At 34.8% G+C, this 72,089-nt stretch overlaps 1 protein-coding gene across 1 annotated transcript; it reads right to left on the bottom strand.

Annotated features, from left to right (window-relative positions):
* Positions 1-19,344: 19,344 nt before the first annotated feature.
* LOC132548853 (uncharacterized) lies at positions 19,345-47,239 on the bottom strand. Its single transcript, XM_060212754.1, has 4 exons — positions 47,136-47,239; positions 25,285-25,359; positions 19,853-19,932; positions 19,345-19,388 (listed from the first exon to the last, which is right to left on the bottom strand). The coding sequence occupies exons 1-4, from the start codon at positions 47,237-47,239 to the stop codon at positions 19,345-19,347; spliced, it is 303 nt and encodes a 100-aa protein (XP_060068737.1).
* Positions 47,240-72,089: the final 24,850 nt, after the last annotated feature.

Here is a 72,089-nt window from a genome sequence, read left to right as displayed (position 1 = left end):
CCGAAAATCTCCCTTACAATGGCGAACTGTCAACTAAAAGCCAACATGTTTATAGCGGGGCGAAACAGTATTCGTGATAAATTGTATAAGAATAGTATGATAAACACGGAACTGGTAGTAATGAAGCGAAACGACAAAAGAGAAAACATGTTTCAAAGAAACAGGTGAAAGACCGGGAAGGAAAAAATAATGATACTGTTACTGAAAAGAGCTATAGATATCATGAAAATGTAAAATCACAATACCATTCAGGAAAACGTGATTAAAGGTATTAGTTAAAAAGAATTGAAAGAGACATTAGTGAAAAAAGCTGAAGTAGGAGATCATTCTAAAAAATAAAATGCTAAAATGTCAAAGGATAATGATTCGTTCAAAAATGTTGTATCTTACCAAGTTTGAAAGAAATCGGTTAAATATGAGGAGATCGCCTAACAAGATTAAAATTATGAAAAGAATAAGGGACAGTTTCTCGTTCAAATATATTCGAATCGAACTGCTGTTCAATTGTAAAAAAAACTTCATGTCGTGGTTATAAAGTCTACCAGGTTTGAAAAAGATCGGTGCAAAAACTTAGTGAGGAAATATCGACAATAATATCATATGGAAATTAAGCCATCAAGCATGGAGGGAATCGGGTATAAACTGAGAGAGATCTGGACAATTTCAACATTATGGAAACAACGTGGGACAATAACCCTTCAAATACAATCGAAGCTGGACGTGTTTGATGTCTGTGAGTTTGCCTGTTGGTTCCGGCGACGTATATCTTGTTCTCATTTGGAAACGTAACCTTACTTATTTTGATTGACCAAGGTTCACATGATTGCAAGATTAGGTTTCGTACTTTTAAAGAAAAGTTGTATTCGCTCTAAAAGTCACGTGTTGATATAACAATGTGGGCAGACCAGACTACGTCAGTTGGGGATATTGATAATTTTTGTATTATTAAAAATATCATTGAGTGTTAATAGATGTGTTTATGCAGGTTCTGAGAGATGTGATAAACATCCGTTATATATGTAGTCTGTACGAGTAAATTTAGAATGATAAAGGTGACTTGCACTAGAATTTCATATAACATCAATCCTTTACACGAGTAGCCAATTTGAATTATCGTATTAGAAAAGAAATAAGTACATTTGTAATTTTCATTTGTTTTGAAAAGAAATATCTAAAGAACAGAGCTTGGGAACAAGTAGAACTAGAGCTGTAAGATATGTGTATCCCCTGCTATGTCATCATTGCCGCGCCATATTTTGTTCCGAGTTTTAGAGAAAGGTTATGTGACTAAGGGGTATGTTTTGTATGAAAAGACCAAGGTAAGTGGCTGGTGTAGAAGAGTCTGTTATGTCCTTGATGAGTGAACGTATTTAATACGTCTCTTGTTATTTAAAGACAAGACGTCATCAAAATATCCGAAAGAAAAATTGAAAGACTTCGCAAGTTCTTTCGATAATATTTTGAAAAACGCTTCAATAAATACAACCTCGCATGAAAATAAAAAAAAACAAGTCATTCAACACAAGTGTCATATTGATTGATTTAGAGAAACGCATTTTCTTTAGGATACAAGTACCACAGAATCCAGGCTATGACCGCAATATTCGTAGTTTGCATAGGTTTTTCTGCTTTAACAACGAGTAATTACCCTTTTACATACGATAGTATAAGTAGTGAATTACAATACCAACAATAATGGTAGGCAATAAACAATGGTGATCAAACTTATAAGATATGTAATCATTTGCTGAGGAAGATATCGTGACTACAAGTAATCTACTCGATTTCAATAATCTATTTGGGATACAAATCAGATTGATGTTTTTCCGTGATGTCCCTTGTAGTGTTTCGGTGAACTGTGCAATTAATTTATCCATTTGTCCCCATCTTGTTCTCGTTTGTCCATATATATCCTGATATTTTCCCTTATTACACTGGTTTCGTTCACTTAACTTATTCCTCTCATGTCCATGATTTCACCCATACTACTAGTTATTTCACCAACTTCTCTCATCAGCCTGCAGCCGTTCTACATTCACATCATGTTACAGACATCTCGTAAAGCAAACGGAAAATGGTATAAAAGTCGATATGAAAAAAACATCGCATACAAAGCTATGAAAAGTAGTCTTGGGAAGTCAAAACTTGCAAAAACCCGACTGCTTAAAGATAATCTAAAATTGTAAATATATTTACTGTTTCAGAAAAAAGTTTAAGATTTGACAAACTAACATTAAAAGATATTTCTTGCAGGTTGTTAGACCGTGCAGTTTCTGATCGTTGCATTCGTACCATTTCCAATACAAGCATGACTCTGTATGTTAATCATATATTTGTTGGCATTTTTTCTTGAATAATTAAATAAATATTCATATGATAGTAGTAATGTTTACATTAATGACCATAGCGACTGTACAACAACAGATCCGAGTACATAGTGACTTAATTAGACGATCTGGACACACATACATATACTAGGTTTACTTTCCTTAATGTTTGCTATCAAATTCTAATGCCTTTTTCGTCAAGGCAGCCATTTTGTCTAAAAATAGTACATGCGTTTCAGCTCCTTCATTATGAATATTTTCTTAACAATGCCTCTAATGATATGAAAATTCAACTTGTTTGTAAATAAATGTTAAATGGGACGTCAAAAGAACACCATGGACATGTTTTGCTCGTTGAAGCAGAGAACGTCATACAACACGAACACTTTCTGAAGAATATTAATTTTCGTGTACAAACTTCATTAAAGACAAAGATTACACGTTCAAGAATAAATGATAACAATAGGATAAATAATATACAGTCCTGCCGAATATCGATAGACACAGATAAGAGATTGTCCAAACTGTAAGTTCCAACACAACGCAAAAGTATTATTCTGATAAATATGAATCCCAACACTGTCCACTTCATCATGACAACACCAGTTTTAGTAAAGATTGTTTTTTAAAATTTTAATTAAAACCTTTATAATCGGGTAATCTAATGAACAAAAATATCACCCATTAATACACCGAGAAACTGTGTATTGAGACCGTAACAACTTGAAAGCTAATCAGAGCGTCCAAATAAGATAAGATAGGTCAACTCACGGGTAAACTCACAACACAGGATTTCAAAAGATACAGGTTGAAAATCATTGAAAGTTTTACGGTCGCTATGGTGATCTCATTGAGAAATATTCAATTTCTTCATGCGATATGAAGGTGGACGTGTTTGATGCTTGTTAGTTTGCCTGTTGGTTCCGTTGTTGTATACCTTGTTCTCATTTGAGAACGCGACATTTCTTACCTGGATTGACCAAAGTTCACATGATTGGTGAAGTCGAAGACAGACGCTTACCTTTCCGGAACACATGTTCTTATTCTCCTTGTACTTGCCCTAGCTTAATTGAAACTGACCTTGGATTATGATTAAATTGATTTTTATTCCATGTTTTTTTACATTGGGTGACATTGGGTGACATTGTTTTACAATATAAAACGACGCTGTGATAATTGTGTTGTTTTAAAAGCGATGCTGGGGATTCCATTTCTTATAGCAGCATTATAAAAATTCACAATCATTGCCATGATCTAAAGATTCGTATTTAACATGTTTTGTACTTTTGCTGAATGTATTCAAAACGATGAAAGCAAGCGTCTATTTTAACGGTTTTCCGACCACGCTTTAGGCATTGGGCAACAATTATGACGATATTTGGACCTCACTTTTCACCCCCTGAGATGCTAGGCTAGTCGCCAATGATAAGTGACCAATTTTATTTGCTCTTTAAAAACGTGCACGTATGGTCACGAGGTAGAGATTAATCGGTCATTTTCGCAAAATGAAAGTTTTGTCGAGTGTTAATAGATATGTTTTTGCAGGTTCTGAATGATGTGATAAAAAGTAATTCTGTATGTGGTTTGAATAATATAAACATGTTTACAGTTCAGTATAATAAAAAACTTGTTTAAGGTTAGATGAAGTTTGAATATATTATTAGTCTATGATAAAAATATGGTTGAAATCCAGCCATTTGAAATATGTTGAACATATTTAATCGTTGTATGTGTTTAATGATATACAATACATATGTATATTCTATATACAGTAACCATGCCTTTACTATATTAAAGTTGTGGTGAAGAGTTGTATTAGTTCGGGCAAGAGCGGATATTCCGCCAATGGAGAACCACCCTCGAATTCCTGGCAAGCTTCCCCTCTATTTATATACGAAATAATTGACACATAGGTAAAACGTGGCATATCTGTTTGTAAGAAGACGCAGTAATTGCCTTTTGAGTTATCTTATATGTGAGTTCATTACAAATGATTTTTCATCCTCGTTCAATCAAGCTTAATAACAGACAAGCATACGACAAGTAGCTAATTTCAATTGGTGCATTAGCAAAGAAATTCGTACAAAAGTTAATTTTCCATTCTTTAAAAATGAATTGTTACATACTTGTGTTCCTAATATGGAAGTTTTTATCAGTTATATACACATTTCCTGTATGTCGAGTGTAAAAATTGTACATGTTGCCCCACTTGCATGATTCAAAGAGGTATCTACATTTTTCTACTGAAGATTTGCCTTCCTTTTAATATCTCTGTTGGAACTTTCATTCGGCATACGCTCCATTGGGGAAGGTTTTGAGTTCTGTCCACTGACTGAGAGTTACTTCTCGCTTAGCGTTCAGTATTATGGTAGGGAACGACTCGTTTGATCGTCATTATGATATGACCGAGTGGTATGTCATACAGGGGGCATGCAGCAGTATACAAAAGTGTAGAAGTACTATACGACTTCAGGTCTGCATTATCACAAGGATATTCTCAGGAACATATCGCAGCCTCCAAAAAAATAAATGCTTTCAACATATGCACTTACATCGCATATCGCGAGTGGCAGTCAATAAATGTTGACGGGACATTAAATACCCAAAGCAAGCCTGTGTCCTCCGAGCAGAAATGTCCGCGATATCAATACAGGGATAGAATGCGCCGTTCGGTAGACTGAAAAGTGATATCATCAATTGATTTATTATAACGTGATCTCAACAACTTAGTTTTAACTGAATGATCAATAGCAGTAACATTCTTCTCTCCTAAAACATAAATTTTGAAAGCTTCACAATAACTATAAGTCAACATACATTAAATGACGATATTTTCACTACAAATACAGAAATTCTAGAAACATGATCGTATGCATTAAAAATTCGCTAAATTATATACTATTATTCGACCATTTTAAATAAATGAAGACAAACATTGACAAAGTCATCTAATCTGCCCATGATTTGGAAATATCGATTGTAGATCAATGTCTTTGTGTTTACGGTGGAATACAAATCATCGTTTAATTTATACTTTAAAAGTAGATTTCATAGGGAGACGATTTTGTTTTTCTCCACTTTTATCCTCGCCCTGAAATCACGTGTAAATTTGGCCACGTGCACAGATAACCACATAATGCTTCGTCAAGGTGGTCAATATTATTAAGAGTAAATCGATGTGTTAATTAAGGTCCTGAGTGGTGTGATTAACAGTTATTGTGTTTGTGACCTGTAAGAGTACATCATAAATAGTTTCCACGAATAACTGTAAAATTGATTGAATAACCGAAAAATCACCTGTCGGTATTTACATAGGTAGCTAAATTAATTGAATTCATATGGAACTTTTCAATTCTTTTAAAAAGAAACATTTAAAATAAATACAAATATTGAATGTTTACATTCCATTCAACATATCATGACAATAACACCACAAATAGAAAACGCGCCATTATCAAAATCACATTTTTACACAGTACAAGAGGCACAGAAGACATGCATTTCTCACAAGGGTATCGAAATGATAATGTCGTATAAGACATCCTTGTTCTATAATCCTTGTTCATGGTGCAAAAATGCATTAGAAATATATTTAGTGGCAGTATTCATAATATCACACAGAATGATCGATTTTGATACTTTTCCAGAAAAAGAGATTGATCTTAATTCCAAGTCTGTGGACTGAAAACCCATCTATTTAAAAAAAATTTGAAACCAAGACCGATAGTACAACGATGGCAGACACACTGTATAAACTACATGTATATCTATCTTCTAAGGTAAATAACTAGCATACTTAATATGACATCACTATCGAAATCGAGAAGAAGTAAGCAAATGAAACCAGTAATCTTATAGTTGTTTATCTGACAGGATCGGGAAGGATTCTGAATATCAGGTCCTACTGTATGAAAGATTTCCAGCTTACAGCTTTATTCTACACATATAAGCAGAAATTATGTTCTCGAAGCATTTAAGTTTATTGTTACCTGTATGGTTTTGAGTCTGGCAATATTTTATATCGTCCAAAGTAGTAACAGGATTAGAAAGACAAGAGGTTCCAGTGGGATCTGGGTGTCTTTAAAGTTTCATTAGTTCTATGTCATTATATAGAAGTTAAACATTGGGGGTATTGGTTTACAATAGAAAAAAAAAAACCGCTGACAGTTGTGTTGTTTTAAGAACGATGCTGGGAATTCACTTTAACGTCATAGCAGTATTGTCAAAGTTCACAGTCGCTGTCATGGTCTACAGATACGTATCTTATATCGTGTTCTAGTTATGCTAATTATATATGAACATCGATTTTGAAAGAAAGTGTTGAATCTTTTCACGATCGGGACAGGATATAGGCATTTCATCATAATTACTTTTGTGTTAGCACGGTAACCCAGCTCAGAGACTGTAGCTTGTTATTTGTTGTACATGTCTTATAAACAAAAAACAACAACAGTGAAAAGAAATGTTGTCAAATGGTCATTTATTAGATGACAGGAACATTTCAAATACAACCATAATATCAATCACTGTTGTTATATAATATATAGATCTGAATGATATTAACTTCAGTCTATATGTACAACAAAAAGATGGGGTACAAATTATCGGCATACAAACATAAGTTTGAATTAAAAAAAAAACAACAAAAAACTATGGATATATAAGCTGGCTCAAGACAAAATGTGGGAGTGTGGTATGGGTGGGACTTCGAAAGATATTAAACGTAATCACAGCAGCAGAAAAATTATGAGGAGTGATGAAGATATGACGCGGTCAAAATCACGAAGAGGTGCGCGCCTCGCTGATTGGTCAATCCAGGCCCTGACCGCCTAGCATCACGGCTACTGCCGCTGGTCACGTGAACAGCCCCTCTGACTGGTCAAGCTAAAACCGTGACCGCATAGCGAGTTGCCCTACACGGCCCTCTTAAGATAACACATGCGCACACATAACATCCAAATAACAAGAGATACAAACTACATAGGGTAACATATGGTCACCAGGTGGTCAGAGTTCAAGATCTTATTCCAAATAACAAAATCATGCAAGAGCCAACTTACATAACATTATAATGTGAAGAATATCTGTAGGATTATGACAATTATAAATATATATATACATGAATATATAAAGTAACCATCTAACACAAATGTATTTATTTCATGAAATAATTTTTATTTGTGTTAGCACGGTAACCCAGCTCAGAGACTGCAGCTTGTTATTTGTTGTACATGTCTTATAAACAAAAAACAACAGGGAAAAGAAATGTTGTCAAATGGTCATTTATTAAAAGACAGGAACATTTCAAATACAACCATAATATCAATCACTGTTGTTATATAATATATCGATCTGAATGAAATTAACTTCAGTCTATATGTACAACAAAAAGATGGGGTACAAATTATCGGCACCGATAAGGGGCGCAAGATACATATGTATGGAGGGATACAGGATATGTAGAAAAATGCGCCTCATCACCCCATCCAAAGTATATATGTATAGATATCACTTTACACCCATAGAGAGGATAAGCAAGCTTCCCATGGTAATTAACCTTTTAAACTTATTTTCCGATTTCATTCTAAAATAGTTTTCTGAAGGTAGCTGGAAGCTGACACAAGCATAAATATAGTACGAAATTATTGTTTGTGGTGTTGTGAATAAGCGTTACATGTACAACATATAGACACAAAGCCATTGTCCTGTGTTGGAGATAAAAAAATCCGCCAAACACGTAATTTTATTATATCATCTCCCCGGGATCATCAAGTAAATACCTTTATAGTTGCTTCATGTTTAATCAAGAATAAACTTCCTGTGAATGAATATTATCGAATTTAGATTATAATTGCTGACGTCATTAAAGCTATAGTGATTCACATTTCGACACTTCTTTAAGATTTATTGCTCAGTTCGTAAAAAAAGTTCAAGTAATCAAATTTAAAACAAAGAGCAATTAAAGACGAAAGAAACAAATTGACATCAAACTTGATCGATCTAAGTATCTGCTTTTATATCGCTGTTATTGCAGATTTACTACTAGTATTTAACTGTGTATATAGTCCTTCGTAAATTTCATACATTCGTTACATAGTATTACGCTTAAAATTTTACAACAAGAGTATCGAGGACAGAACAATGTGTGTGCCTCCCACGTGAAAGAAATATACACGCCTTTTACGTGGAAATGAATGTAAATACAAAAATGGTAAAAATAAGTCAAACGGTTATGTATGTTTTAATAATGAATCATGTCATATTTTGAAAAGATGAATGGAAAACTGAAGGGAATATCTAGACAAGACAAAATGCTAAAAAACAACAAAAATCAATAACACATTCCAAAATTGTAAAATGCCAATTAGGAAAAAGGACATGTAACAGTTATTATTAGTTATGTAGTTTGCTAGTGACCCCCTACAGGAATATAGGGGTTCAGTCAGATTGGTAGGGGGTGAGGGCGAACTAGCAAACTACATAACGAATTTATTGCACCAAGGACCCATTTAAATATATATATAATACGTCCCATCACATTTCCTGGCATCCATGTAAAAATGGCCAAGACATTCGTCCAGTCGGACTACATCGTAATCTTCAAAATCTGGGTTTTGCTGCTTTTCCACCAAATAATCTTTGAACACTTTAGCGGCCAACTTATTAGCTTTTAACGTCTTATCAGCGTTAAGTGCCAGGCGTTTTTTTTCCTGGTCTGCAGCTGTCGTCTGCCCGAACCGCCCAGCCATTTTTGATCCGAGTCAAATAGGTGCTTCGTGTAGGGGAAACAACTCGTACTAGATAATAGCAACTTCTAGGATTCACTCTAGCCAATATTCCGACACGGAACAGAATGTGAATATCGCCAATCTGTGATTTGAAATTACGAAGTGACGCCTTTCAGAGATAATGGATGGCGGCCATTGCCCCCTATATATTCAGCTGCCCCCTATAGATTTATAGGGGGCAAGCAACGTCCAATCAGATCAATGCATTCTAGTCCGAGGTGCAATAAAATAACCTTATCACGTTTCAGAGAAATTGGTATAAAATGAGGAAAGTGGTCGCCATTCAAAAGAAAGCTTAAACCTCTTCAAAATTTTTGAATAAAACTGCTGTGTTGGAAAATACAACTTCGTCTCAAGTTGGTTATACCGACCAAATTGGAAAGAATTCGACCTGAGCGATATCTCGACAAGTTTAACATTTTAAGAAGTAATAGGGGCAATAACTCGAATACAACTGTCGTTCAGAAAACAACTAAATATCGTGGTGATTAAGCCTTCCATGGTCAAAATAAATTGATTATAAATTTAGTGATCTCTTGACAAGATTAACAGGAAAACTACAAGGCCCAGTAACTCATCTAAATATAGTCGAATTAGACATGCGTTCAGGAAAACATAACTTCGTGCAAGGATAATAAAGCCTACCATGTTGACAATCTGACTTGTTTACATAAAATGACCAGATTTTTAGCAACCCATTGACAAAATCAGTTGAAAACTGAATAAGAGGTTCTCTAGACAATTTTACATTATGAAAATAACAAGGACAGTAACTCTCCTAAATACTTTCAAATGAAACTGCCATTCAAGAAATCACAAATTCTCGTCACTTCCTGTTCCTTTTGGATAATCCTGCAAATCAATTTCATTCATTTTCAAAAAAGAAATTGTTAATGGTAGACTCTTCTGCGATGTTTCCAAGTTCAAGAGGCTACACAAAAAACAAACTTCGATAAACCGAGACTTCGAATCAGTCGTGGTGAATAATATCGACATGTATATGGCCTTGGCGATAGTCAATAACACAGTATTTCTACCTGAACAAATGACAAATACTGAAACACAAATTAAAATAAAAAGATGCGTTTCTACTTTAAAATCGTTTTAGTTCATGAAAAACATAAATTTAGATAGAAATCAACAAGAAATAGACAACGCGTGCCTTCATGTCACAAAGTATAAGTAGTTTATAAATCGATTTTAAACGAAAAGACGAACAGCATTAAAGTGGTCTTCACATGTTACAGTAATTAATTTAAAACTGATAAATGAACGTTATAGGCAATAACGATTTTTTAAGAAAGCAAATTAGAATCATGTATTCTGTTCAGAAACGACAGCATTAACATCAAGCATTCTCGGTCGTAGCAATTGCAAGAGTGTTTGCCGATATTCTGAGAACGGTTAGAATCAATCGGAGACCGCACGATTGACATATTAACCATCGTGTTTCTCTTGCTTTTATGCATAAACTGAAAAGTGACGCTTTGTGAATGAGTTAAATTATCATACAAGAGATAGGATTTTCTCCGTAAATTAGACCTAACTTTATGCCATTGCCGCAATGGCGGCAGAAAACATCACACGGCGTCCCATTATCTTTGATAAGATATCATGACTTGTAAGTAAGCAATTAAACTTTAATCTGTGTCCTGTCATTAATTAACCACGTAACACAGACCCGATAATAACGCGAGGTCGTAATCCCATTGTCAGTTAGCAATGTGCGAAATTTTGCCACGTGGCGAAAACCCTGTACAATACTGCTGCACCTCATGATAAGTGAAAGACTGTATTATCATAGCTAAAACTCCGTGAAAAAAACTTCGATACATCGGAAAGTTCACTGTATAAATCGATTTTTTCTTTAAGTGGTAAGTTAGTGGTAATATAAAGGAATAAAATTCGGGACAGGAAAAAAAATCGTTACATCGAGAAGTTCGAATCATCGAAGTTAATTCACAGAAGTTTGACTGTAATTCTTTTCTTAAAGAGTGTTATAGAGGACTTGTTCTGGACTATTTTTCATGTAAACTAATATAATATGTTAGAACTGAAGTAGTCGTTACTAAGAAATGGATTGCGTACATGTAAATGTCTTCCAAACATGACAACAGCTGTAGTGTACTTCAAACAAATTGTAAAAATGCATCTGCTTTTAAAAAAACAAACTTCATTGATTTAATGTGTATTTTAGTGTTTCAATCACATTTTATGTCGTGATGTATTTACAGTGTTTAATATCTTTCTATTGTACAATTTATTTCTTACCGTTGTAGATAAATTTTAACTTGTGAAAGTTCAACATGCTTTTGGTATAAGACATTTTTAATTGTAGCGTAGGATTCACCATAAGTTGTTTTTCAATTAGGAAGAGAACTGCAGCGTATACTGTATCCACAAAATCCCACTTGTGTCATCCATTTGATGAAGAGATATTTTTTTATTTATTTTCTCATGAATATGAGATATGCGGACGATAAAATTTCACTGTCATATCAAACTTATTTTATGAGAAGAGTTTGACACTAACCATTCATACAAGACAAGCTGTATGTCATTTTCATGCAACGCTTGTGTATAATCAAGCGCTTCATGACTGCCTGAAGAATACTAGTGAGGAATGCATGTCCCCGCCTTCTTTAGGATAGAACATGTTCTTACCGTTCTTGAATGCTTTTGAGTTGGATACAGATTGTTTGTTACATGTAGACAACAATACAATAACAGAAAAGAAAAGAACTGAAGACTTGCAGTATATGCGTTGGATATTGGTGCATTGAATATTTTAAGGAAGAAAATGGACAACCCACTTTCAACTAAAAAAAAATAACCAAACGAAAAAACAAAAACAAAAAATCCTAACCACCCAGTCATAAGCACGAACGACAAATGTTTTACATTTTGTTCATATATTTTTACAACAGTAACATTTTTTTAAAAACAGATTAAAAACAGAACCGTTTTTGTTCAAGGATGATGCATTACACTTGTCTTGCGGGGATAGTACACCTCTCTATATTTGATTTTGACATTTATTTTGCACGCTTTAATTTTTCAGTCGCCTCCAATGTTTCATATCTGATGAGTCCGAGAAGGATCAAACAGCAGTGTTAGGTTCTATTGTATTTGTCGTAATCGCTTCCACTACGTTTCTAAAGTATAAGATGATCGTGTGTTCCCAACATCAATGATATCTCTGAATTAATAGGATTTCAGTTAATAAATGTTTCGTCTTGAAAGTTGTTAAATGACTCTTTAAATTTTATTGTTTTATACCATTAAATGTTGTCCTTGACGCTTATTTATTTATTTATTTATTTTTCCAATTTTTATAAAGTAGATTTTGTGACCAAAGGGAAACAAATCCTACAACATCAGTATCAAATGCCCCAATCGCAAAGGAAATATTCGGCAAAAATTCAGAAAGGAAAGTTGACAATTTAGACACAACAGTTCAGGGTTCAGATATGGTTTTCTTGGCCGTATTCAGCTTTATATTGTTTACCGTCCCATGAAAAGATACTCACGTTTAAGAACGACCTCTGTATGTATCGAGAGTAAAGAACGTGCTATGTGCGTGTTTTTAGGAAGCTGCGATGTGTTGGTGCGAGCCTCCTTGTAAATATGTGTAACGAAAATCGACTTTGTCATTTGATATCTCATTGTTGAATTTTAAATATAATGTCATTATAGTATCACCGGATTCTTCGTCATAATATAGCTAACCATAGTCCGATATTTCTCAAATAATGTGCTCCATTCAAAATTCTAAAAACATTACTTGTACCTGTAATTTTACCTCCATTATCTCCATCAAATTACTAGTTATTGTTTTACTTGTTTGTTTTTTCTTTCGTGATTTTGTATATGTAAATAAAAGTGAATTAGTATCTTGTTTAATTATCACCCTCCGATGATTATGGCGAGGAAACAATGCATTAGAGAGCACAAGTTGGTCCCATCACAATAATTTTTAATTTAAATGAAACACTATGAAATAACCTTAGATTTCTGTATACAATGAAGTAAGTGTTAACTCCCTTGTATCGTCACAAACATCAGGCCCATCTTTCCTTACTAGATCTTAATTTCATCAAAACTTGCAATGTTATTCTAGTCGTGCGTATGACGCCTACAAGATACGTGTCCTTGTGTAACATGTATAATAAGGAATACAGTTGTAAATCACTGTTCTTAATTTACTTATAATAATGATAATAATATATACTGGACGTAGGCTTATTAAGCCTATATATCCGGATCAGAATTAAAAAGGATTATCATACCGGATATGGATCAGTGTGTTATTGTCTAGTTCATGATTATAAATACATTCAGTTTGCCCCCAATGTTTATCCATTCGGGATTCGAAAGTTTGGGTTTATGTAATATGATTACCAATGAATTCCTAGTTTGTTGTAGTTAAGTTGCATTGTTTGATTTTTTTATGCTGTTAACATGTTCTTTTTTAAATCTTATGTTGTGAATAATTATGATGTAAGGAGATAACCATATTACAACGAAGTAGTAGTGACATCATCATGTGATAGCAATATTGGTTATATACATTTATGTATAGACAACAAGACTTCGACATTACACTAGAAAAAAAATCCTCAATAGGCGATATAGGCTAATAAGTAGAAATCCTGATCGAATATGTTGATAATAACGTCACGGGAAGTTACTGCGTCCCTCTGGTGGCTGGCTTGTTTTTGTTTTCATACGAGGCTGAATTTATCGAAGAGCTTATCAAAACTGGCCAAAGTCGGTTGATTTTACATTCAGATATAGTAATGATGTCTTGTCTTAAAATAACAAAGACATCATTTGACCACGTCCATCGTATATATCCGGCAGAATTGGAAATCAATTGACATACTTCGAAACCAGCATGGCCAACTTTCCACCAAACTATATGATTACCGTTATGGTTTCAATTTCTTGCTAGTAATATTGCTGCATCCCCGACATATTGTGTTTACATGTTGTCAGCTGACGGATAATAGCGATAAGTGTAAATGAATTATATAGTGAGGTCCTAATGATTAGCATGGGGTGACAGTTTGTTGGTAAACACATTTTATACCTGACGGACCTAAACAGATACAGGGGACCAAAAGGAGTCAAAATGACTGAAATTCTCAACATATTCTCCTCGAATCTGATATGGTAGAGAATGGCAAAAGTGTATAGATACTGGGGAATAATATTGAAAATTAATGCAATGCTTCCGCCAAAAGTCAAACCCTTAAATATGGGGCTCACAACTTATCAATCAGACCTCGTATTGGTCTGTTAGCAGCGGTCTGCATATTTCATGGACATGGTCAAATTCACGTGATGATGGACATGATCTCCAGGTATCTGTGCTCGAGACCTTTGACAGAAAAGAACGAGGAACCAGTGGCAAAACTAATCTCCTCTTTATACAATAGTGCGGACCACCCAGTCTTATCCGGACTAACAAGGGTTAAGAATTCAGGTAAAAATGAGGTAGATACTTTTTTGAACGAATAACAGTGCCAGCGTCTCTATGCCAAAACCAAAACAAACAATGCAGTATCTGAGCGTGTCGTAACAACTGAAGGGATTTTTACCGGTTTGAGCTACGAAGTGGATGTAAGAGACGAGGAAATGTGAAGAATCTGGAAGATATCGTGTACCAAATGAAAAGGCCGAACGAAACAACGCTACATTAAATGGTTGCTTTTACAACAGAAATGCATTTCTTTGATACATGCAGTTGATGTATAGGGTTGGAGGGATGCATGTTCGTGAAAAATAGGATTGTCGTTGCGACAAATATTCTTTGTGCTATATGAAGCTGAAACGCTTGATGCTCATTGGTCTGCATGTTTGTTCCGTTGTTGTTTACCTTGTTCCCCTTCGGAAATTTGACACTACTTGGATTAACCAAGATAACAAGCTGTCAATGAAGCAGAATATGCTTACTCTTCAAGAACACATGGTCGTATTATGTTTGCACTTTTTCGGGACTCTCCGTGTTGATATACTATTTTTCTAGAAAGGTCTTGTTTTGTGCCGTGTCACGGGTGATGCATGGCCCTGGTAAACTTATGAAGTTTCCTTTCTAGTATAGGTCGTTCACGATATTCTACGGACTGATAAAGGATGGATTTTCTGACCGGAGTCAGCCCTATTGATAGGGACATTAAATGGATTTACAAATACAATTGTTATAACACTGAATTCGACAATAGGCCTTATCTTCTCTATGACAGCTTTTTTAATCAAAGTTTAATCCCTGCCTTTTAAACCTTGTTGAGTTCTTTAATTCATATGATGCCTGATCAAAATTGCCATTCCTTTCCAATGATCCTACAACGTGGTATATAATGTGTACCGCGCTACTGCTAGTGTTTAGGTTATCTGACCCGATGAATCAAGATGACATAAAGTCATCTTGTCTCGTCCGTCGTGGTGCACCATTCATCAGAGGAGAACCATTTTTGATAATATTAATTGTGTTCCGTCCGTCCGTGCATGCGTGCTTGTGTGCGTCAGAGGGCTTTTTCAGGCTATAACTTCAAAACCATTCAACTCATTTTCACAAATTTTGTTGTATATATATATATAGTGCCCTACTTGCATCCTTTCTTACGGACGGCATTTCATTTTCTTTAAGATTTTTCTGTTACCATGAAAACATAGCCAAAAGCACAAAATCATTCCTTTACAGGCTTCAACTCCGAAACCATCCCACCCAACTCCACAAAACTTTCTGTACATATTACCTTAGTGTCCTAGTTGTGCCTTTTGCTATTGGTGACAATTCATTTTTAATTTTTTTTATTGTAACCATGGAAACATAGTAAAAAACCACAAAATTGTTGTTATAAGTTATTAGTGAGATAATGTCACGCTTCGCTTTATCTTTTTACACCTTAAACTTCGTCTCTAATTGAACTGGTGGGATTGAGCTAAAACATTATTGAAATTATCTTGAAAAGGTCATGTCCAAGTGTTGTCATCTATTAGGTCAGTCAGATATCCAATGTTGTCGCCATTTTGAAAATCAATTAAACTTTTCAGGATCCACTGGTGGCCTGCGGGAAGGGGTAAACTGGTCTCAAATGACGTAAATCTACACTAAATATTCATGTATTTATAATGAAAAACTGTTCCCGGATGGAAGGTTCTCAAGCTGTTTTTCCAAATTTGTGAAGTACATGAACCCAGGGATTTGCATTTCTACCTGGCCAGGGGGTAACTTGACCATGGCTGATCCAGATAAAACACATAAGTTTGAGTTAATTTAGAAACGTATACAACATAATTATAAACGCTTCGAGAAACAAGTCATTGGTTCGTTATTGCCGACCCACACCATTTCGATTTCGAAAGAAAATGCAGAATCGTGAACTTGACACTCGAATTTAAACATGTTCTTATTTGTATACTCCATTAACTCTATGTTAATTAAAAGAGAAATGAAAAGACCAGGTGTCTGACATCTCAACTAATTATAAGTATGGCAGGGGAGTCAATTCACTCTCAAGCACAATCTCAAAAAGTTTCTTCTGTTCATTTGCATTTATTGAAACTTTAGAATATCAAGGTCAACTGATTTATTCAAAACTATTCAATAAGGATTTAAAACATTTTAAGTACATTCTTCTGAGGAACAAAGAAAGAGATGTAAAGGATCGGAATAGCCTGTCTATTGATGACATATCTAGATATAAACTAGACATTGACATTTGTGATCTATTGCTAGTTGGAAAAATAAAACTGGCTGAAAAACTTGCAAATTTCACAATAAGAAACTTGTAAACAATTGTTCGGCATATTGATAATATCCAAATCTATATTACGTTAATTTTAAAAAAACGTCATCATAACAAAATTTTCCGTTTTTCACGGGTCAAAATGTCGGCTTCTTTAAGACTCCAGGAATTCTAAATCTGAGCTGCGATGTGTGACTAGATAACGTAATGAATAGAAATAGCTTGCAAGTAGATAAATGGACATTACCTTGAATTGTGTACATGTCATGTGAAGGTGTTTTTGACACTAATTTATATGGATTTATTTTATGTTTGCAACAGTTGTAGGGTGGTATATTTGATGAATCGTAGAACAAAATCAACACAAGTTATCTGTTAATCTACACCACTCCCAGCAAAATATCTTGAATGGTGTGGTGACAATTGCCAAGTTGGATAGTTCTGCTTGGTCGACGTAGTTACTTGCAAAAAAACTGAGGAAATATAAATTATAACAGAACGAAACAAATCTATTGTAAATATAACATGCTCATAAATCAGGTTAATATCACATTATAATTTTTTTCAGCTAAGAAATATAGTGATTCGTTAAAACAACACCGCTACCCGTAGGTGCACGGTTTTTCACGGAGAATGAAATCACAATAGCTGTGTCCCTGTGTTGGCAAATGGAATAAACTCGCCATTGAAAACATGTAGGGCAGGAAGAGATAGCACTTTTATTACCTTCACACCAAAGAGTTACATAAGGTTGCATGCCAGAATTGTCTATATGGTATCGTTTGACGTTAGTTCCTTTTGGATTGTTGTGCGTTTTACCGGTTGATGGCCCTAAGGACCCTTTATGTGTTGAGGGGCCGTTCAAAATGTAATAATAATAATAATTTATATTTCTTTGGCATTGGACGTATGTTGTTTTACGGTTCTCTTGTTATTTTCGCTTTCTTTTTGGGAGATACTGGATCGATTCTTTTCGAATTTCAATGCTTCGTTTGGTCCCTTGTTGAGCCCGTTTAATTTTAAGATTAATCAGAAAAAAGTGGCTGAAGAAAGGCTATCTTAGATTTTGAAATAAAAATTGGTTATTGTTTTTTCTTGAGAAGTTTTGAAGGGAGCTTTCTCAAATTTCGTATGTAGAAAAAACATAGCTGACTTATGACCGTCTTGAATCTAGAATCTAAAGATTGCTTTTTGCTTATTCCTGAGAGTTTGTTGTTGTTTTGTTTTCGTTATTTCATTCAATTATGAGTAAAAACAATAAAAGAGAGAGAAAAAAGAGAACAGAACTACCCCGGTTCGTTTATTTGAAAACATTTTATGAAAATTATTAACATCTATCATTTCTGTTAAGCTGTAATATTTGTGTAATCCGATTCCCAGCACGTTGACAAGATCATTCAAGTCGAGATCATTATGTACACCTATTGGTTACGTTGTTCATTACTCCACTATACCGAAGTTTGTATAAACGGTGTTACTCAGACTTGCACGGACATATTGTAGACTCCCAAATCATCCTTCCACACGTGTACTCACCACACGTACACCGGAACGCCGCCTTTAAAAAGGCAAACACTGCTGGTAATACATTAGACTATATAAACCAAACGAAGCCAGTCAAAGGGTCAATGGTAATTTGATAACTGCAAATAGATCAAACAGTGATGCATTGCATTGGATTATTAATGTTTATGTCATTTTCAAGTTTCATGTTTTGTCTTTGCGGATTAACAAAGATTCATGCTGACGAGCAAAACTCTTGCACGAGGAGTGAGCTTTGGTTTTGTCGGATTTGTTGTTTCCATTTAAGTATTTTATGACGTTCTTGTCCTTGACCATATACATTACAAATATGTGCAAATATTGATGTCCGATAGTGGCATAAATACTTTACATAAAATGCTAACACGGTCTCTAGTACTGCGAGAGTCATAAAAGCGCATGCTTGTTAGTGTAACCATAGCGAAATCTGGATTATCCTGTGAAGTATGTGAGCAAATATGTATGATGTGCGTTAGAGAACAAATTTTTGGCTTAAAATTGTTTCTGGTCCTCTCTGTCGGTTTGCAATAAAATAAGTCTTGATTTGTACCGTAGTTCACAAGTTGGTCAAAGACAAACGTGTTCTTTTCATCACATTAGGCATTAATGTAAAATGGGCTGTTTCAAGAATTAAACATACACGTACAATTTGCTGTTCCATCAGCTACGTTTTCACGTACAATGTACCATCACTTAAGCTTAATGAATTACGATAATACTGTAATATGTTTATAAGTTGAAGAATTACGTACGCCTTTCCTTCATCTTAAGAAATAAACATGTTATCTTTTCAGTTTTAGTTGCATTTAAAACATACGTAATGACTAAAAACTGTCAATTTTATTCTTATACATTTAATGTTGCATGTTGCATGTGAAAAAGACATTTTAGAGTCCATAACTTCAACTGGTGACCACGTACGTTGATTCCAAACTACCTCCGGCCAGGGGAGTCGCCGCTGTGAAGATGTTCTCGAGCTGGAAATAGACAAATGTTTGGCTTTTTGGCATATAGATCAAATTGAAATTAACTATTTCGGGGGCGGGGTTGGGTTGGATGTGTGTGGGTCTGTGTGGAGGGGTTGGGGGAGGGGTGGGGGTGGAGGGTGGTGATGGTGGTGGTGGGAAACAACGAATAAACAAAAACAATTCAATGTGATTATTAGATATGTTCCATGTCCGCATTCAGATTAGAAACTTTTGTTCATAGCACCCGAGGTCTATGATAATTAATAACATGAAATTGATTTACACTGTAGCTTTAACACGGAACGTTCTGAAGACATTTTGGGCCGTTTTCAAGACAAAGCAATTAAGTTTCATATACGCACACTGTCATTTCGTTCAGTATGTGGGTCGCAATTACTTTGTTTATCACATTTTTTTATAGTTGTTGTTATTGTTAAAGATTTCCAAATTTTACTCCGGTTGATTATACATACCTAAAAGCAGGTTTGTGAGCTTCTCGATAGAGGCTAATCTTGACCCTAAACCTACGTCAAGGTTAAACCCACGTCTGTCTCTGTAAAGCGAATGTTTTATAATGTATAAATGAATCAACACATAAGGACAATATCTACAACAGACAACACATTAAGACTAAGTAGTTAATAGTATACATCATTCAAAAACACATGGACAAACATACAAAAATGTGCCACATTGTTAACACAGAACATATTCAACATAACAGAATCAAATACATCATGGAGTGACAGCAAAACACACCTCTGTCACCATGTAGTTTTCATTTCATTTCAACTAATTTTATTGATATCACTATCGATACATGTTGACCGCAGACTGGAAGCCTATGTAAGTCTTCTACAAAATTCCAGCGATTAAAATTGAAAAGATTATGACTTTTTACAATAAAGATTATTCACAAAATATGGTCAAAGGGAAACAACTCTTATTTTTCGACAAATAAAATTGAAAAATAGTATTATTGAAGAAATAATCTGTCATCATATTTTCATTCCATGTTATTTACCTATCCGATACCCATGTCATACATATGTAAAATAAACACCATGGCCATTGCAAGAGGATTGAACCTTCTAGCTTTCAAGTTTAAATCCCTCAGTATCACTAACGAGTACTAGAAGTACGATACCGCTGTATCAAGAAGTTCTGATAAATGTGTTCTTAATTTTGTTAAATTATATTTCACGATGGAAACACACGATAACGCAAAGCGTGACATTATCGCCCCGCATCCCGCATTTCAAAGGAAAGTAATTTAAATGTTAGGTATCAACTCCATCACAGTACCTGGTATTTTTATGTAGATCGTATTTTACTGTTGAGGGTTTTTGAGTATTACACAACCTTTGTTATAGAATTTATTATGGGATATATATGCAAACACGAGAATAGCCTATAAAATTGGAAAATATTTCCAACGATTAATGTTACTTACAAACAACAGAAAAAGAAAAATATCCGAAATAATAACTCCCCCAAATGCACAAAGACAGTTCTTGCAAAAGTGTATAAGGAATGTACACAAGACATACAAGTGAACAGCACTTTTAATACAGATTTTGGTACAGTAGAGCCAATCAATGAATCAGATTGCATTATACAGCTAGCTTTAGTAACTGTACGAGGTTTTGACTAGTTATCTTGCTCGGTTTCATAGTTCTGGTCCTGAAAACCTGAAAATGCACAGACGCTGAGATAACAATTTAGTGTACTTACAATATACCACATTATCTACACACAATATACCACATTGTCTACACACAACATACCACATTGTCTACACACAATATATCACATAGTCTACACACAATATACCACATTATCTACACACAATATACCACATTGTCTACACACATTATGCCACCAGGTCTACACACAATATACCACATAGTCTACACACAACATACCACATAGTCTACACACAATATACCATATTGTCTACACACAATATACCACATAGTTTACACACAATATACCACAATGTCTACACACAATATACCACATAGTTTTCACACCATGGAAAATAAACAATATTGATTACACGCCAGGCAAAACATATCATCATCTAAACAGATAGATATATCACACTGTCTACATACGAGACCAAACATATCAAATAGTCAACACAAGAAGACAAATATCTATGTCTTAACAATAGGATAAAGGTGTCTCGCTGTCTACACACCAGTCTATTACCACGCTTACAAACCAAGACTATTATATAAAAGCCCAAATTCCAGTACAAATATATATAAACGTTCACAACCCAGAACAGATATATATAAACGTCCACACACCAGTTCAAATCTATAAACGTCCACACACCAGTACAATTCTATGAACGTCCACACACAAGGACAAATCTGTAAACGTCCACACACCAGGACATATCTATAAACGTCCACACACCAGGACAAATATATATAAACGTCCACACACCAGGACATATCTATAAACGTCCACACACCAGGACAAATATATATAAACGTCCACACACCAGGACATATATATAAACGTCCACACACCAGGACAAATATATATAAACGTCCACACACCAGTACATATATATAAACGTCCACACACCAGGACAAATACACACCAGTACAAATATATATAAACGTCCACACACCAGGACATATCTATAAACGTCCACACACCAGGACAAATATATATAAACGTCCACACACCAGGACATATCTATAAACGTCCACACACCAGGACAAATATATATAAACGTCCACACACCAGGACATATCTATAAACGTCCACACACCAGGACAAATATATATAAACGTCCACACACCAGGACATATCTATAAACGTCCACACACCAGGACAAATATATATAAACGTCCACACACCAGTACAAATATATATAAACGTCCACACACCAGGACATATCTAAAAACGTCCACACACAAGGACAAATATATATAAACGTCCACACACCAGGACATATCTATAAACGTCCACACACCAGGACATATCTATAAACGTCCACACACAAGGACAAATATATATAAACGTCCACACACCAGAACAAATCTATAAACGACCAAACACCAGGACAAATATATATAAACGTCCACACATCAGTACAAATGTATAAACGTCCACACACCAGGACAATTCTATGAACGTTCACACACCAGGACATATCTATAAACGTCCACACACGAGGACAAATCTATAAACGTCCACACACCAGTACAAATCTATAAACGACCAAACACCAGGACAAATATACATAAACGTCCACACATCAGTACAAATGTATAAACGTCCACACACCAGGACAATTCTATGAACGTTCACACACCAGGACAAATCTATAAACGTCCACACACCAGTACAAATCTATTTACGTTCACACATCAGGAAAAATATATATAAACGTCCACACACCAGAACAAATCTAAAATATCCACAAAGAAGCACAAACCATAAACGTCCACACACCAGTACAAATTCATAAACGTCCACACACCAGTACAAATCTATAAACGTGCACAAACCAGGACAATTCTATGAACGTCCACACACCAGGACAAATTCATAAACGTCCACACACCAGTACAAATCTTTTAACGTGCACAAACCAGGACAATTCTATGAACGTCCACACACCAGGACAAATCTATAAACGTCCACACACCAGGACAAATATATATAAACGTCCACACACAAGGACAGCTCTATAAACGTCCACACACCAGGGCAATCCTGTGAACGTCCACACACCAGAACAAATCTATAAACGTCCACACACCAGGACAATTCTATAAACGTCCACACACCAGGCCAAACTGATCATAGCCTTCTCACCAGGACAAGTATATGTCGTACCAAAAATATCAGGATGAATATATCACATATTCTACACACTAGGACAAACATATCACATATTCTACACACCAGGACAAACATATCACATATTCTTCACACCAGGACAAATATATCACATATTCTACACACAAGGACAAATATATCACATATTCTACACACAAGGACAAATATATCACATATTCTACACACAAGGACAAATATATCACATATTCTACACACAAGGACAAATATATCACATATTCTACACACCAGGACAAATACATCACATATTCTACACACTAGGACAATATATATCACATATTCTACACACAAGGACAAATATATCACATATTCTACACACAAGGACAAATATATCACATATTCTACACACAAGGACAAATATATCACATATTCTACACACAAGGACAAATATATCACATATTCTACACACCAGGACAAATACATCACATATTCTACACACTAGGACAATATATATCACATATTCTACACACCAGGACAATATATATCACATATTCTACACACCAGGACAAACATATCACATATTCTACACATTAGGACAAATATATCACATATTCTACACACAAGGACAAATATATCACATATTCTACACACAAGGACAAATATATCACATTGTCTAAACACAGGGACGAATAAATCATATCATCCACACAGTCAGATAGATACATCACATCGCCTATATCGCACCTACAAACCAGGACAGACACATCAAATTAGGACAAACACATCAAATTAGGACAGACACATCAAACCAGGACAAACCGCTTCTTATGTTTAACACACCAGGAACAAAACGAAGCAACGTACGTAGGTCATGATACAACAACACCAGAGCAGAAGTAAGACAACAGCAGCATTTCTTCATAAACGAAATATATAGTACATGCTTCTGACACGCATTTAACTTCACACAGATATGAAGTAAAACAAAATTCAACATTGGTTACTGCTGGCAGTCACAAGTAGACTATTTTAAGATTTTAAGTAAACACACTCTGCATATCCTCAGACCAACACCAAATAAGGGTACAATGTTTCATCAGAAATGTCAGAAAATTGAAATCTAATTTAGCAACATATCACACGATCTCCAGCCTAGAATATGAGTTTCTAACAAGGTAATAAGTAGTTCATTAAGATAGGTCACGTCACAGCAAGAAGATAAGAAATTACCATCACCTTTCAACAAAGATTTCAGATTCGATGCAGTTGATTAAACAACGGATTTGTATGTTAATGTAAAATCTAACGCACTGAAACCAAAGTTATAACTATATTCTATTTTCGGTAACAGAACATGTGACCTTTTTACTGCTAATATAACTTGGACGCAAATAACACGTGTAAAATATTGAAGTATCTACTGCTATTGTTTTCAACACCCAAGACTTACAGTATTTCAACATATTGAACTGGTTTATCTTGAGAAGTTTCTTTGAAAATATAAAATACATTACATGGAAGCAATATTGCGTTATCATTTCGATATATTATAACACAAATGTGTTTAGATGTTAACTGTCTGAATAAAAAGTGTTTATGTTTGCGTTCGATTTGAGTTTTGCGGTAAAGATGTTTGGACAGTCTACACATTATAAAGGCAGACATTACGTGGTGAGTTTGGCAGCACTGAGAATTGAGTTTTGCAGTAAAGATATATGGACAGAGTATACATTAGAATGGTAGACTGGAAGTGGTGTGTATGGAAGCGAGACAATGATGACTAAAGGCTGTGTAGAGTAAATTAAGTTGTGATACATTATATCATCGTTGTATATGATGCACACATTAGGTATATTAGCACTATATTGATATGTATAACCGTACTGAATCACATTACCTGCAATACTAAAAATCTCTATTGTCGTATATCTGAAGCATACAGAAATCCGACTATCAAATGACCAGAGCAGTCTGAAGAGAGCTCATCAGCGGGTTTCTTTCACGTTGTTTTTGATGTACCGAATGGTTCTATCATCGTTATACAACCTCTTCAGACCGACAATAGGGCGTGTATTCTTACCTTCCTAAGTCCTGACTTGTTGTTAACATCCTCATGATATTTCTAAGGTTGTCGGTATAATCACCGTTATCTGATCTGAAAGACAAACAATATAAGAGTCATTGACATTGCAACTGTGAAATGTAGATGGGATACAGTATATAATAAAGGATATTCATTAGGAAACGATCCTTACGGAGTGGGAAGGATTCGCTTTGTACTTGATGACGCATAGAAAGATTAATGTACAGATAATGAACACCATATCCGATTCTGATTAGAAATGAAAATGAGTTTCTTTCATTGAACTGGTGGTAAAGCATAGTGAATTATTTGACACAGATATGATAAGAAAGACAATTAAACAATGGTGTCCCGGTCACCTCCGTTAATTAAACTCATGAAAAATATCTTTAGAATTCCTGTAGATGTTTGAAGGATTTAGTGTTAACAAACCTACCAGGGTCTGAACGACCGTTAAACAAAGTCGATGTATTTTATGGCGATAAGATCACTCGATTATTGGACTTTTATTCTTTATGTTACCATATATCGGTGCTGAGTATGTGAATTCTGTCCGGGCCGCCATTATTATATTGACTTCTAACCCCAATATCCTTCCGACTCATGTGAAGGGTATGAAACGTGTCAAATTAAAACCCTGTCAATGACAGCGATTTCCTTATTCTGCCCCGTATCCCCAGTGACTATGAAAACAACGTTCTGACATTAAAGTCTCATATTGAACAAGCAAATTGAAGGGCAACATCTTTCAAAGGATCCCTAAGCTGAGCTGATGCCACATTATTGTCACAGTCTAGGACGCCGACCTGGAGACAAAAATCAATTTCTGGTTTATTACAGCTATATGTACCGTATCAAGTTAATGACGAATGGATATTTTTCTCTTTTGAAATAATTCAGAATTTTTTGCTACAATAACCGATGAATTGTCTCGCTGTTAAATGACTGGTGTCACTTTTCAGGATTCGGACATGTAGTTACTAATTGCCAATTGCCTCCCGTTCTCTCTCATGTATCTTATATCCTATTGATATCGAGTTATATATTGTTTTGATTGGTGTATATTGTTTTACATCCTGTCACCAGCGAAGGTCACTTAAGGACGTCCAACTACCTCTCCGATATATTCTAGGTGAGTGTATGTAGTACCCACGTGTTTTTTAAAGTTGTAAAACTTTGGATTGAAGCATACATAATATATTTTGAAGCATAAAGTAGTTAAATCCTCAAACGAACGCTTTTTACCCAGTTTCTTCTCCTTCTTCCTTCTTCTTCTTCCTTCTTCTCCTTCTTCTCCTTCTTCTTCCTTCTTCTCCTTCTTCTTCTTCTTCTTCTTCTTCCTTCTTCTCCTTCTTCCTTCTCATTCTTCTTCTTCTTCTTCTTCCTTCTTCTTCTTCCTTCTTCTCCTTCTTCTTCTTCTTCTTCCTTCTTCTCCTTCTTCCTTCTCATTCTTCTTCTTCCTTCTTCTTCTTCCTTCTTCTTCTTCCTTCTTCTTCTTCTTCTCCTTCTTCTTCTTCCTTCTTCTTTCTTCTTCTTCTTCTTCTTCTTCTTCTTCTTCTTCTTCTTCTTCTTCTTCTTCTTCTTCTTCTTCTTCTTCTTCTTCTTCTTCTTCTTCTTCTTCTTCTTCTTCTTCTTCTTCTTCTTCTTCTTCTTCTTCTTCTTCTTCTTCTTCTTCTTCTTCTTCTTCTTCTTCTTCTTCTTCTTCTTCTTCTTCTTCTTCTTCTTCTTCTTCTCCGGTGTATGCTTCTGCCACTTTTTGTCAGATATATTTATCAAAATCTGTAAGTCTGATTCTAGCAAAACTTTGCAGAATGAAATGAAACTTGGTCTGAATATTTACAAAATCCTGGATGGCTGCCACAGGAAGTGAAATTTCAATGTCAAATTTTGATGAAAATTAAGACAAAGGTTTACTCTAATATTGGGAACACAATGATGCAATTGGTTTTCGATCGAACACTGAACATGACCGCAAATAAGGTATAAACTTTGTAACTTTGATATCGCTAATGATGTATGTCAAGGCTCTGCTTACGTTGATCTATTGTCCAGTTTGTCTGCTAGACACTGCTGACCGGTCACTTGTTTACCTGAGTCATGCATGGCTGCCTCTCTGGTCTAAAATTTGTGCACCAGAGGTCAGGTATCTTGCTCTAGTGTAGATAGGCTTAACTGCTGAGTAGAATTATTCCCTACTTCCATTAGCATTACTTTGCAATAACAGGGGTAGTTTGAGGGACTTATGCACTGGTATAAAGGTAGAATATGTACATTCGTATAGTCTGCGAGCGTTATATTGGTTTTACATGCATAGATTTAACGTGAATTGTACTTATTTTAAACATATATGTCAACGAATGAATTTTTTTTATACTTTCGTAGTTTCGCTGGGGTTATTGGATTGAAGAAGAAACATTCAAAATATACTCAAGGGATAAAGAAACACAGTGTGACATTATCTGCAATTCCTTGCGAACACGTTGTTCAAAAACAATGAAAATCGGTCATGTAACACTCTAGGTTACAGTGCATGTGGTCCTGTATCGAATATTGCATTATTGTAATGCGTGACGATGTCTTTCGGGGAAACGGGAAAACCTCGTGTACAGCAGTGTTGTGAAATTGAGTTACACTACTCGTCATACCATTAGGTCGTCTTCATAGAAACACATCATTTTTCGAAATTTTTATTAATTTCTTATAGTATTAAATAATGGCACGGCTGGCAGAAGTTCAGATGATTATGCAAAGTCAAATGCAAATACAGGTTGGCAGACATTTAGGCGTCCGTATTTGCACTATAGAACGTCTTGTTAGACGCCCAAGGGAAACTGGGCGGGTTGCTGACAGACCTAGGTCTGGACGTCCGCGTGTGATGTCACAACTTCGGGACAGGTTTAGTTGTCTCCCGCATTTGCGCAATCGGCACTTTACTGCCATTGAATCTGTCCTTCATACCATAGTACTCATAACTGTCTTATTCATGCAATAACTGTAAAGAAACGATTGCGAGAAGTTGGTCTGCGGGCACATCACCCGTTTGCCGGTCTGCCCCTTACCACTGCTTGTCGCCAGCGTCGTAGACGAGGATCTGTCCCACTAACAACAATATCCACCCACTGGACTGGCCGCCATACAGCCCTGACTTATCCCCTATTAAGCATTTGCGGGATAAGCTGTATAGCCATCCTTCCCCTATTACTCCGGCCCTTACTGAGAACAGCCCTCTTGGAGGAATGGACTAACTTTCAAATCAGGAGAATAAACTTACTCACGAACGCCATGCTGTAGAGAATCAGGGCTGTGGGGAAAGCGAATGGGGGACATACCAGGTATTGACTAGCCAGCTCCCACAGTCAGTCCATTTCAATTTCAGATTACAGAGTTCTTTCAATTCCCTTCAATTAGTCCTAAATAACTTACCAGATACAAATTGTTGATTTTGCAGTTTGTTTTACATTGATTAATCTTCATTCTTACTCAAAAATATTGAACATTATACTCCACGTCTTGCTTTGAATCATCTTCAAAGTATACCCTGCGTTTCTTTATCCGTTGAGTATACATAGAATATACAAGAGACAAAAATATTCGGGGACTGATGCTATTGTTATTATTTTCATATTTTCAGAAAAACGGTTTGCAATGGTCAAAACTGTTCCACTGACCCCTACACGTCTACAGCACCAGAAAAAAAACACAGATTCTACATGTACTTAAAATATAAACTTAAAGAATAATCGCAGGTCAGTATTAACCAATGTTTACCAGGATATCACCAAATCAGATCATATATGAGATGACTTCATGTGAAAAAATTGGATCTGTAAAACGATTGATTATTGCATCGTTGTAAGTGCAAGTAACTCCGTATTCATGTGCCAAGCGCATCTCACAGCAAACATTGAATTGGGGGCTAATATGCGAAAATTCAAACAATGATATTTATATGTTGTCATAATAAGGAGTATTTATAGAAAGTGTTAGAAAAAAGTCTGAGATGTGCTTAGCATGAAAACCAAAAGAACTAAGCTTTGATCCAATAATGACCCTCTGGGACCACGATCAACGTTCGTCATTTATACAATAAAAGAAAGGAGGATGTTGATTTAGGTCAGCATGCTACCTTTACATTTCTAGTTGACACATGGGCTATGATAGATATCGACCTTATTCTGGAAACCTCAGTATCGATAGTTTGTCCATTACTGCTGAAAACGGGCTTGTAGAAGATAAGGATGAAACACGTGTACTCACTCCCGTACTTTCTCGCTCATATTGAGATTTGTTTGCGCTTGGATATCTATGTATAATATAAACTGCAATATAATGGCTCCGATGTTTTGCAAAATAAATACAATTAGATCGTGATTATTTACATATATTAGTTTAGATGTTCACGTCAGGTATTGTTACATCAGAGTTATGGCTTGTTATAGATTATATTCCTTTGAAATGTAATTTGCCGTATCTAAACATTGAACAACGAAACTCATTTTAAAAAAAACCCACCAATACCACAAGGATGTTTGCAAGCAAAGTGCGCTTTTCCTAAAATATGGCAATCCTTATTAAATTTGATGTGCTAATGTGAAATGTCGTTTTCGTCCAAAACAAAGTGCAATCAAACGGTGATACATGAGAATGGGTAAGGTAACAAAATGTCACTATCATTAGTCGATGAATAGTGTTTTTCCATTGCCTGTACAAAAAAAAAAAATGAAAATGGCTCTTTGTATTAATGTGTTTTCGTGATAATTTTGTCACCGGAGATGTCGTTACTGCATGCTAATGATCTGCTTTAAATGGTAAACAATCGCAAATAACATTCCACTCAAATGCACAGCTGGAACACGACATGATCACAAAGCGATTCATTCATCACTTCACTGACAAGATAATTAGTACTGACCCGAAGTCATGTAATAGTTCATTGGCATCGAATGTATTACGTAGTCCTCTATTCGGAATCATGTTATTCATATAATTTTTTTATGTTACCGATTGACTGGGGAAGGATGCTCTCTGTGTCTTTTTTTACATGTAAAGTTACAATTTTCAGCCATTTTTAAAAATAAATTTCGAAAATCCCTAAAAAGATGATACGATTTTACTTTACATCTTATTAATAAGGAATATGTCCTTGAAATTGTATCTTGAGTGATTGTGAAGGGTAATTCTAATTATTATTGAAGTAAATTGACTCATAGGAAATATGGAGATTCCTGTTCCTTTCCAAATTCCGGCTACATATGACGCGGCATAAAGTTGACTGAAAGTCTTGTATAAAAGATAAACAAGAGAAAAACATCTTTCAAAACAACAAGAAATATATATATATATATACAATAGAACCAAAAAATTAACTGCATCATGCAGTAGTTTCGTCCTTCTAGAAGTCGCCAAAAAAGTAAGCACAACTTCAGGATTCAGAGATATTATTTAAAATATCGAAAATTTTAAAATATCAACACACAATTCTTTAGTGCAAACTCAGAACTGAGGAAACTATGATCTAGTATCATATCATATCTATGATCTACTTAGGTATCTACATGGAGACTCTTGTAATTGTATATGGAGAGAAAAGAACCAAATGTTCCGGAAACATGTGCGTCTCCTGCTTCACCGAAAACAATTGTCATATAATCATTGGCCAATTAAAGTGCAAAAAAAAGCAGAATTAACAGACGTACTGACGAGCACTAAATGCGTCAACATTTACATCATACAATAATGGAAATGATATCATTATGGCCACCATAAAACTCGACCATCTTCTCCAACCTACATCTCTCGAAACCCAGTCTTGTGAGTTCAGTTGCCGACATCTTACAAAGGAAATACGAAATGTATACACCATAGGTTGGGGATGCAGATTTGCTGCAACCAGGAAATGGAAATTCTAAATAGGAAAATTGCTATAATCTCGTTGATCAAACAGCTGTCTCTGTTAGCTATTTGTTAAGAAAAGATCGAGATAAGCGTCTGATATGCATTAGTTTGTCGTGTCGTTGATTTCAAATTCTGCCGGATGTATATAATGGTCTTGGTCAATTAATCTCTAATGTCTTGTTCTTTAAAGAGAAGACATCATCAATAAGTCTGAAAGTGAAAAGCTTATGAAAACCAAGCCAGTTAAGATAGCACTGTTTGTCTTTACATGAATGCCGATTCTCTGTTTGAAGATCTAACCATTAGTCTCGACGACAATATTATTAACGAGAAATTCTTTTATATTTTACGATTTCTCCCTTCGTATATCTTTGTCTTTGATTTGAACGTGATGGATGGAGTGGAAAAGAATGCTCCCTTAGCAAGAATGGGAAGGCGTTCCGTCATTGTAGGTGTACAGTGATGTACAGAGTGGAAAAGTTAAATGCTCTGATAAAAGTGGTATTCGTTTTCACACAGAAATGAGACATTATAAAATCTTTCACAAACAATGCAATTATAAAGAAAATTCGTAATATTTGACGGTCATATTGCAGTGTCCATTTTTGAGGACACAAATATAACGTCATTTGTTTCTTTCTTTTTAATGTTCATTTATTGAAAGAAGTTTCAGGAGATCATTTTCATCGCCGTAAAATTGTAATAACTGTGCAGTCTTACCACCAAACTTGTTGAAGACCAGAAATTCCGTTATCTTTATTTCGTGATCCGTTAATCTTGTCCTTGATTGGAACGTACTTTTACCAAATACACTGAAGTATAAATCCCCACCATATATTTGTATCGCTGCTCATCTTTCATTTCACAACACTAAATTGTATGCCTTGTCAAAGTTTTGTAAATTATTGTATTTCCATGTCATGTTTAGTTTCATCTGTCTTTCAAGAATATTGAATTGACTGTCGTGAAGGGAAAAAATGCTTCTCGCATTTGATTGTGCTCTAAAAGAATCATATTGCTGCTTTGATGCACAAGACAACGCATTATTATAAGATCTTAAAATCGAGCTACAACATTGCAGCTAGCAAGCAAGTGTATCTAACGAGTGAGTGTGTTATTAGGGAGACTGTCAAATGCGCCCACGCACCTACACTTGTAATAATAATGTACCCATATCAAAGATGTAGATTATATCCTCGCCATATCATTGGAAGACTCGACTTCGCCGTTATGGTGCGAAGTGTTGGACACTAAAAATAGTAAAAATAATAAAGGTAGGACAGACGGAAAAGAACGTAAAAGCCTCCGTCTTGTGATGCAATCTCTTCATTCAGTAGAAATCGCGGAAGAGAGTCTACTTTTAATCACCTCATACCCTCATACAGTGGAATATAGGACGCATTTGTCTTTGAATTTCGGATGTCCGCCTCAAGAGAAGACATTGAAAAACCATCCGCAATCTGCAAGGACAGGTAACAAATGTAGTATTGCTAAGAACAAGAAAGTGTCAACATGCAAACATAATCGTAATCAAAACAAAAAATCATTAAAACTAGATTTACACAATGAACCACGAAAAAATGCGAGGAGGATTAGACTGGGTTTTCCAGAGGAGTGAAAGTCTTCTGTTTCAACGACAACACCTGTCGAGTAAATCTTGGTCAATCCAAGTAAATAATGTCACGTTCAGAAAAGAGAACAATGTTTGTGGCAACTGAAGTAAAATGACTTTCATTATCGATATATAAAGGTTCAAATGACAATCATAAGTTCGCGGCGGCCATTGTAGCAAAAGGTGTTGGCTACCGAACAATATTTTTCGTAGAAGTACGAACTGTTTTGGTTGATAAGTTTAATGTGTAATACATTACTTGTGTTATCAACTAGATGTCTGTATATTGATTGTCATTACTGTGTTCTCTTTTTAGGAACTTAACATTACATGACTTTGCCTTAGATGAACCGTCGATATTAAACAATGACGTTTTGAAGTCATATTCAAGTATGTTTAAAAGATTATATACAAAACATAGAATATCTTTGGTCTCTTTACAAGTGGCATTCGTGTGAACTTTGAGTCCAACCCTGCCCATACCAGAGCCAAAACAACCGTAGACATGGATGTATCAATCCCGACGTATCTTTTTCTGATATATATCTTTGCTGATTACTTTAAACCTGTTTCGATTTAGTTTTCTTTTATAAATAAAACAATTAAATATGAAATAATTCAATTTTGTAAAATTGGTTATTTTTCGAGTGCTTTGGTGTCATGATATTTATAGTTTGTCAAGGCAAACGAAGTAGAAATAAAATTTAGTTACCTGTCCAAAACGGGATGGAAATTACCCAATAATTCCGAGGAATAATACATAAAAATTATTTGCCGTAGTATTGCTGCCGAGTTGGCGCATACGTTTATAGATGGAACAGGACCCAAAATTGTCTTTGTATTGAATTGTACTTTCAGCGTGATTATTTTTCATGTTTTAAATGCCATAGCACTAGATCACGCAATATTCTTAGAGAATCCAACAACCAGGATATCAACTTTTAACAGATAATCATCATTCATGACTGATGTTTATGTTTATGCAGGTGTAGCTATCTTCATTTTTGTCTAAATGAGAAAATTATTCACCTTACATTCAGTTTATGTTCTCTCTTTTCAAGCATTACGTCTTTCAGAAATGGAATAGAAGGATTTAACTCTTGACTAGATTTAATTTGCACACGAGGTATGATAGTTTGTACTACTATGTCAAGAATTGCGTCTTCTTTCAAACTTTAATTGTGCGGAATGGGATATCGTATAAAAGAACACCTACGTACTCACGCTAGTATGACCCTCTGTAGAACATTCATTCTGGCGGATCACAAATCCGTGCCCATAACTGTCATTTGAGTCGAGTCACCGATAGACTAATAACATTATCATGGTCTAAATATTGATAAGTAGCTCAATGATTTTACCACACAAGAAAAGATGCCAATTCACTGTAGAATTTAGTTTATTTTGAACAATATTTTTATTCAATATTCAACAATTAAACACAAACATTTAAAAAGTATGGGATGGGAAAACAAGTTAAGAGCGTATATATTCATTTCTTTCCCAAAAAGGAAAATCGTATTAAAAAAATTGTAAACCGATTTAAAAGAAAATACTGTACAAATATGGTGTCACGAAAATTTTTTCTACAATGAAACCAGTATTGACAGCATTTCACCAAGCTGTATGATAAGCGTTCAACTTCCCCATTGTGAAAGTTTCCATTTCTGCATAGCTACTTTCCTGCATCCTAAACCTATGGTATTTATATGTTGCAGTTGATTCGATATTCGAGTGCATTCAACGGCAAATCTCGGGGACTTAAGGTCCGCCGACAGTGTCAACACTTGCTATCTTAAAGGTTGTAAAAAAGACACACAAGTGAAAAGCACTTTTCATAACTTAGAGTGAGATATAATAGTCACACAATGAATTAAACTGCACCAAACAGCTGTGTCGTCATTCTAGGACTCGTCGGTGATGCCAAGAGCCTTAAATATGAAGCCTAAGAGGCGACTGAAAAAAAATAAAAGTGATCAAAAGAAAAGTAAAAAACAAGACGGGGAGGGCAGCAACCCCATGATTAAATAAATTTCCTATTTTTCATTCATGAGATAATTTTATAATAGCGTCAAGTACATGTGTATTTTCTTAATTCCATAAATTGTATAGTGCTACTTTGGTTATTTCCCCTGTTAGAACATACCAATTGGTGCTAAATGAGTTGGTAAAACAAGAATAACACCAGGACTTTCTAAAACAAGTATTTGTCTTTAGAACTGCAAATGAATTAACCGTTATTTGAATTAACAACATTGAATGGCGTTTGCCGGCTGCACTTTCAGCCGCAATGTGGCACTTGTAGTCTAGTTGATATAATCCTGAGTGACTGAAGAGTTCCTATATGTTGCCGTCATTTCACTGGCTTGAGTCTAAAGCTTGGTCTAATTCACCTTTATATAAATATAAAATAATTACTTTTTATTATACTTGTTTCCAGATATATGTGATGACAACATTGCATCCGACCCATCTTCAAAGGTTTACTAAATTTGATGTTTTTAAAGTTTACGCAATTACATGGAGTACTCAATGTCCTACAAACCCTATATCCCTTTCTGTGGTATACGAAGGCTAAAAACTTTAATCAAGAGGTGCTCTCACAATTCCCCGTCATTACAGTACTTTGTGATCACAAAAAGAGATAATTAAGTGTTAGATGCGATGTAGATGATAGTTTGGTAATACTGAAAATAATGGAGTCATGTCCACTTACATAATATACAATGTCAAGCTGCATGTTATCTTCAATTCAAATAATGTCACCAGACACACAGTTGCTTTCCACTTCTTTAATGTTACATTAGAGCAACAGAAAACAATGAACATGTAATTCCTGAACAGGATACCGATATTATATATGTACTATTCATCAGGTTTTACTAGTAATACATGATACCGTTTATATACATGATGTAGATGATAAACCCAAGTCCATGAATCAAATGGAACATTGACTAATCTCTCATAAAATATTTTCACATTTGTATTTCGCAAGTCTACAAACATTCAAATATTTATGGTTTTAAATATTTGCCAATATTCATCATAATTATGACTGATAAGTGTGAAGTTGTGTTTGCATGAAAAGATGAAAAGTATATGATCCGTTTTTATCAACATCGGTATAACACTTCCAATAGTTTTTGTTTATGTATCAACTCCTAAACATATTAAATCTGCAACAACAACATTATTTTGAAAGGTGCCGTATATTACAAATGTCTGTAGCAATGAATTAGAATCTTGATGATTTTGCTCAAAGTTTAATTTAATTTACTTCAATATCTGTGTAACAGAAAAGAAAAAAACATTCTGTTCATACAAAATAGTAACAATTATTGAAATAGGCATATATGATATACACACACTCACATTATCCTTTAAAAACAATATGTTATGTATTGTGTAGCACCTGGTACCTAATTTATAACAATTGTTTTTGTTAAGATTTAGTGAATGACATTCCACATATGCCACATAATGAGGGTAACACGGTACTCTTCAATCACAATTTACTCTTTGTTCTTAAGTAAACGGAAAATATACGTATATCGTAACTTTTAAATAATAGCTTTCAATTGTGAAGTCCTTCAATTTGACTATAGCGATTACGTCTTGTCTTTTAATGACAAGATTGTCCGTCTTTTCATTTCCCAGGCTGTTGATGGGACATTAAACAATATCAAGCAAGAACTGAATGAGTTTCGCCAACTTATGAGGTATCATAAGTAGGACCTCATTTTGAAACGTGAAATTATTTGCTTGGATTGACAAATATTTACATACTGGGTGTCGCCGATGAAGCAGAAGGCGTTCACCCTTCTGTTACACCTTGTCTTATTATTTTTGTCCTTTTGCAGGAGTCTTCTTGTAAATCAGGTTTGCAATAATTCCACCTATTTTTTATTAAAATTCCCTTGACACGCCGGATTTTTTGTTGTTGTCATTTTTCAATCATTCTGTACCGATGGTTAAAAACAACAGCATCAAAGCTTCAGCAATGGTTACAAAAAACACGGGATTCAGGCGACCATACAATTAGGCTAATATCTATGTTTCAGAGTACAGTATGTATTTTACACATCATTACCTGTCACATTCTGTTACTTTTGACGTGTTTTTGAACATGTAGGAATATCAGGTTACGAAAAGACCCTACTACTATCGCCATGTTGTTGATGATAACCTGTTTTTAACGTCAGATGAGTAGAGTACCTCAAAAAGTTGTGTAGAAAATATAATACATCTATAAAACCCAAAACAAATAAATGGTACCTTGGTTTATACAGAATGGCGCCGAGACGAGGTATCCTTGCCAATCACCGAACGGGTTATTCATACTTAACATACTGCTTATTAAAACACAACGACCAACACTAAGCACAGCATGCCATGAAAAAATATATATAAAAAAAAACATCTTTATGGAATGCATTGACATACAGTCTACAAGTCACATTTTTATAAGAATCCAACTCTAACAAAAAACCGAGAATAAGCTTAACCTTCTTGATTATCCAAAAGCTGTTGGAAACCACCAACTATTTAAACTATTTGATATGTCATATGTAAACTATATAACATGTAATATGAAAACTATATGATATGTATATATGCCCGCCTTTCAACTTTATATTTAACACGCTTTGGTTTGGTGTTTTATTTAAAACATTATTTTCACATTGTGTAGGCCTATATAAACTGTTTAGTGTTTATGGGCTTTACATAACATACATTATTTATCAGTCTTAATCGGGACCAATTAGTAGCTGACCACCAAATCGAAAGTTATGGTTTGTCCATTTGTGGGGATATGAAAATTCCAAATCGCTAATGTCATTCAAGGACATATTCAATATGCATAAGAGATAAGCATATGCACCGACTGTGTGTGTAGGAGGAAGAGGGGACAGAAAGTGATAAACTGAAGCTTCCACGCTTAGGAATAGTGCGAATGACCAGGAAGGACATCCTTCCCGGCCACATTATACTCACAACATGCGAATTAGTCGTTACACAATAACAATTTTGAGCATTAAGCAGGGAGTAATGACTATCATTTTTACAGACTCTGGTATATGTTTCGGACATTGGACGGAACCCAACGCCTTCCTCGGATCATCGAACGAGCATAGCTATTGTAACAGGAAGTAAAACGGTAACATTGCGACAGTATAAAAAACAATGCTGATAAATTGACGACAAAACCTCTGAAGTGTACTCAACTACGTCGAATATAACAAAGCTCCTGCAATCAAACCTACGTCATTGATCGCTATTCAAGTACGACCAACTTCATTTTTTATTCAAAGAGGCACAGTGAGGTCTCGTATAAGCAATTAAAACGGTCATATAATCCATGGATTATGTGAAGCAAAATAATTAGTTGAGAATGTAATGCGTTCTTTTCGCTTGGGATACTTTTTATTTCAGTTTTACGCGTCAGAACTAGAAGTTGAGATAGATTTCGAGTTATCTCAACATTCGGCCAATACAACAGCTACTTACGGTTAAATATCATTAGACATCGAGCGAATCAAATACCATAGTGACTTGAGGAATCGGTTTTATCAGAAGCCGTAAAATTAATAAAATTTGACGTCCCAAATAATACGATTTTATTAACTTCAGTGAAAGTTTTCCTCGTGTCATTGAGGCCCTCTTAGTGAAGTATTGTACTTCCTTGTATGTTATAGATGTGTATGATGTTTATCTATTTTATCTCTATTCATTGAGTTCCTGTTAGATTGTATTTTTGTTAACTTTTAATGATTTCTACTTTAAAATTGAGATTTTTCCGTTTCTGGATAGCAACAACCATGCATCTCTAACGTGTGGAGTTTTCATGTTTCGATTGATTCGATATTCAAGGCATGCTGCCGATATTACGATATTCGTGTAAGAAGTCGTAATCTGGCGGGGAAACTCATAACACTAGGTTTCAAAAGATGCAGGTTGATGAAAACAATGGGGAAATTTTACGGTCATTGTAGCAGTATCATAGGGAAATATTCTATTTCTTGTACGATATGAAGGTGGATATGTTTGGTGCTCATCAATTTGCCGCTTGGTTTAGTTATTGTATACATTTCTGTTGTTGAGAATCTGATTTTCCAGAACCTGGATTTACATTGCGATGAAGCAGAAAACACCGAACACTTGGTTTTATTCTCCTTGTACTTTTTTAATGTCTTCGTGTAATGTTTTGTTTGTTCATATTTTGCTCGTTTAATTGAGTTCGGATTGTAATTATACTCCTATGTTGGTACTTTCTTTTTATCCAAATGCAATGCAATTCATAAACTGCTGTTATAAACATGAAGTACCAAAGTAAAAAAGGAGATTTAGCGATTTTTCCACTTTTGTATTTGTTATAGAGTACCAGGGAGAGCAAATTGCCTAGGCGACGTGTCTTTCGTTAATGGTCTGGGATTCAACAAGATCCTTAGATTTATTTATTTCTGTTTGCAGGCATTGATTTTTTCCTTCTCTCTTATTTTTTTCAAGCCATTATTGATATATACTTTTCTGTTTTAATAATCAATATCCTAGAATATTTCAATTTCATAAGTGTCCATTCATTTGAAAGTGTCACCAAGGCGACGGATATTCAGTGAATGCTAAGTTTATAAAATTAATTTTGACAAAACAGCCAGGAGGATTGATGCTGAGAGGCACTATCAAGACCGTAAAACATAGCACTGAACGAAGATCTCAAAAGTTGCAATGAGAATAGCAGATATGTTGTCTCTTCAACATCCACTTGAGAAAGGATAAGGACTAAAATTCCAGATTCCTTCTTTTAGTCCCATGTTACGATCATGATGTGGATTACAGCAGGCCACATTTCTGGGATTTCTGATGCTTCCTTAACATAAAGCATCGGGGAACCACCCCCAATCTCCCAGTGTTACTCCATATTTAATCACTTTTTACCCACTGAAGTGAGCTGGTATTCTTTCCCAGCCTCCTGCACAAGCCTCATGTAAAGGAACATCCAAATTCTGTAATGAACCCATATCAGTTATCAACAAAATTTGTCACTATCTTATTTCAAACGGCATTATGCATGTCCTTGACATTGTCATTTAGTTGATGTTTGACTTTGAACCTTTTTCACACACCGGTTTTTGGTTCTAATGATCATATTATTGTTAATGGGTCATCAATCATAAAATGCTTTAATGGTTTCAATATTTTCTTTGAAACTTGGATCCCGTTAAACAAGATAACGCAAAGCGTGACATTATCCCCGCGCCCTACTGTTCAAAAGAAAGACACACAATCATATATGTTCATATTACAACAAGTTTAATTTGTAAAATTGAAAATGAGAACTTCTATTAGAGTACTAGCGTGATGCCTGCACCAAGTTTTGAGTACCGGGTAATTACCTGCAACAGTTTCAGAGAATTGATCTGGAAAAAAAACCGAACTTTGTGATTGCGCTTATCTATTTCCATAGTAACAGAAAAAAAGTATTTAAATGGAGAACTACCCATTAGCGACAGATACTACTAGTATAACAAGTGCAAAATATCATGGATGGTTTCGGAGCACTGGTTTATCTGTTTCCATGGTAACAAAACAATTAAGTAGGGCACTAACCTAATATATACATTACGATGTGTGAGGCTGAGTGGAATGGTTTCGAAGTTGCAGCCAGGAAAGGAAAGTTGATAATTTTGTATTTTTTGACCATGTTTTCATGATCACAGATAATATATACAATGAAATGTCGTCAATAGCAAAAGGCACAACTGGGGCACTAACTTAATATATACAGAAAGTTCTGTGGAGTTGAGTTGAACGGTTTAGAAGTTATAGCCCGGACCCTCGGACGGACGGCCGGACGGACGGAGCCCACGTAACATCACTAGCATATGCGTTTCGTGGAGGATGATAATCAGCGAAACATCAATATCAAAGTTAGAATATCTTCCAACATTGAGGGTAATAATTCTTTATTGTTCATATCACAAAATGCTATACATCATAACCCTCAATTTTTTTTATGAAATACAAAGAAGCGAAATATTCGCAATTATGCTTTTTGATTTAAGTGTATTTTTTCTCGTACAAGGTTTTTTTATTTGTTTTCTGGCACCTCATTCAGTCAAAAATAATTAAACTTAAGATAAAAAAAACGTCTAAAGGATTCGGCTGTAAAAGAATAAATTTCAAATTGCAACTTCATATAATGTGCGAGTTCTATGATCTCCGGCCTAATGTTGTTTAACGCCATACAAAGTCTCTGTTCAGAAACCGTGACACAGACTAGTATGTGGGTAAAAGTGACCTAACATGACGCTACCAGTATATTCGTATATATATGGTCAGAGGTCACATGACCACGCGTCGCCAGTACATGTCATCACCTTACATGAGGGTCTTTTGTTGCCAGTAAGATGCTTTTTCATGTTTATTGCCTTAGTTTCAGGTATGTGGATGATGGTTAACACATTGTGTTATTGATCAGTATCAGCAACAATAGATATGGTTAGTGACATGTGAAAGAAGGCTAAAACTCTCTAGAGGAATGCCCCATTAGGACCTGTCACTCGAAACAGACCCGAAGCAAACAGTTAACAACGAAAATGGTTGATGACTGTCTAATGTAAGCATATATATACCGTAATGAACAGGCCACATACAACGATATCAAGTCATTCACGCCACCACTACCACATTTGTGTGATGTATATATCTCACAATGTACATCATACATTTTATTCAGCGGAATAACAGTGATTGAATTTGTAAATTAAACTTGATGTATTGAAGATAATAATCCGAAATAAACAACACCATAATGATCATCTTTAATCCGTATGACACAATAACCAGAAAAATGGTTACCTAAACAATTTGTAAATTGATAACATTACGCATATTTTGGAGTACAGACTGCATACATTTATATAGGTAGTTTAGTGGCACAGTGGTTACACACTTGCCTTTCATCTAGATATTTCGGTGTTTCTTTCCCTGGAAGGTGTTTGATGTCACTTAACCAAGTGGTTTTCCCAAGATGCGGAGGTTTCCCCCTAAAGCAAACCGTTCATGTGTTTGATCAGAGCAAACAGGTTCGATAAGGCTTGTTTTGAAATTGTTTTGAAAAAAAATTGATACATATGTCAATTTGATAATTAATCAATGGGCTGATTTTTAATGCTAAGATTTGGAAACACGTGTACCAAATATACCATCCTATGTATCTGACATATCATTAATCTTAGATATCAACGCATCTTATACATTTTTATGTGCCATCGTACCTTCAAGGATGTCTTCCAATAAATAACATAATGCATTACCAGTAACAAGGTAATGACGTTTCATTGTGGTTTCACTGTCAAATAGCCAAAGAGGTCGAAGCATCCCTGAAAGCCCCGAATACCTGATCTTATTCCCCTTGTGTGCCTTCCAGAAGTCTCCTTGCAAATATGTTTTGCAATTATCTTGGTCTGGTTTGTTCCGTCGAATCTAAGTTTTGCTCAAGATCCTTAACATAACGGTGTTTTCTTTGTTGTATTCATATGGTCATATCAACGATTCCGCATCATGGTCATCATCTTAGTATGAAACTGGGTTGGATTTACAAGGGTATAGATCCTTTCCAGACAACTGAACAACATCATGACGCCATGGTACGTTACGTCAGCAATTTTTACGTCACCTCAAACAACAATAATAAAGTTTATCTTTCAATATTTCTCCCTGTGTAAACATATACAAAATATAACTATTAATCGGAAAAAACACGAAAATATTGTTTTCACTCAAAACAGAAATGTAAATATGACCATTAAGCGGATGTCAGTCTATATCAGTTGACGTTTCAATTTTGGGAGGGTAAGATGCATGCCTAAATAAAGATAACGGAATGGAGAGAAAAATTGTTATGACGTTAAACACAGAGTCCTGCCTTCACTACTTACTTTAAAGTATGAACAAAATCGTCTAAATAAATCTAGGCTATTATGAAGGTGTGTGGAAACATCATTTATCTAACAAGCTATTATAGTAATAATAATAAACTTTATTTATTTTACAACAATTGCGAAACAAGTTTTTCCAACTTATATCAATCACTCTTGTTGGATCGGATGGAAGCGCGCGAGGGGTCTTAGTGTGGGAGGAAACGGGAGTGCCCGTGGAAAATCCACGTGGTCGGGCAGGTGACCCCATACTTTTTCACATCTGGGAATTCCCGGGCGGCTAGGTAAAAGGCGAGTGTGTTACCACTGCACCACCCAACAACGTGTGGGAGTGTAATCTAAGCCATTTATAAATGTGCAAATGCTTGTTTACTTTCAAGAATCTAAAAGTTGATATTCCGCAAGTAAATCTTGTACAATATTCCCTTGTGGTAAGATAATCTTAGTCAGGATGTATTAAGATCAGTTGATGTATAGTTGCTACGGCTATCAACATTAGAATGAGAACATAGATATATATAGATATCAATATACCCCTCACAGTTTAACAACAACAGAAATGTCATTAGGGTCATTCCTATTACTATAGTTAATGATCTTGTAAGTGCTACCCCTGTTTTTACGCCTTATTCCTATGTCTTGTGCAACTTAATCCACAGAACATTTTATGGTTTAAATGTGCATTTGTGTAAAATGTGACATGTGAACACTCTACATGATAATTACGGAATACAGGGACGTCAAGACATTAACGGTTTCTCATCCAAAGGCATCAGGAAGGCAACTCAGAAAAAAAGGGCTATATTTCTCTTTGTTCATCTTATCAGATATCTGTTATTTGAAACCATGGTAATAAGACTCATGATGTTTTACTTAGGGCTTTTCACATCTGAGACAAAATGTTTTTAAAAAAGTCAATTAAGATGTCGGTAAGAAGTTTCACTAAAGACACTATCTTGCGACGGACACAATAGGTCACGACACATTAACTCGCTGAAAACAAGAAGTTAATTAAGCAGTTGAATTGTTGATCACATCATTGTAAACTGCGTGTACATGAAAAAGTATTAGCGTGCCTATGATTGGTCACAAACTCAAAGCACCTAATTTAAAGAAAGGTCGTTAATGTTTCATACCATTAAAACCATTAGCGAAAATGGTCTGGAGAAACCTAGAACCACTGATGACACATTGCAAAATTAAGTGATTTGATGGTGTCATTGAAACACAAAGGTATGTATTGCATGTGTCAAATGATTAACGGATAAAGATAAAGACTTCAGATAAGTAGGTAAACCACAAGATTTCGGAAGACGGCGACATTCATAAGATCTCTATCAGATCAGTATTCCCGGTGGCATCGGTTCTCATTTTGAGATGGATTGTAATGAGACGGGAACTAACTGTGCCCCTCTGTCGGCTGACTTGTTTTGTTTTCATTCAAGGCTATATTTATTGAAGAGCTTACCAAACAAGTAGCATATACCTTGCAAAGTCGTTTAATTTCATTTTCAGATATATCGATAGACGTCCTGAATGTTGATAACAAACAATTTCTTTACGACGTCCATCGTATATACCCACCAGAATTGGAAATCAAAGAAACGGAAAATTCTTCAACATCAGCAGCTTATCGATATCTTTTCCTACAATGAAGCTAATATTGACAGCTTTCCATCAAGTTGTATGATAAACTAGTTGTTTTCAATTTACCTATTGTGGAATTCCTATTTCTGGATACCAATATCCCTGCATCTCTAAACCTCTATTTACATGTCACAGCTGATTCGATATACAATAGTTTGCTCCCATAATAACGATTTTTGTGCAAGAAATCGTTAACTGACGGAAAAATTGGCAACACGATGTTTCAAAACATGCAAGTTGATGAAAATAATGGGGAAGGTTTATTGTCGCCATTTCGGATTAATCCATTTCTTTGTGGGATATGCAGCTGGGCGTGTTTGATGCTCGTTAGTTTGCCTGGTGGTTCTTTTGTTGTATACATTGTTCTTATTTGAGAACGTGATATTCCTTACTTGGATTAACAAAGGTTTATATGGCGGGTGCCGTCGGTGAATTGACGTCTGGATTAGATTGTGTTCCTGATTTTCCCCCTTTTTTTCCACTTCTACTTTACTGTCTAAATACTGGGCCCCTACACTGTATGCACACATCTTAAGAATACTATTATTCTAAGAGTAAAATAAATGATAGGGTTCTCGTTGCAGCATATAAGAGGCCTTACAAGTTTCAAACTGGTAGTTTGAATTTTAGAATCGACGTTTACGGTTTCAATGGCCCGATTCTGCCAGAAAAGATCTTGCTCAGGTGTTATTTTATGGGTTGGCCAACAATTCAATATGACCACAAGCTTGGAATTCACATTTTAAACGTCTCCAGTTCCACTACTGCCATTGAACTGAAAATTGGTGGGAAATGTCGAGGAAAATAAACTATTTTTAAAAATGCATTTTCTTTCTCGTTTAATATTTGTCGTAAAAGCCAGGGCAGCAACCTTGAGACTTGACTTCTTTCCTAAACAACATCCATTTTCAAAATCTTAAGTTCTGCGTGTAGATTTAAGCTTTAATGTTTCTGAAATAATCTCGAAATGGCTAGAACCAAGTGGTTTTTTCCGGAAACACATTTTAAATTTCGCAAGTTCCAGAAGATGGGTTCAGCCCACGTTTACTTGCAATGTTCTTTTTAAAATTAAGTTAAATTAAAATTGTTAATATACCAGCTTCGGTGTCCATGGTGAAGCAAGATAGCATGGTCGGGGTTTTCCGAGAACTAAATCCATTTGAAACTTCTCAGTTTGCACCAGTGGAATTCAGTTAAGATTTCCCTGAAACGATTCTGATTAAATTCTAACGCAGTGTTGCTATTTTTGTTCGGTCAGAAATCTAATGGAGCCGTCTTCTTAAAAAGATCATTTTTGCTTTTGATCCAGTTTCACTGGTATTATTGAGTTAAATATTGATGACATGTTAAGAAACTGAAATTATCAGTGCTTTTTTGCTTACATTAATGTAATTCAGAATCGTTCTTATCATGAAGGTATTGTTCCCACTACCTCTGCTGCTATGTTTTGTCTCTATAAACAGGTGGCCATAAAGGTCCATTAGCTTCTTGTAATGACTTAGTGTACACTCTTCAACCAAGACGATATTTATACACCCAGTAGGTTGAGGTTATTTGTATAATCCTCATGTTCATTGCGTTTATTAGAAGAATATTTCGAACGGACATGCTGAAACTCAGAATTTAGGGGAAATGTTCACAATATACGCAACCCCTAACCGGAGCCTTTTACCGATTAAACACACATTGAAGCTACATCCCCCCTCCCTCTTTTTTTTTTTTTTTTACACAAATGCGCTTGTAGAGGAATGTTTGAGTGTATATCGTATTTTCCAAGAACGCAACGAATATATATGGTCCTTGGCGAAGAGTTTTATTAATCACGTTTCTATAGCATTATTACCAAGTGATTGATTATTCAGGTAAACAGTAAAGAAAGATATGGTATTTATTCCTACGTCACAATTCAATCTATGAGGTCGTGACATCACTTCAACAAATTAATCCTACATCAAAATAAGTCAAACTCTCTAAAATCCAAGTACTGTCCATTGCAATAATTAGGATTATCATGTTTTTCATTTTTGTTATCAGGGAAATGAAAGTTATGTTTTAGGGTAGCTTTGAGAAATATAGGTTACTATCGAAGCAATCTGTCCTTTATGATGTTTGTTTAAATCCACATGGCTTCATATCAGAAGTCGACCAATTCTGTTCAAGTTGCTGCTTGTTTCTAAATTATGCATGGCCGATGGTTTGTGAAAGACGACACACTCGGTCACTAAATCATATGACTGTTGAAGTTTTTAGCACCTCCCTCACAACGTCTAAATGTCATACGATGGCAATGTCCATCATTAATTTGACCATTCGATGGTAACTTGATGGTGGTGTCGCAGTAACATTACATAGCTTTCAATAGGTAGCTTGCCACTCATCAGGTACAACATTCAGGAAGCAGAGATAAAGATCCTGGGTTTAGATTATTCTCGTGCGATCGTTCAACGTGAACATCTAGACACATAAAATGCTTCATTGTTAGAAGCAGCCGATTAAACCTGTAATCAAATGTTTTGTTCCTATGCCTTCACTAAAATCATCTTAATTGTTATGTTGATATCTCGACACATCGATAAAGTCACTTAAATGTGCGGGCTCGAAATACCATGTCGACTATCATTTTAACGAAATGAAAGCAATAAAATTGCCTATAAGGCAAAGAAAACATGCAAATTGGAAAAAGTGCGTGATTTTAAATTCATAAACTATTGAGTTCACCAAACATGTTTTGATATAAACGTCGAACTTACCGCTTGTCTGTATATATCGCCATATCCCCATAGAGTGGTATACTAGAAACCATGGCAACAAGAGGCAGCAGTATATATAACAGCACCCAGGTCTGTAGTCTCATTTCAATAATCCTGTGACAGGAAATAAACGACAAAGATTCAAGATACTTATGAATACACAATTACCTTTCCTTATTCAGTTTTTAAGAGAAAAATATTTTAAAGCGCGAAATAAATTGCACAACATCGAATAGTAAAAAAAAAAAAAAAATACCGAAATAACGTGTAATCGTTAAGAACAACCTCCATTACAAACATAGTATCTGATTGAACAAGTAGCTAATACACAAACATTATTTTCTATGTATGATTTCAGTTATGTACAGCCAGCGATTACAATTTCAGAGTACCGTTGCTTGATGTTAACGGGACTATCCTGCAATAAAACATGTATGAATTTCCACTAAATACATTAAGATATTTAATTAGTTTTCACTTCAACATGAAATATTTGAATATTAAATTGTATGTGTACTTTTAAAATGAAACGTCTTGTTATACGTTTTTCATTTGTTCAATTTTGTCATTAGCTTTGTGACGTACGAACATTCAAACCTCATAAAACTACTCTTAAATTTCAAATGAATAGAAACATAAAAACGATACAAATTTGTTTAGAATTAGTTCGGTATATGATTTGCTAATTCTAATTATTTGAAAAACAAAGTTTATCAACGACACGTTTTCATACTAAAATAGTTTTTGCTTATTCTGATGAATTCCAGGCAAATTATCTAATGTGGTACCGAACTTATTGGTCTTTTTATCTAATGTGATACCGAACTTATTGATCATTTTATCTAATCTGGTACCGAACTTATTGGTCTTTTTATCTAATGTGGTACCGAACTGATTGGTCTTTTTATCTAATGTGATACCGAACTTATTGGTCATTTTATCTAATGTGGTACCGAACTTATTGGTCATTTTATCTAATGTGGTACCGAACTTATTGGTCTTTTTATCTAATGTGGTACCGAACTTATTGGTCTTTTTATCTAATGTGATACTGAACTTATTGGTCTTTCTATCTAATGTGGTACCGAACTTATTGTCTTTTTATCTAATGTGGTACTGAACTTATTGGTCTTTTTATCTAATGTGGTACCGAACTTATTGGTCATTTTATCTAATGTGGTACCGAACTTATTGGTCTTTTTATCTAATGTGGTACTGAACTTATTGGTCTTTTTATCTAATGTGGTACCGAACTTATTGGTCTTTTTTATATAACGTGGTACCGAACTTATTGGTAATTTTATCTAATGTGGTACTGAACTTATTGGTCTTTTTATCTAATGTGGTATCTTTTTGGTCATTTTATCTAATGTGGTACCGAACTTATTGGTCTTTTTATCTAATGTGGTACCGAACTTATTGATCATTTTATCTAATGTGGTACCGAACTTATTGGTCTTTTTATCTAATGTGGAACCGAACTTATTGGTCTGTGGTACCGAACTTATTGGTTATTTTATCTAATGTGGTACCGAACTTATTAGTCATTTTATCTAATGTGGTATCGAACTTATTGGTCTTTTTATCTAATGTGGTACTGAACTTATTGGTCATTTTATCTAATGTGGTACCGAACTTATTGGTCTTTTTATCTAATGTGGTACCGAACTTATTGGTCTTTTATCTAATGTGGTACCGAACTTATTGGTCTTTTTATCTAATGTGGTACCGAACTTATTAGTCATTTTATCTAATGTGGTATCGAACTTATTGGTCTTTTTATCTAATGTGGTACCGAACTTATTGGTCATTTTATCTAATGTGGTACTGAACTTATTGGTCTTTTTATCTAATGTGGTACCGAACTTATTGGTCTTTCTATCTAATGTGGTACCGAACTTATTGTCTTTTTATCTAATGTGATACCGAACTTATTGGTCTTTTTATCTAATGTGGTACCGAACTTATTAGTCATTTTATCTAATGTGGTACCGAACTTATTGGTCATTTTATCTAATGTGGTACCGAACTTATTGGTCTTTTTATCTAATGTGGTACCGAACTTATTGGTCTTTTATCTAATGTGGTACCGAACTTATTGGTCTTTTTATCTAATGTGGTACCGAACTTATTGGTCTTTTTATCTAATGTGGTACCGAACTTATTGGTCTTTCTATCTAATGTGGTACCGAACTTATTGTCTTTTTATCTAATGTGGTACCGAACTTATTGTCTTTTATCTAATGTGGTACCGAACTTATTGGTCTTTTATCTAATGTGGTACCGAACTTATTGGTCTTTTTATCTAATGTGGTACCGAACTTATTGGTCTTTTTATCTAATGTGATACTGAACTTATTGGTCTTTTTATCTAATGTGGTACCGAACTTATTGGTTATTTTATCTAATGTGGTACCGAACTTATTGTCTTTTTATCTAATGTGGTACCGAACTTATTGGTCTTTTATCTAATGTGGTACCGAACTTATTGGTCTTTTTATCTAATGTGGTACCGAACTTATTGGTCTTTCTATCTAATGTGGTACCGAACTTATTGTCTTTTTATCTAATGTGGTACCGAACTTATTGGTCTTTTTATCTAATGTGATACCGAACTTATTGATTATTTTATCTAATGTGGTACCGAACTTATTGGTCATTTTATCTAATGTGGTACCGAACTTATTGGCCTTTTTATCTAATGTGGTACCGAACTTATTGGTCTTTTTATCTAATGTGATACCGAACTTATTGATTATTTTATCTAATGTGGTACCGAACTTATTGGTCATTTTATCTAATGTGGTACCGAACTTATTGGTCATTTTATCTAATGTGGTACCGAACTTATTGGTGTTTTTATTTAATGTGGTACCGAATTTATTTGTGTGTTTTTTTTTTCTAATTTTTTAGGGATGAAGTGAAATCAAGTGTCATCGCCACATAAAGATGCGTTTGTTCCAAAGTTTCTGGCTTTATGGAATATCAAAAATAGTTTCTTCTTCAAAATGTTCAAGTGCACTAAACTCGTTTGATTTGTATTTAAATAAAACAAATTAAGACTTACCTTTGGCGATCAAACACAGCTACTAAAGGGTACGAGCTTCCGTTCCAATGACAATGTGTACTTCGCCTTACTGAAAATCACTCCGTAGCCGCTGTAACTATTGGCGGGAGCTGTCTGATGTCTTAGCCTCAGACTCGTAATTCTATTGGAAGTTCGCGTTCAGTTAGAATTTATAGTGCTTTGAAGATGCCGTCCTGCTTTTGTTTCGATAGGGCCAACAATTAAAGTCAACTGTGAATAATTCATACTACTAATGTATCAGCAAAGGCGTATATTTATGTTAGGCCTCACAGAAGAACAGGCCCATAGCTTTTACCACGGTTATCTGACTGGTAACACCTATCATTAATATTGCATGGGATATAAATACGTCATTTCGGATAATCCCTGAACCTTCGAGAAATTTTCTATGAGAAGATTACGCTAGTGTATGTATTGACAACCGCCTACTGGAATTTTACATTCACTGTAGCTATTGAAACAAAGCTGTCTCTTCTAACATGTTAGAATGGGCTGCACCGATAGCAGCATGGCTGAGGGCGAAAACACAACATTATGATAATAACTTCAACTAAGATATTTTGAATATTCCAATTAATTTTTTCTGTAATTTTTGTTGCACAATAACATGTTCGAAGCACGTATAAAAACACTGAGCAACAGGCATCAATTTGAACGTTTCGAACATGAGGTTTTTCATTAATTTACATTGAGAGAGAGAAATTAATTGAAATCATTACTTCTGTTTGTATAAATATGTATAGAAGATACTATGACTCCGCTAGGGGATATTTGATTTGATGTTAGAGAATTGTTCAATAAACCCTGACGAGGCTCAGGATATTACTATCGGGTGACTTTCCATTACATCACACATGTTTACACTTGTTAATCTCTATATGGGCGTCTGGTTAGCAGGCGGAGGCAGCTTAACTCATTGACTTTCATTAGTTTCGTTTCTGTGCAATTCTTCATCAAATCGATTTAATCAAGATTAAATGCACTTGGTAATACATTCAAGTGAGATTTCTGCAATGAAGAATGTTATTTAATGCACTATTTATTAAAGAACTATGATTTCGGAAAAAGACGATAAGAAAATAAATGCAACAATGTTATTTTAGGTCTGGTGTTATTGCACTTTAGTGGGGTTATAACTTTGCATAATCATTATACTAAAATGCATATTCTGCGGGCGATGACGAGACTGGTGACGTTACAATTCAATGATCGTCTACTTTAATTGTATGTCACATAACCGTGGATCATCCAAAACATCCCATTTTCCATATTTTCAAATATTCAGTTAATTGTTTTATTTATTTAAAACAATAAAAAGATAAATAAAAAATGAAAAGATGAAGCAAAGAAATAACTCGTTTGAAAAGTTTATTTTTTAAGGAAATCACCAATACATTTATGTAAGTTACGCTAAAAATGTATGTATTTTTGCAAAGCATGTTATGCAAGGTCAAAACAAAATAACTATTTCCTTTTATTGCCTTATCAAAGACATTGATGGGGTGCTAAGTGATCGGTAACTGAGCTTCAAGTTGGTAGTTGGGAACTGTTCGAACAGTTTCAAAATTTATTAACAGAGAGATCAATATCGTTGATACTACTAGATAAAAAAGTTTTTGGAAAGAAAACTGAAAATTGATATCTTCCAGCTAAACCTATCAAATCTACAAAGTGATGTGGACTAATTTGTCTTAAAGTTGGATTGCTATTCTTATTTTAATATCTATTAAGAAAATAATTATCTTTATCAAATGTTATTTTAAATATTAAGTGACATACTTTACAGAAACATTATGTGAAACCTTTTTTTCCAAAATAACTATTACGTCTCACTTACAAATATTTGTGACACCAATGAGTTTAGTTATTGACACATGATAAAATTGAGGTATATAGATCAAATGATTTTTTTTCTTCGAGGTAAAATCTACATCGATTGAAAAAATATATGGTGATATGTTTGTAAGTTGTTTATTAAAGCCTCCGTCTACATTTTCACATCTCGTAGTTGTTAATAAGGTCAGACCTAAAATTCAGGTCTATAGTTTATGTCAATTATTGTTTTACTCAGTTGTCAAATTACTCAAATACAGATGAATGTAATGTGATCCTCATGCCCTGTCTGTCTCATAAGGACAGGTAATTATGTCTCACGTGAGTTGACGCTGGGAATTTAATCGTTCGCGCCTGTGAGAAATATTTTTACCGTCCCCGACCGACATACCAAACAATAACCGTGTAACAAGCACAAAGCTGAACATTTATATGAAATATCTTTATTCTTACAAAATGATTGAAAACTGATGAGCATCATGGAATTTAAATGAAATAACCTTAGGATTTAAGATGGCTCATTGTCGAGACTACAAGAGATTTTCATTTAATGTTTACAAATATATCTATATATATATGTGTGTTGTGTGTGTGTGTGTGTGTGTGTGTGTGTGTGTGTGAGGGTGTATGTGTGTGTGCACGACAACTTTTCAAACGCAGTTTCGATCATTATTTGACTTTATTCTATCAAACTCTAAATTTATTACAATTGCTTTTCATTTCTTGTAGGGATTTCTGAAACTCGTCTCGATTATTCTTGTGTTGTTTCATAATATGTTATTTTTGATGATATAGTCTTACAGTTATCCGCATATCCCACGAAAACCTTCGTGCGCACATCTTTCATACATCGTCCTGACACACGTACCAATAACTATGCGATTGTATCGGACATCTTGTGCGGTTTGGTAAAATGGTTGACAAATATTACGTATTGAACAATCAAGACTTTTAGTTATGACTAAATAGCGATCATAGGCGAATTACATATTTATCAGCGATTACAAGGGAAAATTTAATTAGACAGTATTCGAAAAGAAGCACTGGACCCTCCAGTAACAAAAAACACTGGACCCTCCAGTAACAAAAAACACTGTATAAAAACACTGGACCATCCAGTAATAAAAAACACTGGACCATCCAGTAATAAAAAACACTGGACCCTCCAGTAACAAAAAACACTGGACCCTCCAGTAACAAAAAACACTGTATAAAAACAATGGACCATCCAGTTATAAAAAACACTGGACCATCCAGTAATAAAAGACACTGGACCCTCCAGTAACAAAAGACACTGGACCCTCCAGTAATAAAAAACACTGGACCCTCCAGTAATAAAAAAACAATGGACCCTCCAGTAATAAAAAACACTGGACCCTCCAGTAACAAAAAACACTGGACCCTCCAGTAACAAAAAACACTGTATAAAAACACTGGACCATCCAGTTATAAAAAACACTGGACCATCCAGTTATAAAAAACACTGGACCATCCAGTAATAAAAGACACTGGACCCTCCAGTAACAAAAAACAATGGACCCTCCAGTAATAAAAAACAATGGACCCTCCAGTAATAAAAAACACTGGACCCTCCAGTAACAAAAAACACTGGACCCTCCAGTAACAAAAAACACTGGACCATCCAGTAATAAGTCTTTTTTGTGAATAGTTTATAGTAAATGTTTACATGTGACAGGTCTGGATCCGTACCTGCTTGATCTCATGTATAAGAAACACAATTACTTAAAACTTCCCAAGGTATATTTTGTTTGTTTATAAAATGATGGGAAAATGAGAGAAATACAGAAGGAATTAAAATGAAATTTTCTTTCTGACGGTATGCTATTTTGTATAACTCTTTGTCGAAACAAAAGGAGACGTCCATTTAATGTTTACATAAAGAATGCATATGTATAAATAAACCTGTAATGGGTATCGGTACGCTAAGACTGGTGACGTCAGTAAACAACACACTGAATTACTAGTTTATATTACAATTATGTTTATACCTGATAAACCTACATTTGTCTAAACTATCGATACAAATAGTTTAATCAGGAAATATTCTTAGCTGTACTCTTACATATTTAGAAAACATGGAAATTCTATCCCATACTTATCCATAAGTCATTCCTAAATTTATATCAACGACGATAGAACCACACAACTTGCGCATATTTGTGCGATAGCTAACTTTGTCCAGTTTTGCTGTCCTTCACACATCGTATATACATGTACATCGTGTGCACATCATATAACGTTGTGCGATCCAACAACTTTATATATCTATGTGCAATATGTATTTATATATGTTTGATTATCTAATATGTTTTTTTTCTGCTATTGAGAATGTAACATTATTTTGTTTGTTTAAGATTTGCACGACAGGTGCTGTCGATGAAAGAGAAGACATTTATCATCCTTGGATACTTGATCTTACTAACCTTTTAAAGGATCTTTGTGGATTTTCCTTACTTCATATTTTATACTCGTTTAATTTAATGTAAGGTTAAATTGCTATTTTGTTGGCATGTCGGTATTTTCATCTTTTAGGAAATGAAAAGTGCTTCTAAAAAGACATTAATCAACTTATCTAGGGTTGAAAATACATCCCATATGACATGCATTCTTTGATTTAAAGAAATTTCGCCTGTCAGTAACAGATAATACCATGATATAATCAATATGTCATTATTTTTTATACCTGCTAAAGTTACTATTGAAGATCATGCACTTGTCTAGGGGATTTGATTATGGGACATTACGACATTGCATTCCTCATAAAAAGTGGAAATTGTCGAACCATTTTCTAAGACTTACAGACCTTATTTCATTGTAATTTTTAACGTATTTTTTTGACATGGTTTGAATATGATTATCCTCTGTACGTCATTTTTTATTCTGAGAAAGCAGATTAATTGCTGTATAAGATACGAATATGTTATGAATTGCAATACTCCAATGATTAATGTCAATACATTATAGGAATACTGGAAATAGAAATCTATCCGAACTAGGTCAGACCAAATCAACACGAAAAGGGGTAATCTATGTTAACGTGAGTGATGGAGAACTTAACGACGAGGGAAACTGAAAACAAAAACTGGGCAGGAAACACCTTCAAATTACCACTAGGACAAAGGGAAATCAACGAGAGGAGGACCTGAATGTCAACACGTGTAAAGGTGAAACTAAAAATAAATAAAGGAAGTGATGAATTCAAAATCAACTCATCTAAAGGGAGATAACGCAAATCCAAAGATACACTGGGAAGAAAGGAACTCAAAAATCGGTAAGAAGAAGGGAGGGACCACTTTGTATCACAGGAATCTTTAATTCCTAGCAAAATCAACAAGAGAAAGGAGAGAAACTTGAAATCTACGAGAAAATATGACAGGTAAAATTAGCATCGCTAAGAGAAGAACTCAATATCGACACAAGAAAGGGTGCAACTCAAAATAATGACGAGGAAGGAGACAGTTAAAAACAACGACAACGACAGAATCAAAATCAAAACATATGAGCGAAATCCAAAATCAACGTGGATGGAGATACGAAATATCAACAAAATACAGATAGAATCCCAAATTCAACGGAGTGTGGCAGAAATTCAAGAACCAGAGATTAACAAAAATATATCATATTAACCCGAATGCGGTTAGAACTGACTACTAGCACGACTGAAGATGGAATTAAAAATGAATTATGGAGTACTGTGAACATGTAATGAATAAGGGGACGGGGATTTCAAAATAAGAACGAGTAGAGGAGGAACTCATGATGGATACGGACACACGGGGAAACTATCAATGCAAGGGAAACAGAAATTAATAATCATAATAAACAACCTGAGGAATTGAGAAACTGAAAATCAAAACAACAGTGAGTGAAACTTAAAATCAAAAACCAATGACAGACGAACTCAAAACAATCACGGGAGGAGGAGAAATTCAAAATCATTCCAAATATGGAAAGACACGAAATCAAGATGGCGCACTTAAAAAATCTAAAAAATAACAAAAGAAATGGCGAATCAAAATAAAAGGAAGAGAGTAACTCTAAATCATATCAATAAAAAGAGGAAATGAAAACCAACATGAGCATGGAACTCGCAGTTAAAACAACAAATACGAATTTCCTAACCAACACGAGGAATGGCGAACATTACAATGACTACGAAGAAAGGTTTAAAGCGACGAAAAGGAGAAACGACCGCATTACAAGATGTACGTCGACATCAGGAAAATACCACCGTAAACACGCGTTAATGTATTCGTGTGTACCTGAGCACTCCCATACTCTCTTATCAACAGCCTGTCGTGATTTTGTAGTAAATTCCGAATTAAACTATTGAACTAACATATAAACCCATTATCTCACCAAACCTACAAAAGTGTGGTATTCGTAGTTGTGCTTAATTATTCGAATAAATTTTTGATGTCCCGGCAGCATGACGTTTCCAATCTTGGAGCAGAGCTTCTACAAATAGCCCCTCTCTTTGCCTCTGCTTAATCATGTCCTGCCAAGTGCAGACTTAATGGACATCCGTCAGAACCCTCCTGTAATGTTACTTTTAGTAAGACATATGGCTGTAGGAGAGTGATAACTATCTGAGATACAAACAATTTTCCTTAGAATGGAAAATCTCGTGAAGCAGTTGTAGATAGAAACCTGTATATAATTCAACCAATGGTTTCACAAAATGTTCTTGTTTTCGTGGTTTGATAATTGTTGTACAGGTCTAATGTTTCTAAATGTTTTACATCTAGGTTTGTTACGTGTCCTATTTTCAGCATGGATTTAAATTTCAGTCATGAATTGTAAATAAAAGAGTGTAATTTATGCAAAAAATATTTAAATGTGACGTATGTTGTCAGTCAAAAGGGCAATGAACTAAGAAAACACATAAATGCACATCAAACTGATTATTTACGACATCTGCACGTAAACAACCATATTCATTAATATACAGTTGACAAATTTAATATATATGTATATAAGCTATAGTCATCCTATAAGCTTTCCTCGCCTCTACCATGTATATAGCATCAATATATGGCCTTTTTTTAATGAACAAAGAGTTAAAGTCGCTAGTTCTAGTCGGTCCTTACTTTCTTTCATTATTCTATTTTCCCACTCCATATATGGATCTATGATCTAATTGTTTCCATATGTAATCCGTCAGATAGTGATCCATGAAAACACGTATATAGGGTATCACTTTTTTCCCTATCAATTTGATTGAAGATGCTGCGATAAAAAATATCGATAAGAAAGAAAAGGAAGAGGTCGAGATTTTGGGATCGGTTTCTATTGTGCATTGAAAACACCGAACACGTTTTTAGTTATGTTATTCTGACGATTAATCAATGTTTATACATTATATACAGAAAGTCTTCATAGAACATTAACACACAAATCGATATTTGAGATACCTCTAGCATTCATCCTGTCACTGATACCAGTTAAAGATGGCTTCACAAGTGACATCCCCAAACAAGCTTCCTTGTCTGAGTGAAGTCTGTGCGTACGTGTATCTGATGACAAATATTTGGTATGATATGTAAATTAATTAGATCACGAATATTTGTTCCTGCCCTAAAATTGTAAATGCACTATTTTGGTATTATTTCATAAGTTCAATCTATTCTCCGTTCTACAAAATGATATGATTAATATTGTGACGAAGTATAAAATATATATAGATCGTATTATGTATCATCCAAGGAGAAGGAATATATCTTTCTGTTTTTCTGCTGCTATTGTTCACTCCATACACACCCATTTTCATTTCGCAATGTCCTCATATGACCCTTGGTGTGGAACGAACGCTTACTATAACTAAACATCAGGAAAATACCAAGATTACACACATATTTTCACACATTCCGCATGCTGTTCATTGAATTCGCTCTTGTATTAACTCTGTATATTTTAATAGTGTTATATGATTTCCATGATTTTATTTGATAAAACCTCATATGGAATGAAAATAAGAATGCGCAAATAAAGCAACAAATTATAATAGAACAGATTATTCAAAAGACACAAAGTATTCTAATGGTATATTATCTGCAAAAGGGACAAACAATTAACGCCACATATTATGCATCACTTCTTGGGCAGTTATAAGAAAATCTTAAAATCAAGTGCCTCGGAAACCTCTAAAACTGATCTCGCTCTATCAGACTTTCACATATTTCCAAAATTTGAAAAGTTCATTTGCATTACCCATTTTCGGTCAGATGATGACGCCATACATGCAGTGAAGGGCTTTCTGAACGGTCAAGAAAATAGCTTCTTTAAGTGGCATATAGGTCTTTAAATATTGTTGGCAAAATCGTGTCACTGTTGGAATCAATTTAAACGTAGTGTGCAGATTGCGGCAATACTGGGGACTAAATGTCCACCAGGAGTTCCTTTAAGCTGCAATCTCGAAGGCTAAAAAAAGTACAGATAAATGAATAACGTCCTTCTAGATATGTTAAGTAATAACTGCAGATGAGTCCAAATGAGTCATTTACTTTGATGTCCCTGGAAATTGAAGCGATGTAAGTGATACACGGACACATTTTTATCATTTAGGACGTTAGCTGATTGTACTTCTTGCATAACAAGACTGTATTTACTGACAGTTTCAATGTAAACGATCTAGAGTACAGTGCAGAACTAGAATAAGATAAATCTCTGTGTTAAGATATATCTCCATAAGTTCAAAAATGTGTAAATCACAGGTGACCTATATGCGGTCCTATATTTAGAAAACATCACGAAGCATCAGGGCAGTAATCAATACGATACGTTTGGTACCTACTAAATATGGTCATATGATAAAGAATAAGACGGTGACGTTTAAGCAGGACAGTATCAACACCACTGCCAACCAAAAACATCAATGAACACATGAATAGCTTTGCCAATAAACCGAAAACCCTAATATTAAAATAACGATATTATACAGATGTTAATTCTTTTGAAAACTAAAACATAATGAACATGATTAGTAGGGACACTTATTTTCGAGTGTCTGCTTCCGCAACCTTAAACAATACAAATAGAACTATTCTACAGTACACATCAGGGATGGTAACAAGATCAAACCGATACGAAACGGTCATTCTGGGCGAAATATATATACTAATAGACTGCTTTAAGTAGATACACTTCAGCCATACGGTGACACGGGGTTGTTACTTGAGATTTAGGAAACCAATATGATTACTTTGACAGAAGTAATTTTATCACTGACAAGACTAGCCAGTCATTTAGACGCCAAACGCACCCCCCGGGAGACCCAGAAAGAAACTCGTTTATGTGTGGAGAGCAACACTCATGGGATCTGAACAGACAGCATACTGTCCACGTCTTAAATGTACTGCTGTGATAGTATGACGTCAAATTATTGTGATTTCTCTAGTGGCATTTTTTGAGGTTGATAATTCCAAATACAGATGAAATTAAATTCTTTCAGAAAAATATATGTAGATGATATTGTGACCTATTGTTTATTCATTTTGAGATATGATCTTAACAAAGAATTTATGACTGTTAAACAAGAGAACATTATCAGGGCCAAAAGCTGTTAGGTTATTGCAGACATGATAATAAAACATGTATATCACACTCAAAAGACATCCGTCTCGCACGATACATGCGTATTATTGTCAATATAGCGATTCTCATTTCGATAGGGATATGAAGTTGTGTATGACTTCGATGTGAAACAGTATATATTTATACCGAATTTTAAACTAAACGTTATTCAATGATCAATAGTATGGACCCTACCGGTATAACCAGCTGCTAGTATAAAACATATCAGAGACATCATTGAGTGCTTTTTAGATAAATGACCAGAGGTTAATGACTGACACTGGCATTTATTCACCAACATGGAAATACTAAACTGTCGGATATCTAATGACAGACATGCAAGAACCAGCCAAAGCAATTTCAAGGTAGATTTTTATTGTCAATGTTAACCTTTAGCAAGTTGTGTTAATACAACCATGGGATTAATGAAGAAAATAAAAAACGAACCTTTGATTCGATAATCGACATACCTGTAACACTGTAGATATTATATAGGATATAATCTTTGGCTGAAAAAGCAAACACAATAGGACAACCTACACTTTACAATAAGATCACGTTTTATATCACCGCAGCTTTTATAGAATATAGAAAAGCATCATATCCATGATTTACCCTCAACACGAACTTTTCTAGACGAGTGAAATTTCACAGACTAGTGAATGAACAAACACAACAATGCGTTGCATCGTGTTTGTCTAAATCAATTAATGTATCAATTAACGTTTCATTTGTTTCTCAGGCCTTTTACGTCGGTTATTCTAACGATGCAATATGAGTGCATGTGTTGAGTGCGTGTAGTTTTGAGAACTGTCGTATGAGCATCATTGAACGGAACTTATATAGATTTTTTCGAGCTTTTGTACGTCAGATGGACAAGTCAATCATCACAATAATACTTCAACCTACGGCATTTTACATCTATTTGCCTAGAATTCTCCTGATACGTTCACATTATAACACATATCAATATTAAACTTTCCTACATCAGCCATCTATCTCCTTTCTAAGACAAAATCAACATCAATAGTTTCCAACAAGCTGTATGATAACCGTAAGGGTTTCAATTTTTCTATTACGAATTTTTCATTTCTAGATAGCAAAAGACCTGCATCACCATCCTACATGTATGTTGTTCACATGTCTCAGTTGATTTGATACTCAATGGTCTGTTTCCTTCGATAGCAACACCCCAAACCTTTGATGTTTTTCATGTCATAGTTGATTCAATATCCAAAGATTTCTTTTGCTAAATGTCTGCAACTGACAGGAAAACCCATACTTTGTCAAATTTGAGTAAATACTTTGTTGACAAGTCGATATTTTCTTTGGTTTTTACACATCTATTTTGGTAACGCATATATTTCAATAGTGTCTATCATCACTGCAGAGCTTAAGAACGATGCCAATTGGTTTCCTAAGTCGTCTCCTAGACTTCAAAATCTAGCCCTTAGCATCACTGACGAATCCTAGCAGAATGAAACAGCTGTACGATGCAGTTTCTAACTCTAAATTTCTATTTAAATGTGTTATACGCTTGTGTGACTTTTAACAATTTTTAATCGTTTTTTATACTGATTGGTAGGTTTCTATACTGACTATGACTCCTTAAATTGTTGTCATGAAATACATCTATTTATAGAGACCGTCAAACTACAATTATTAATAGATAATAGATCACTCCAGTGACCGCTCAACCACAATCATCACTTTATTACTTCTAGAGGTCACACACCCGTAGTTATCACTTTTTTCCTTCTAGAGGTCACACACCCGTAGTTATCACTTTTTTCCTTCTAGAGGTCACACACACGTAGTTATCACTTTTTTCCTTCTAGAGGTCACACACCCGTAGTTATCACTTTTTTCCTTCTAGAGGTCACACACCCGTAGTTATCACTTTTTTCCTTCTAGAGGTCACACACCCGTAGTTATCACTTTTTTCCTTCTTTAGAGACACCTGTTCTATAATCGTAACCTTATTACCACTAACTATATCAATATAGGTGATTGCTGTATGTTCCTGTAACCAAACGAAGTGGCAAACGATTATAACATATGATATGTCAGTCATAAGCCAAAGTAGCTGTTTCATTTATAACGTACTATATGGCTATTGTCGATATGTGCTCTTTGGTGTTCTGTCCTTGTTGATGGCAGTTTTAAACCCGATTTAATCTTGTAAACTTGACCATTTCTTCGATTTGCTAGGACAAACAAATCACATACCCAATCAGAACAGGCATTGCCTTGTATTTTCTGGTGCTTTTTTGCTCACTTCATGATTGCATAGCCATGTCGTTATTCTCGTATTGTTTTAATTAATGTAAGAAGAATGGAGGAAACAAACCATTGATGGCGTTTCTCAATACCTCTAGAACAACGCGCTCATTACGAATTGATGTAGACAGTTGAAACATCGATTCTCTTGACTACGCTCGAATATGTTACTTCCCGTGCAATATTTACATATATTGGAATAGTTCGTTCCGTCTTCTCAATAGTTTTTCAGACAATACAAACACATTCAATATGCAATGGTTTCCTCTTCCGGATTTTGTGGAGACCAATCAGAAGCAATGAATCCATTCTATAATGCCAGATTAGCAGGGGTGTGATGTACCTATTCCGTTTGGTTCCTGATTTGAGATGTTAGAAGATTAAATGAAATTCTAAGATCAATAATGATATTGCCATGTTGACTTTGTAATTTTTGCGCGTATCACAACAACCATTTTATTGGAATACCTAAAATGTTTCATGTTAATGATACGTCAATAGTTTAAACCTATTCTTCTTACAAGTTAGGAAAGTAGATATGGTATCACTCATAATATGATAAAATTGGAAAGGTACAGCAGGCGTTTCTGAAGGTTATTTCCACGCTATGCTGCTATTTTTTCTCATGGGATTACACTTCGGCAAACTGTTGTAAGGTATGGTTTTGAAATGGTTTATCTTATAAATAACTTCGACGTTGATTGTCTTTTCTAGTCTCCAGCCATAAAATGGTAATGCATTTAGGTGTTTTTAACTCACCTGGTCCTGGCGTCCGTCTGTGGTCCATCTCCCGTTGACTATATTTGTTATTCATTACTAGTCCGGAACGGCTCAGCAATTTTGTTTTGGTCTCGTGCATCCTTGGGGAGGAAATATTTCAGGTAAATGGTATGAACCCCTTTGGGGCTTGAGGACTAGATCCAAAAGGTGATATTTTGCGAATTCTTTTAAATCTTCCTTCTGTGATAAAAATGAAATATCATCGAAATTTGGTATGAAGAAGGATATAGAGCCAATTTTGTTCTGAAGCATGCCGGGATGAAGGGAAACCAATTTTGTATAAATGTTAGGCCTCTGCTCCCATGGACCAAATGGGAAAAAATAGAATATCCTTAAATCCTTCCATCTTAGGATGATCCTATTTTGTCTAAATTTGGTCTACAACATCCTGAGGTAAATAAATCAAAATTGTATAAATGGTGGGTGTTCGCCCAGAAGGAGAAATATATAGCAAATTAGATTAGAATTTGGTTAAATTTAGTTTAAAGGATCGTCTTTTGGGAAAACTAACAATGGAATTGTGAATAAAATCTATTTTAGTGAAATCCGGAATATCAAGCTAAAAATTTAAATATATTTTTACGTAGACATGAATAGAAAGGGTAAGTTTTGAAATTTCCAAATTTTTCTATTTATAAAATCTTGTCAGTTTGAGAAGAATTTTTGCTTTATCAATCATAACGTTATTAACAAAAAAAAACGGAACAAGGGAGTGCTTAAGACTTAAGAGTAGTTAATGCTATTTGCTAATACCATGTTACATCGATAATCACGATGTGTTTCTACAAGACAATGTAATCTAAATCGACGTTCGTCAATGTCAAGTGAGTGTTTTTGGTCACATTGACTGTCATAGTGAGTCGTATTTACACAAAGTACTTGGGGCATGTGTGTTCAGTATGATGTCTTTCTGAATTAATCCAGAATCACAAAGCCTGTAGTTTCTATACTTGTTAAAAGGCGATCAGAACTTCTATATCGATCTTTAAATGGAAATGCTGAGCAAACTGCAAAATGAAAAGCGATCTACCTGAATGCATCACAACAAAATCAAATCTGAACACACATTGTATATATATATAACAGAAAGCAAAACTTCAATAGGATTAATATATATATTAATCCTATTGAAGTTTTGCTTTTCCATAGCAGCACAAGGATGGAAGTGGATGCAGCGAAGTTGATAACAGATCAGGTCCCAATCTTTTAATGCCAGCTAAGCGCATCATCTTTACGTAACATTTCCATTCCATACATTGTAGTAAACATACAGCTTAGAATTAATCACTTGCACAAAAGGAACAAATGGTCAGTTATTTCATCGAAATACCAGTTCAATTTTTTTCAGTTTACATCACGCGAAGCTAGTCAAGTACTGTACTTAGCAATCGGGCACTGTTTATCCTAGCTGCAGACGTCACGTTACTTCAGCATCGCTTGAAATTAGAAAAAATATACTGGCCATTACATTATTTTATTTTGACTGTATTATATATAAAATCTGTGTATGTCGCGAGAATATATAATTTGTGGGGCAACCCCATGCAGACCAAGTTTTTTTCTCTATTACGGCGACGTTGAAGAGAGTAAAAAAATACGGTCTCCTCTATTTCACTAAAAGATCGACGATAAAAAAGTGTGTTTCTTGAATATGTTTTTTTTATTTTGTGTCTACGAGGATAATGACGAGACCAAAATGGATCTGATGACTTTATTGCAAAACTCTATCTTAATCTTTTCCTGGGTATTTTTTCACTTTTGGCGTTAAATTGATATTACAGAATCCTTAATTTAAATTGTCTACTTATTAATGGTGTTAAATGTCTGCATGTCCTCCACTAGAAGTACTCAGCTTTATTTTTATCTATCAATATGTATTAAAAATTACCAAAGTGATATTAATAAATAGATGCCGATAACTATTTTAAATACAGATTACAGAATAGCACACTGCCTGCAGAGAGAGTTATCTACCAAAATAATAAATACTGATTAAAATTACTTTTTAATGGGATGAGATAAAAGATATATCATTCGTTTACATTATTAACGATATAAACAAATTTCAAGCTTATGGGACTGTATTATTGCTTGAGTTTGCTTATAGATTGGGAATTTCTTTGCTACCTAATAAACCATTTTGGATTAATGAAACCGTCATCAATTTGATATCAACCATATAAAACTAAAAAAATGACCAGTGTATTGTTACCAGAAACTGTTAATATTCCCAGCGGACTTAGGTATGATTGGCCTTTATATCTCTTGGTGATAACAGTAGAAACAATGACTTCCAAATTAGACAACAACGGGGAGGCGCACTTACCCCATAAACAAATTTTGTAATTTTCAAATATATATCATATAATTTTAGAAGAACGTCAGAAGATGTCGTTTAAGATTATCATAAATTTAAAGATGAATACGGAAGCTCCTAAACAATTGCGAATTGAAAATATCCATATGTATGCATATATATATATATATGATTGCCGAATTGTCCTATATTGCTAAATGCAGTTCAGATTGGGTACTGCTGTAGGTAACACGTGGTATATTTTCATCTGGTAATTGTAACAATTTGTTGGAAGGAGATACTCAAACTAAACCGTTTACAGGTACGTGAGATAGAGTTGTCCATGACAGTCGGACAACCTTCAGAGTCAGAAATATGCTATTACCATAATATCAGGTATAAGGCGTACGCTGTAGGATTTCTTGGCAAAAACAGCACTGCTTTTTTTACTTTAATTTTCTCCTAATCAATAGAACCAGCATAAAAGAGATGTTAGCTTTAATGATACTTTGTCAGGCCATCGCCTAAACCTTTGATCGTTAGTATTACCTGACATTTCAATTAAAAAGATTTGTATCACAGTTAAATCGGAATCTTCAACCACAATTGATAGTGTATTCTTGTACGGACATCGCACTAGTTTATCACATTTCAACACATAGTAACATTTAATTTGATCTAATGAGAAATAAGCTTACTCGATTACTAAGTTGTAACAGCAATGCATCTTACTACGAACGCTCGCGTCATAAAACGATTCATAGTCGTTCTTTCATACAACAATATTATTATCTGTAATTACACAATTAACATCATGTTAACAGTGTTCAAAGACTTAAACATATTTGTTGGAAAAACATAGATATCTGTTGGAAACACTTATAAATATGATGTTATTTTCGTGTGTCGAAATTACGGTAAAAACGTTGTACATGTGTGTTCGACTAACCTAATTTCTCTAAAATGAGAAATTATAGAGCGTTCCTTCTCCGAGTTGTGTTTGAAATCGTAAATATAAATCTCAATATACAAAAGCCATAGCATAGTAGCAAAAGTAAAATATTGCTTTATTAAAATTTATCACCGAAAGAAAAGATTGGTCCCTAATCTAGACAAAATCCACATTAAACAGCGGTATCCAGTAGTCATATTTGTTTTGCCACCTTAAACAACATATGTGAGTGTTTTATTGGTATCTCATACATTGCTTTGCCGGAAATTGACAAATGCTAAAAGACGGCTAGATTTCAATGGACATGGAATACTAGATCTTGGCACAGAGGTCACAGCTGTTTGTTTACTTAACCCGACAGACGGCAAGACCTGTGTTTGTATATTGCGAAATACGGCATACCATTAGATTCACATTATCAGCACAACATTATATTCAACGCGCAATAATGGTTTCTCTGCACAATACCTATTTTACAATTTCCACGTTCTACCTGTTTGATTGAACTAGAACTTGCCGAAAATGATCATGAGATGGTCCTCACCAGGTATTGTTATTTTACGAGTCGGAACGAAACCCAATATGGCCGTTATGTCTGCGGTCTTGAAAAACACATTTTAAGCTCCTCTCCAGTTCTACCAATGCGATTCGGCTGAAATTTGCCTTAGGTCATTCTTAGTTAATATTCTGAATCAGTGTTGATACTTTAAGGGTCAGTCGAAAATCCCAAAAAGGGCGCTTTGGCAGTCATCTTGAAAAACTCATTTTACAATCCCTCCCTAGTTCCAATTTTATGAGAATGGTCTGAAATTTTGTGAGAATGTTGTAAAATTGAAATGAAGAGTAATTCATTGCTAAAGTATTCCGACCTGTTTTACTCAGTAAACAATTGTTCCCACAACTAGTATTGCTGTTAGTAGTGTATCATATATTGTGATTTATAGTCAGATGATTAGGAAAGGCCCATGGGCCTCTTGTTCATGGATTTATGAATGCGAATTCATTGGTAATGGGAGACGTGCGTTACAAGTAGAAGATAAAGCAAAAAGTCATGTCCCTTGTTGCTTACTGAAAGAACAAATATATCTTGGTCCCTTTAGTGCCCCTTGGGTAACAGACATGAAAGAAACTCCAATATTACAGATTTTTGTTGAAATGAATTGTCTATAGAAATTATCTGGTGATCATTTAAAGAATACCAGTAATATCCTGGATATTTCACCATGAAATGAAACAGCCGTCTAGATGGATATTAAAAGGTTAACAACTGTTATGACAAAAATATCAGTTTGGCTTCTAATCAAACATGTCAAAGTGTTACTGATAATATATCAACAGAGTCAAGAACCTTGTAAGTTATATCTAATATAATAATAATATGATAATATATATTAGTTAACACTTCCATCAACGTTATTGAATATAAAAAAATCACCAAATTGCCTGAGTATAGGGTATGGCAACTTTCCTCTGGTTGGTTGTTTCAATATTTCCCATTTCTCTGACACCACTAACACCAGACGTACGTTTAACATATGGTTAAGTGAGAGATGGGAGATAATCGCTATTTGTATCACATACAAAGAAATCTTTAGATTGTTTCCCTTATCTCCAACAGCTGAACACTTACAGATATGTTCATTTCGACATGGTACTATCTAAACTTGTATTTTTGACATTTGAACATCGAATCTATCCGTATTTTTTTTCAATCCATTCTGTTCATCGAAATACCTATATCATTTTACTCTTATCTCTTTCATCTCTTGGCATCTCGTGTTATGAGGCTATATGTCAACAGTCTGCTTCTCGAACGGAACTCTCAATATTGAGAACATGTACTCGGGTAAGTTTTAACAATTCTATCTTACATCGGCTTTCACTTATAGCCTCGTCTATTTATTTATAATAATCTGAAATAAAAGCACAATCGCCGACACTGAATGAAGTGTATGGTTTCTAACATGACGTGAAACACTTAAACACACTACTTTGGCTCCATCAATCCGACAACTATCCTCAGTCTCTTTGCCCACAGCAATATCAACAATTACATTCCATATCACAATGTGTTTACCACGTCGTCACAATAAGAAAACCTGGTAAACACCTACAAATCTGTACAACAGATAAGGTCTGAAACTCGCGTCGAATCCCTATTTGCTGGTTCTCACTTGAACATTAGCAAAATTACCATAAATTTCATAAAAACAAACATTTGAATCTCTAGAAATTTTCTTATTAAATGATGCAGTTCACACTATCCCGAAAATCCAAATACACCATCTCAGGTAATATCCGCTCAGGACCCGTCGCTAATTCCATATTTTGTTTTGTATTTCTCTCATTCATCACGGTCGTCTTGAATGATGCATGATAGGAGCAAAAATGATATTAATCTCTCTCCCTGAACACCCTACCCAAGTGAATGTAACCTTGATTGATTTTACTTTGTATCTGCTTATATCAATCACGCTTGTTAAACCGGTATGTAACACGCGAGGGTTTCTAATGTGGCAGGAAACCGGGTTACCAGAAAACACTCACGTGGTCAGGCAAATGACCCCCATACCTTTTAACATCCGCTGGTTAAATCGAACCCATGGCGTCCAGGTGAAAGGTGAGTGCGTTACCTCTACACGCGTCGACCATCAAAAATTAGCCACGTACACACTAATCACAATTCATGTCCTAATTGATTGATATCTCTCCCGGCCGAAACATATTCCACATACTTTCGACAAAACATTGTTCCTATGACTATCAGAGCCATCCGTTCTTTTAAATTCCACCACCCAAGAAGTTCTGGTCAATGATAAACTGACATAGTAAATCTTGACAATGACATACTGTTTCTCTGTGACTTATATCGTTGAGTTAATTTCTAGTCTGCATCACGCTCCTGAAATTATCTAGTCGTCAATAAGTATAGTAGATATGTCCGATGGCCATTGCATATTGTTGAACATGTTACGATATGAACTAAGTTTAAACTTCCCTCATGATTTTTATGTTATGTATCATATGAACTATTGCATTGATAATCGATTTTTCTTATTGTATTATCAAGTATCATTTCATTTTTGGTTTTACAAATATCAATTATTTCTCTCAATCTGACATACTTGTTCCTACGCATTTAATAACAGCTTAGGGCAGCTACTATGATATTACATTTAAATAGCTACACAATTAATAATGTAATTACTGAATAGTACCTGCAATGATATTACTCACAATCATGGCTGACCAAAATACTCCAATGTTCCAAGAAGACCATGACCACATAATAAACAAAAACATTAACCGCGCGCACAATTAACAAATGATAAGAAATCGCGATTGCCACTTAAAAAAAAGTTTGTCGACGCGGAACAGTGACTTCAGAATACTCTTCTTTCGGTTGAAATCCACTTCCAGATTTCATATTTTCACAAAATGTTACGCAGTCGTCGGTTAGGGAATATACCTTCAGGACACTACTGCCTTAAGCTCAAAATGCGCTTCCTGTCTACGTTTTATTCTGACCACAATTACTCAGTCAATGTTTTACCTCCAGGTGATCATTGGAAAGTGAATCCTTGATCCTCATCCATATATTGAATCTCATTTCCGGTATCAGAGTAGCAGTAACATTTACTACAAATGTATTTAAAAATGCTCTTAAATATTATTGGAGAACACCGTTGCTATTATATATCTGTCATGTTGACAGGGTTGTTAGTCGAGAATGGGTCCCCGGGTAGTTTTGGCTACATTCTATTTCTGTGCGACATCCTTTGATTACCGGTGGTGCAGTAGGTGATGGGCTCTCATTGTTGTCCTAACCTCTGGCGGCCAGCGGCATCGCCTTAAGGTTTTACTTACCTGGCCGTGTTCGCTTTCAATCGGGTGCTTGATCCCTTCTTAAATTATCTGAACAAAGCATTTTATAGTGGCAATAATTACTCTTAATCCTATTCCAATGTGGATCATACCGCAAAAAAATAGTTATAATATTTTGTCAAAAATGCAATCATACATATTTACTCAAGTTGGTATTATAGACTTGTTGCGATAAAAATCAACCTCTTCTTAAGCATACTGCTTTATTTTATCATTCTCAAGAATAAGCAATTTTCCATCCGAAGCGGTTTGTTGATGGTCATGCACAAATGAATTATCTGTTAACTTCCAATAAAGGGAAAGAGGTTATTATCATAATGTCATTCACTTGTTTCTATTACGTTGGTACATATCAAGAGCTCTTCCCTAATTTTGTAAAAGGATTATGACAATGTGTAAGTAATAGTTAATCAATAATTCCTATCAAGAATTCCTGTAAGCTATTGGGTGAAATAACGCTACATGCTAGATGACCCAATGAAAGCATGTTTACTCATGTTCATACATTTTCACTGTAAAATGGTGCAGTTTCTCGCCGAGTTTTTTTCACTTCTTTCGTATATTATGGATGATTAGCATTACTTGAGTGTTGTTATGTGGCATCTGCATTCTTGTCTGTCTTTACGGAATAACTACAAAAACAGATGCAGCACAAATGTTGTAATTCAGTTAAAATTGCTTGTCAGAAAACGGATAAAAGAAGAGAACCGAAAACTACCAAAGCATAAAATACTAGTGTAATAAAGAATTCAGGAGCCCCATTTGATTCGGTGGTCGAGTGCTTACAAAGAATACAGCCAAACAAACTTCCTCATTCAGACTGGCCCCGGACAAGAAATGATATATCTTGTCCAGCTGCTATTCGTCACTCTAGACACATCGATGATGTATGTTATACCAAGCACATACACATGGATTCAGGCTATTTGAATAACATGTGTAATTCAGCGGGCGCCTGGTACTTAGCATTCTCTATTTGCTTACCTGGGTATCTATTCCATAACGGAGCAATACTAAGATAAGTGCACATGTTGGTAGAATATTTCTAATTTAAGATCAGATTCATGTGTAGTCTTCATGAAATGGAGGTTCACAACGGTAAAAACACCATAAATTTGAAAAGAATATCTATATCAAACATTTTATGCGCACAATACACCTATAAAGAACATCATATTAAACATTGCATACTCACCGAGACTGTGTTTTATAAAGTATTCATTCTTATATATGGTGTACATTTACGCAAGGAAAAGCCTATAGATCATGTAAAACTCTCGAACAACTACCATTCTATATAGACAAGCAAACGCACTAACATCAACAACTGTATTTAATCATGTATATTATTTTAATCCAATGTGTCATTAGATGGGATTGAAACTATTGAAATAAAGCTAGTCCTATCTTGTGGCAATATACTGATACAGTTAAACTTCATAATAAAAGACTCAAAATGCAATATAATGTATTAGAATACACTGTAAATAAACAACACATTTTCTTAAACAGATCTGAAAGACAAAAGATATCATTTTCTATGTAGTAAATGGATTGATTGGTTGTATTTGAGTTTTTAAAAATTAGTTCTGGAACTCTTCTCAAATGAAGCGAACTGACATGATCATTTTAATGAATGTCAACATATGGCAACGAGTCGGGTATTAATATTGGTGCCTTCTTATTCAAGTTATTCAAAGGATTGTATAGCATAATATAAACATCTGAATAAAAGTGTTATTTTTCGACGATTTTCAGTATTTTTTCTATAAGAACATTCGATTTTTTCACCCTAGTTATATGTGTTTGATTATTGCCATTGTGAGCACTTCTAACCGAGTTCATGGATGAGGAAATTATAAGCATTATACCACCTGAGCCGGCGCCCGTCGGATTCTCCTCAAGGACGTTATTGCTTTTACACAAAGCACTGGTAGTACTCTGAACTATAAAAGTTTGGACTATCAACATATAAAAATGCGGAATAAAAACTGTAGAACTTGCAATATCCTAATTACTGATAAGAATTATATAATTTCTGAAACTTTATACTGCCAGAAGCTTTGAGATCCTAATTTGTGAAAATGCCAACATTGTTTACAGGATTGAGTGTGCTCTGTGTGGTTTAATATATGTTGATAAAAGAAAAGGACAGTTGAGACAACGTATGAATGGTCATCGTTCAGTAGTGAACGGTATAGATAATGTTTGTATCAACATTTCAACCTCCTGGACCGTTCTATACTG

The sequence above is a fragment of the Ylistrum balloti genome, unplaced genomic scaffold (genome assembly GCF_031769215.1).
Source record: "Ylistrum balloti isolate Yb309-2 unplaced genomic scaffold, AGI_CSIRO_Ybal_v1 Utg369618, whole genome shotgun sequence".
Lineage (NCBI taxonomy): Eukaryota > Metazoa > Mollusca > Bivalvia > Pectinida > Pectinidae > Ylistrum > Ylistrum balloti.
This window is presented reverse-complemented; position numbering and strand designations above follow the sequence as displayed.

What these genes read in the sequence shown, in the direction of transcription:
- LOC132548853 (XM_060212754.1), bottom strand. Translation starts at nt 47,239, where the DNA reads ATGAGACTACAGACCTGGGTGCTGTTATATATACTGCTGCCTCTTGTT. An exon ending in GCGATATATACAGACAAGCG is followed by an intron (nt 25,360 to 47,135) that starts GTAAGTTCGACG and finishes TTTGTCTTTCAG; the next exon opens with ATCAGATAACGGTGATTATA. An exon ending in GCTCACAAACCTGCTTTTAG is followed by an intron (nt 19,389 to 19,852) that starts GTATGTATAATC and finishes GTCTATTTCCAG; the next exon opens with CTCGAGAACATCTTCACAGC.